Source organism: Xenopus tropicalis, unplaced genomic scaffold (assembly GCF_000004195.4).
Source record: "Xenopus tropicalis strain Nigerian unplaced genomic scaffold, UCB_Xtro_10.0 Sca12, whole genome shotgun sequence".
Lineage (NCBI taxonomy): Eukaryota > Metazoa > Chordata > Amphibia > Anura > Pipidae > Xenopus > Xenopus tropicalis.
In genome coordinates this window covers 1-50834 of record NW_022279358.1, presented here as the reverse complement: position 1 = coordinate 50834, position 50834 = coordinate 1, and the positions used below count along the sequence as shown (strand labels likewise).

At 42.3% G+C, this 50834-nt stretch overlaps 3 protein-coding genes across 4 annotated transcripts; 2 read left to right on the top strand and 1 right to left on the bottom strand.

Moving 5' to 3' along the window:
- The first annotated feature begins 5109 nt into the window (after positions 1 to 5109).
- On the top strand, positions 5110 to 28927 carry LOC100488475 (SLAM family member 9). Of its 2 annotated transcripts, none has more exons than XM_031894898.1 (4): positions 5110 to 5250; positions 24002 to 24313; positions 25589 to 25861; positions 28317 to 28927. In XM_031894898.1, the coding sequence occupies exons 2-4, from the start codon at positions 24055 to 24057 to the stop codon at positions 28433 to 28435; spliced, it is 651 nt and encodes a 216-aa protein (XP_031750758.1). In that variant the 5' UTR covers positions 5110 to 5250; positions 24002 to 24054; the 3' UTR covers positions 28436 to 28927. The 2 variants fall into 2 exon arrangements, with proteins under 2 accessions (XP_031750758.1, XP_004917390.1); XM_004917333.3 differs by having other exon boundaries at positions 25565 to 25861.
- A 4321-nt stretch (positions 28928 to 33248) lies between these two features.
- On the top strand, positions 33249 to 36667 carry LOC116408200. The gene is made up of 3 exons (XM_031894897.1): positions 33249 to 33570; positions 33744 to 34040; positions 34812 to 36667. The coding sequence occupies exons 1-3, from the start codon at positions 33312 to 33314 to the stop codon at positions 34970 to 34972; spliced, it is 717 nt and encodes a 238-aa protein (XP_031750757.1). The 5' UTR covers positions 33249 to 33311; the 3' UTR covers positions 34973 to 36667.
- A 4520-nt stretch (positions 36668 to 41187) lies between these two features.
- LOC116408201 (SLAM family member 5-like) lies at positions 41188 to 44015 on the bottom strand. The gene is made up of 4 exons (XM_031894899.1): positions 43949 to 44015; positions 43346 to 43663; positions 42237 to 42533; positions 41188 to 41276 (listed from the first exon to the last, which is right to left on the bottom strand). Exons 1-4 carry the CDS (start codon positions 44013 to 44015, stop codon positions 41188 to 41190), a joined length of 771 nt encoding a protein of 256 aa, XP_031750759.1.
- Positions 44016 to 50834: the final 6819 nt, after the last annotated feature.

Here is a 50834-nt window from a genome sequence, read left to right as displayed (position 1 = left end):
ATCGACGTCTTCCATAATACTGTTATGATGGCATAACGTCATTTCCCCAATCAGCAGCTCCCGCCCGCCGTGCCTTGCATTATCCCTTGAATCGCAATAAAAATCGCAATCCATTCATTGCTTTTGAGAAGGCGTTGGTGCGGGCCACAAAATACTGTACCGAGGGCCGCAAATGGCCCGCGGGCCGCGAGTTTGGGACCCCTGAACTAGCCCATCATGTCTCCACCAGTGTCCCTGGTGTTTGATCCTGATGATGAGGAGGAGGGTACTATTCAAAAGTTCTTGGGACTAAAGTATGTAAGAAAGCTGGACATGCCAGGAAAGAAGAATTGTACAGTGTAAATTAGAAGACTATTTGTTATTGTTATGGCAGATACAAACTATTCCTGGGTGAAATACCAGCAGAATTTCACATTTCAGTTCCCGTCTGTGCCATTTTGTAAACATTCTGTACTCTCTCATTTTAGGGGCATTTACTGGGGGGGGGGGGGGGGTAAGTTTAGGTAGGCAAACTACTGTATATATCGTTTTTTTTCGGGAGAACCTGAGCTTTCCATATCTTTTGGGGTTTTGGGGATTTTTCACTTCCAGAACAAGATTTTGAGCTCCAAATACAAAAAAAAAAAATAAGCAAAATTGATATCTTTCATGATATAGGGATTTATACCAAAAACATATTTTATATTTTGGACAAAAATACAACTGATTTGGAAAGCCTCATGTCTCCCGAACGTGCCAATACCTGATATGTATAGTTTTATTGAGATTTCTGTCTTCTATAGATCAAAAACTCCCAGCAGTAAATTACCAAATAATTTCAAAGCATTACAGCAGAATACGGCATACTTAAGATTCCACATTGATATTCTGAGACAACTGCAGTTGGTCTTAATTTTTAATTGTTTTGTTGTTTTTCAGTTATTTTGTTTTTTGTTAAACAGCTCTCCAGTTTGGAATTCTAGCAGCTATCTGGTTACTAGGGTCTTGATTACCTTAGCAACCAGGCAGTAGTGTGAATGAATAAAGAGGGGCTAAATAGGAAGATAAGGAATTAAAAGTTTCAATAACAATAACGTTTTAGCCTCACAGAGGAATAGTTTTTTGGCTGTCGGGGTCAGTGACCCCCATGTGAAAGCTGGAAATATGCAAAATTGGCAAGAATAATACATTGTATAACATACTAAAAGTGATCTTAAAAGTGAACCACCCCTTTAAAGGACATGTAAACCCCCCACAAAAAAATAATGTGATGGTGCTGGCAAACGGTGGGGATGTATACAATATAAATGATGCAGTTTGGGTGGGGGAGTTATCTTACATATACATGGTAGGAAAATGTAGTGTTTACATGTTCTTTAAGTGAATGAGGTAATCTTTGGATTCTTTAAAGAAGTGGCAGTTTCAACAGCATTTGCCTGTCACTGCACATCATGGTTGGACTGGCCCACAGGAAAAAACATGGTGGGCCACAACCCTGTTGGGCCCTGACACCTGTTCGCACCCTGCTTCACCCCAAAAGTAAACTATAAATGATAAGGATATTAGCAGTCACTGAGGGGTTCTGTGCCCATATACAGGCACAAGGCTGCAGGCTGAGTTATACAGGGAACTCTGAGTATCACTCATGTATTATAAGGGATAATGTACCCCCTACTGTAAATGATAAGGATATTAGCAGTCACTGAGGGGTTCTGTGCCCATATAAAGGCACAAGGCTGCAGGCTGAGTTATACAGGGAACTCTGAGTATCACTCATGTATTATAAGGGATAATGTACCCCCTACTGTAAATGATAAGGATATTAGCAGTCACTGAGGGGTTCTGTGCCCATATAAAGGCACAAGGCTGCAGGCTGAGTTATACAGGGAACTCTGAGTATCACTCATGTATTATAAGGGATAATGTACCCCCTACTGTAAATGATAAGGATATTAGCAGTCACTGAGGGGTTCTGTGCCCATATAAAGGCACAAGGCTGCAGGCTGAGTTATACAGGGAACTCTGAGTATCACTCATGTATTATAAGGGATAATGTACCCCCTACTGTAAATGATAAGGATATTAGCAGTCACTGAGGGGTTCTGTGCCCATATAAAGGCACAAGGCTGCAGGCTGAGTGCTTTGATATATATAACTAGCAAATGTAGTTTCATGACAGAAAGTGGTGTAAAAGTAGCAAAAGAAGGGGGCGGAAAACTTGCTGGAGGAGAGTGAGCCACTGAATTGAGTCAAGAGGGAGACTCTGTGTGATGGTTTGTTCTTATCGGCGCAAGCGTACCTAATACAGATTAGCCATTAATTATTTCAAGTGCAGTGATAGTTGGCTGGGTACTGCGCTGCTCTTCATGTATTTAGGGTTGATATTATTTTCTCTAATGTAGCGTTGCTCGCCCTTATAAGAACAAACACGCTGATAAGTCTATGGGGGTAGAAAACGTATTCCGATACAGAATCCTGCGTTCAGTAACTGTGAGTCAGCCCATATATATATATATAGATAACCTCATATTTTACAACTGGGTGTTCATGATTTTATAATACAGAAGCTTTAATATGACACAAATTACATCATTAAGCACCGATTATAACTAATGACATCATTAAGCACCATTTACAAGGATATTTATAGGGTATTCATGGTCCTTGTGTATTTATTCTAATACTCACCATCTGTCAAATGAGAGCAGATTTGCTTAACATGGAAAGATCTGCTGTTTTGATTGGCTGGGTTAGACACAGTGCAGATAAACTCCTCATCCAAAGGCCCCAGTGATTGGCTGGGCAGTGAGACGTGGATTGTGCATCCGTTTCTATAAAGCTGGTACCCCGTCTCATTATTCCCTTTCTGCCAATGGTACCGTTCCACTGAGGAGTTTGTAGGGACAGAACAATAGAGAGTGAAATTGCACCAACAGGCAGAATTCCTGTGCGTTATTGCCTCTATGTGCGGGGCAGGAACAGGCTCTGCAGTCAGAAAACATAAAATTGTTACACAGAATTAAATAATATTTTTTCTTTCTACATTTTCATTTAACCTAGGTGCTGGATATATGCATTGATACAGTTTTATTTTATTCTACAAACATTGCATATTGTAGAGTAACACCAGTAGCCAGTAGCATTTATGCTGGGAGAGGTCTGGGCTGGGGGAAGAATCTCAGGGCATTAAGAAATGGCAGAAAGTGTATGTGTTAGCTCTGTGTTAGCTCTGTGTTAGCTCTGTGTTAGCTCTGTGTAGCTCACTAGCATGGTTACCTGCTAAGCAAAGGAGCTTACAGAATCCTTCTGCTGACATTCAAAGCCCTTCCCTCCTCTGCTCCTCACTGCATTTCTTCACTGGTCTCCCTACATGTTCCTGGTCGTCTCCTCCGCTCCTCTCAGAGCCTCCGTCTCTTTACACCATCCACACCCACTGCGCTCTCTCGTCTTAACCCTTTCTATCTCGCTGCCCCTTCCCTCTGGAACTCTATTCCTGAATCCCTCCGTAGGGAACACTCACCCACTCTCTTTAAGAAAAAACTCAGCTGTTACCTTCTGGAGCACTAAAACATTATTTTGCCCAGTCCTTCGCTTAAGGGCAAATGCCCATACCTGATGCACTCTTACCTTCCAGTTTGTGCCTGTATGTTACCCAACCACTTAGATTGTAAGCTCTACGGGGCAGGGACCTCCTTCCTACTGTGTCTCATACCTCATGGCACAATTCAGCAGGAACAGCCCCCTAAGTTTGCTCATAGCCTGTACAGAGAAATAATATACATATACATAAACACAGTGTTACTCTGTACAAAGCACAATTCTGCAGGGAAAACAGTGTTCCTGTAATCACAGACTGCGCTAGCAAGATGCCTTTATCAGTGTACACATTTAACTTTTCAAAAGGCTAAAATGGACCTCTTGACAGTTATTATTATATTAACATAACAATCCAAATATTGTGATAAAACCAATAATTTTTCTTGATTATGCTCATAAAACCATACACTCCTATGGGTAAATCCCTTTGATACGTACCATATACAGTAAGATTATACAGCTGAATATGTTTTTTATCAGAACATGGAAACGTATAAGACAGGGTGTATATTCCACTATCATCCATCCTTAGGTTATTGAGTGTGATATGGAAGTCACTGTTGCACTTAATCCGGTTGTAGAAGTGAGGAAGGATCCCCATAGTCTGATTCATTTTGCATATTACAGCTTGCTGTTCATTTATATTTATATTGCTTTTCCAGAATATGGTGGAATCTTCTGGGGGGCAGTCAGATGACTTCAGTGTAAATGTAAAAGACTCATTTACAGCCCTGTCTCCTATAATGGCTGGTTTCTTAGATTGCACTGAAATATAACTATAGATAGATTAATAATTGCGACATACTTTCCAACAATTAATTTCTAAATACTTTTAAAAGAAAGCTGCAGTTCGTAATTAATATACTTTGACATGAAATGCATCTTTGCACTTATTGGCAGAATATGCCCCTTACTCAATCAGTGCATTACCAGAAAATCCTAGTCCAGGTAGTGTATGTAGTATTTATTGGTCAGCTGTTTGAAAGCAAAAATCTGATTGGTTGCTATGGGTTACTAGAACTGGGCAGACTTCTTGCCTTTTATTAGATTATCCAGTTCCAGATTTGCAGAGTGGCAAGCAGAGACAGAAAAACAAAGCAATTTCTGTTTCCCTCCGGTGGTGATCATGTCATTCCAACCTAAACCAATGTACAAACACCTACCATTCTCCAAATATTGACACATGGGGAGATTATTTGCCCCATGACAGAAATAGAAAGGTTATAGGGACTGGGAGAACAGACAAAGAGTGAGGAAAAAATTAAACTAAAAAGAACATAATAGGGAGGCAGGGAGGATACCAGAGTGAGGAAAGGTGGGAGATCCCAAGAGTAGAGGTAGACATGCACCATAGGGGAAAAAAGATGAAACGATTTTCAGAAGAGAATAGGGGATATGTATAGTGCCCCTTATGAAAAAAATCTAAAAATGTCATTATATCAGGCTGCAATAAAGGTTGGGTGTGTCTGGCATTCTTTCACTCAAGTGCCACGTATGAGGAACTGGTTCTTTAGTTGTTACAGAACAGCTGATTTTACTCTTGGTTGGAAACAGTTGCTGTTGTGTTACAGCTGGGAGGAACATACTGTCTTGCTATTATCCACCAACAATTAGGGTGCCCCGCCGGCTGCTCTGGACTCAATGAGGACTGGAAGTGAAGGAAACTGAGACTGGGTAGGATTACTTCCAACTTTTCCCTGTTAATAACACTGGTAAGGCCAGAAAATACTGACCAGGTGGCAACTCTAATAGTGCTGGAAATTATGTTTGGGGCTTTTAAAGAAGCTGGATAAAAGGGTATGCTAAAACTGTACTTTTTTAACAGGGTTGAACTGGGCTGGTGGGGCACTGGGAAAAAAACTCAGTGGGCCCCACCAGCCCAACCCGTTCCCTGGTGGCGCTGCCCTGGGCCTCTGTTCTCTGCTCTCCCTTTCCTGACACTCTGAAAGTAAGTTTATGTTACGCACACTCGGGGGGGGGGGGGTCAGGCTGGTGGCCCCTGTGTGGGCTGTGATGGGGGCCCTTGGGGGGTGCAGGAGTGGCTGTGCACCCCGCAGTTTGACCCTGCATATGTAATTATCTTAAACTTGAAAAAAATAAGGTGTATGTTGCTTTAAAGGAGAAGGAAAGGCTAATAAAGAGTTAATCTCAAGCTGCAGGCATACCTTCAGTTCTCTCAATAGTGCCCTTAAGTCTCCCCATATTTCTCCCGTTCAGACGATCAGAAGCCAAACAGGAAGAAATAACGCTGAGCAGGGTAAAGAAAGTTCCCATAATGCATTGCTCCTGCACCAACACCCAGACCAGTGTACATGCACAGTTAGTAAGACTATGAGTCAGCTTCCTGCTGATTGGCTCAGATCCACATTCCTAAGGGGGGGGAGGGAGTTCTTAGCATTCTTGAGGGAGGGGGGAGCAGGAGAGAGGAGAGAGTTGTGTGTCTCTGGCACAGGAAAACAGACACAACTAATCTTTTGACAGGGAACTCAGAGCAGCGTTTCTGTAAGTGCTTATGGCTGTATTTACATAGACCTTTCTGATAAAGCTTACTGAGTTTTTACCTTTCCTTCTCCTTTAAAGTCATTCAAACTAATGTCTAGTTGCTAGACTAACTGGGAGAATTTAGGTCCCCAAACTGGACTTCTGCAGGATAGGAAGATATTTTAAGACTGATAAATACAACATTCCTGTATAAGTAACAAATACAAATTGCCTTAAAAAAAAATCACTGTACACATGATAAAAAAAACACACATTTTGAGGTTTACTGCCCATAAAGTTGGCTTAGTTGGTGCAGTTTTGCAGCGCTGCTTTTTGGCAGTAAATACAGACAGACACACCTATATGGCATTTTTAGCTATATTCATTTTAAGGGTTTAGTTCTCCCAGGTAACCTATTTCCCAGATGTAGGGACCAAGTGTATAGACTTAGGGCTGGATAGAGGAATTGCATGGGTTCCACTTGGGAGGAGATTCCCAAAAGCCGGGGGTAACCCATTGTTCTTATGTTGCTACATATTGTGCCTGTGAGTATATACCTGATCTGTGCTACAAGCGAATCCTGCTTTATTGTTCTACATACCGTATATACTCGAGTATAAGCCGAGTTTTTCAGCCCTAAAAATGGGCTTAAAAAGTAAGCATCGGCTTATACTCGGGTATATACGGTACTTGCGCGCATACTACAGGTAATACGGCTGGCCGTAAGCAGCAAGTACACGCGCAACAATATGCGCATCGCGCCACTGCCCATGACCGGCGCAGCCATGAGTAGCACCCAGGAGCCCCCCCCTCCCTGGACCCCCCCTGGATGACCGTGGCACCGCGCATCGCGCTGCTGCACATAGGGAGCAGCGCGGCCATGAGGAGCACCCCGGAGCCCCCCCACCCTGAACGACAGGATTAAGCAGCATGTGGACATTATGGGACACAGTGAGTGGCGCGATATATTTATGGGCAGTGTCAAATAAGGTAATTCAGACAGTATTCTTTGACTTTTGTGATGTTTTCTATTGTTTGCATTACTATAAAAAGTAACACCAAGCAACCCAACTGGGGAAAAGAAGTGCTCTCTGAGGCTATAATTGTATTATTATTGTTACTTTTTATTTCCTATCTTTCTATTTAGGTTCTCCTCTATTTATATTCTTGTCTCACTTTCAAACCACTGCCTGGTTGCTAGGTTAAATTGGACCCTAGCAACCAGTTTGCTGCTGAAATTCCAAACTGAAGAGCTGCTGAACAAAACGCTAAATAACTCAAAACCTGCAAATAATAAAAAATGAAGACCAACTGCAAACTGTCTCAGAGTAGCTCTCTGTACATCCTACTAAAAGTTAATTTAAAGGTGAAAAACAAGTCATCAGTATCTTATTCCTCCCAATTATGAATGGTAATCTGTTGCTTTTCTGAGTAACTAGAGTACTGTACAACAGCGCTAACCCCTTGAGTAAAATGACCTAACAACATGCAAGTCTAATGATACAAACTAAGTAACTTACCTGGGGAAGCTGCCGGGAACAGGAATGAGAGAGAGAGATGAATAAAGAGACAGAACATGTTGCAGTGAGACAGTTACACTGTGGGGCTGAGATCTGTGCTCTTTACTCACCAACATGTGTCTCCTCCCTGTACAGGAGCAGCTTCAACACAAAGCTTTGCTTATACTCTACCGGCCTCTTCCTACCCCCCCCCCCACCTGGGTAAATATGACACAGTCTTTTAATTATGTTGGTTTGAAATCCACAGACTGTTCTTCGACTTTAGCTTCTGTAGGGACCCCAAAGAATTGGGCCCCTCCAGGATTAGTTCCCCTTTAGACAGGCACCATGAGGGTGGCCTTATGAGATTTGGACACCTAAAGGTGGTCCTGGGTGTTTATGTGTGAAAAGGGAGTTTCCCTGCAAGTTAACAGCCACCACTAGATGTCGCTGTGCTAAAAGTATAAAAGGGAATGACTCCCAGTTTCAGCAGGTCTTCGTCCTGGGACTGCTTCTTGTAAAGAAGCGTATAACAGGCTTGTGTTCTAGTACAGGAGGTACTGTAACAGGTCACTCTAGGAGTGACAGGCAGGCTAGAGAGAACGGGCAGTGATAGCCCCAACAGGAGAGAGAGGGGTTAAGACCCCCCAGCATTCATGGCTGGAGTTAAGGGCCTGTAGTGTGTAGTAAGAGGAGCCAAGTCAGCACCTGGGAGTGTTCCCAGTGAAGGGGCCCTTCGCGTGGACCGGGGTGAGTTTCTAGGTGGAAGCATCCGGCGGGAGTACCGGGGGTAGCCCAAAGAGAGAGTGTGTGACTTGAGCCGTCTGTGTGACATCCTCTGAAGTGTTCTGCCTGCATCAATAAACAAGTTCATCTGGTTCACCATTTTAACCAGTGTCTTGGTGGTTCATATACTGAGGATCCTCAACTGCCTGGTAAGCAGCTACCCCAAGGGAGGGGCAAGGTACCGGGAGTTGCTGGGAGTCCGGGTCCAAGGAGGACCTCATAGAGTTTTCCCAGGGAGGATACATATAGTTCTACCTATACCTACCCTGGGTGGAGGCACGCCATTCATTTATATTACACCTGTCCCCCATAATAAGCGGGGGCTCAGGGCTCCTGTAGCGCCACACGCAGGTGATTGCGTGTTAAAAGTACAACCGTAGCCAAAATAGGGTTACACTTCTTTTTCTGATTCTTCTTCTTATTATGTTGGGCTGAAACCCACAGACTGTTCTTCCCCTTCAGCTGATTCTTCCGCTTTTTCTTCTTCTTCTTAGCGCCCCCCATTTTCTAAATGCTACTCCTCCTACAGTTTTAGGGGTACAACACCCAAACTCCCCACACTTCTTCGCCCTATAGCGGAGCAGGTTGCTTGTGCTTTTCTAAGCGATCCCGCCCCCCGTCTTTTTGTGGCGCCGCTCCGAACCCCCCAATTTTCCCTTTGACTTTGACAGGGAAGATTTTCAAACTGCTGCCAATCTTACAGCTTTGAGGCTACACCCCCCAAACTTGAGTAACATAATCATGCGGTCACCCCAAATGAAACAGCGACATTTATTGGACAATCCAAAGTGGGAGGAGCCAACAACAGCCAATCAAATTTCACCCATTGACTTTTATGGGGAAATTGAAACTGCTGCCACACTTACAGCTTTGAAGATGCACTCCCCAAACTTGAATAACATAGTCATGGGGTCAGCCTGAATGAAACTATGATGATTGTTGGATGCCCAAAAGTGGGTGGAGCTATGAACAGCCAATCAGATTTTACCTATTGAATTTAAAAAGTGGCATTGAGGCATCCTCTATTTTTGCTAAAGATTTATTACTATCAATACATATCATTATATATATCAATAGCATTATGGAACAATGGTAAAAAAAATACTGATACATTTAGATGTGCATTCATGCTGTAATGTTCCCCTCATTGACTCCCATTGCATTGCTGCTGAGCTCTTTTGTCAAATGGAATTAAATTGTTCAAAGTGAGGGGTTCTGGACAAGCAGATTCCAGCAGCAGGAGAGGTGTAAAGTGGCTTGTGAACTGGGTAGGGTATGGCATAAGATTAGAGCGGTGACAGGATAATCTGTCGAGCCAATCACTTCAACCGAACAGTTTGTTGTCTTCCTGGTGCCAGGGTTCGGCATGTGGTTGATCGAGTTGACACATTATTGGGAGGGGCTGGGCATGACCCGGCTGTCTTGGTCCATATCGGTACTAATGACATAATGAATGGTAGGTGGAGGACCTTAAAGAGTGAGTTCAGGGATCTAGGCTCTAAGATTAAGGAATTAATTAAGGATTTCTGAAGTTTTGCCGGTGCCGCGTGCTAGTTTAGGGAGACAGCGGGAGCTTAGGAAGCTAAATGCGTGGCTAAAGTCTTGGTGTAGGAAGGAAGGGTTTGGGTTCCTAGAGCACTGGGCTGACTTTTCTTTGGGGTATAATCTATACAGCCCTGACGGATTGCACCTCAATGAAGGGGGGTCTGCTGTGCTAGGGGAGAGAATGGTTAAGAGGCTGGAGGAGTGTTTAAACTAGACAATGGAGGGGTGGGGGAGCTAGAGTTTTATGGGAAAGGTAGTGTAGATGGGGCAGTGGGACCAGTAAAGGGTTGTGGGGGAGGAGTGAGGGGGGCATATAGTTTATCAGATAAGGAGCTTCCATTGTTACAAGGAAAGCAGTCTCATAATTGCCTTAGCTCTAATTCTCCCTTAGCTAATGTAAACATCAGAGGGAGAAGTAATAATCTCCGCTGCATGCTGGCTAATGCGCGTAGCTTGTCGGGTAAATTAGGGGAGCTGCAAGCTATTGCATGTATTGAAAATTATGATTTAATTGGTATCACTGAGACCTGGTGGGATGATAAATGCGACTGGGCTGCGAATTTAATAGGTTATACACTTTTTAGGAAGGACAGAGAGATTAAAAATGGTGGAGGGGTTTGTCTTTACGTAAAGTCAGATTTAAAGCCATGTAATAAAGACATTACCAATGAGAATGTTGAATCCCTTTGGGTAGAAATGTCAGTAGGGCTGAAGGTTACAAAACAAATGATCATTGGTGTATGCTATAAACCCCCCCGTATAGATGAGGGGGATGAGGCCCAGCTATTGTTGCAAATGGAGGAGGCTTCACAACTGGGTCAAGTTGTTATTATGGGGGACTTTAATTATCCGGACATTGACTGGAGTAATGGGGTGGCTAAGTCAGAAAAGGCTAGTAGGTTTGTAAATATGCGAAATGGCAACTTTTTATTTCAGGCGGTTCAAGAACCCACTAGGAATGACGCTATTTTGGACCTGGTAATATCTAATAATAATGAACTCATCTCTAACATTTGTGTGGGTGAGCATTTGGGGAACAGTGATCACAACATGGTCTCCTTTGAGATAATGCTGCAGAGACAGCTCTATAAGGGAGTAACTAAAACACTCAATTTTAGACCTGCAGACTTTGCCAGTATAAAGGTGGCCATACACGTAAAGATCCGCTCGCCAGGCGAGGTAGCCAAGCGAGCGGATATTCCCCACCTACGGGTGGGCCATATCGGGGGAATTTAGGCTAATTCGGTTGTTTGGCCCTGTAATGGGCGCAGACAGTTCTGAGACTGCATCAACGCGCCGATGTGGTGCCCGATCCAACTGAATTTTTTAACCTGCCCGATCGATATCTTGCCGATTTCAGGCCAGATATCCGTCAGGCAGGCCAGTCGTTGTTGCCCCTACATGGGTCGATAAGCTGCCGAATCAGGCAAGCTAAAATAGAGATGGAAAGGGATATTGCAGCTTGGAGTAAAAAGCATCCAAAATTATTTTTTAATTATGTGAATAGTAAAAAAAATGAAGGGGTGGGAAACTTATTATCATGGGGGGGTACGTTGGTTAATGAACAGGAAAAAAGCAGAAATTTTGAACTTTTATTTTTCATCTGTCTATACATCTGAGGAGCCAGATAATGAAGGCTTCCCTTGTAATATACCCAGTTCTAGTAATTTAGCTACTGGCGCATGGGTCACTCGGGAGGAAATTCAAAAGAGACTTGAACATGTAAAGGTAAACAAAGGTCCAGGGCCGGATGGGATTCATCCCAGGGTATTAAATGAGCTGAGCGCTGTGATTGCCAAGCCTCTTCACATAGACTGGCGGATTGCTAATGTGGTGCCATTATTTAAAAAGGGATCTCGTTCTCAGCCTGAAAACTATAGGCCTGTTAGTCTGACATCAGTAGTAGGAAAGCTTCTGGAAGGGGTAATAAGGGATAGGGTACTTGAATACATTGCAGTTCACAATACTATTAGTTTGTGCCAGCATGGTTTTATGCGTAACAGATCTTGCCAGACTAATTTAATTGAGGAGGAGGTGAGCAGGAACCTCATCGCTGAAATGGCAGTTGATGTCATCTACTTGGCATTTGCTAAAGCGTTTGATTCAGTACCTCACAGAAGGTTAATGATAAAATTGAGGAACATAATAATATTTGTAATTGGATAGAGAACTGGCTGAAGGATAGATTACCGTATATACTCGAGTATAAGCCGAGTTTTTGAGCACAAAAAATGTGCTCAAAAAGTCAACCTCGGCTTATACTCGAGTACACCTCCTCCAACCTACCTCCTTCCACTTCTGCCGACTCTCGATCTGATCCGCGCTTGCACACATCCTACACCCCGACTTTCCTGCATAAAACTACAACTCCCGTGATGCAGTACTGCCTGCGAGTCATGTGACAGCGGGCGGGTTACACAGACCGCTCATTGACAGACCGCTGTGGATTGGCACAAACCTGGCGCAGATAGTGACAGGAAATCAGTGTGCGGAGAAGATGAACGCGGAACGGGACCTGTCCCCCCTCACCCCCAACATCGTGCGTGTCCTTAATGACGCAATGAGAAGCGCAAGGTGGCGGCCCTGGAGATAGAGAAGTGAGTAGGGAGGTAGCAGTGTGATACAGCAACAGGGTTTGCCCAGTTGGAGTTGGACTACAGCTCCCAGAAGCCCCCGATAGTGGGGATTGCAGTAAAACAACTGGAGGGCTGCAGAGTAGGCATTGCCTGACAATAACGTTTTATAGGGTTGGTAAGGCAGCAGTTGTGATGCTCAGGCCTGATCTATGGAACAAGGGAGAGAGAATGCCCTGGATTTAACTTCTTTGTGCTTCACTGAGTGTCTCTTTAGGGGGGCAGTGTTCAGCTGTGTTTGATATGGGGGCGCTCAAGAAGACTGCTATATGCTGCAGTTGGGGTAGCACCCCAAAATGGACCGCCGTCCAAGGGGGGGGGGGCGCGTGTTACATTTTCGGTGCTACTTAAAGCTTCTGACTTAGCTAAAAAGTTAAATGGGAGCAAAAAGCTATTGTAGTAGTGTGGTGGGACTTGTACACTGGGGTCCAAGTACTTGATAATTAGTATGGCAGCTTCCTTAGCGTTCCCAAACTTGCTTATGTCTGCCGCTGTAGCATTTTTCTTTCCCTAAAGTTATCTATTTATTTATCTGTTATTTATTTGATTATTGAAACTTAGCAGTAGCGTTTGCATTTCCCACCCTCGGCTTATACTCGCGTCAGTAAGTTTTTCCAGTTTTCTTAGGTAATATTAGGTACCTCGGCTTATACTCGGATCGGCTTATACTCGAGTATATACGGTACACAGAGTGGGGGTAAATGAGCTGGAGAGAGTGCAGAGACTGCAACTAAACTGGTAAAGGGGATGGAAGGGTTAAACTATGAGGTTAGACTGTCAGGGTTGGGGTTGTTTTCTCTGGAAAAGAGGCGCTTGCGAGGGGACATGATTACTCGGTACAAGTACATTGGAGGGGATTATAGGCAGATGGGGGGGGTTCTTTTTCCCATAATAACAATGAGCGCACCAGAGGCCCCCCCTTTAGATTAGAGGAACGGAGCTTCCATTTGAAGCAGTGTAGGGGGTTCCTCACGGTGAGGGCAGTTAGGGGGTTAGGAATGCCCTGCCGGGGGATGTTGGGTAGGGGGTTCCTCATGGTGAGGGCAGTGAGGGGGTTGGGGAATGCCCTGCCGGGGGATGTTGGGTAGGGGGTTCCTCACGGTGAGGGCAGTGAGGTTGGGGAATGCCCTGCCGGGGGATGTTGGGTAGGGGGTTCCTCACGGTGAGGGCAGTGAGGGGGTTGGGGAAAGCCCTGCCGGGGGATGTTGGGTAGGGGGTTCCTTACGGTGAGGGCAGTGAGGTTGGGGAATGCCCTGCCGGGGGATGTTGGGTAGGGGGTTCCTCACGGTGAGGGCAGTGAGGGGGTTGGGGAATGCCCTTCATAGTGATGGGGTAATGGCAGATTCTGTTAATGCCTATAAGAGGGGCCTGGATGAGTTTTTGAACAAGCAGAATATCCAAGGCTATTGTGATACTAATATCTACAGTTAGTATTAGTGGGTGTATATATAGTTTATGTATGTGAGTGTATAGATTGGTAAGTATAGGTTGTGGGTGCTGGGTTTACTTGGAAGGGTTGAACTTGATGGTCTTTTTTCAACCCTATGTAACTATTGTAGCCCACCTGTGCAGATGCTGTGGTACTACTTGCTTACTTGGTCTATACTTGGCGCTACAGGAGCCCTGAGCCCCCGCTTACTTTGGGGGACAGGCGTTTCCCAGCAATGGCGTGCCTCCACCCAGGGATGGTGTTGTGGAACTATATCCTCCCCCTGGGAACTTAACAGGTTTCTATGCCCCTCTTTGGGACCCACGTACCCCTGGCAGATGTACCCCTCCCTGGGGTTGTTTCTTACCAAACGTGGTAGTGGTCCTCTGGGCTTGGCAGATGCTCAGGTACACAGACACAATAGTTGTAGTTGAACTAGATGCACGGTTTATTAGGCAGGGTCCTCTCCAGGAGTGGCAAACATATTATTGGTACACAGTGCAGGGCATATCTCCTCACTACTCATTGATACTCATTTTCTGTTGGACTACTTCACGGTACTCCCGCCACATGCTCCCATCTAGGAAACCTTCCCGGTACTCTCGGCAGAGGCACCCCCTCTTGGAGCCCTCCCCGGTACTCACGCTAGAAGCATTTCCACAAGGACCCACACCGGTACTCACATGAAGCATCCTCAAATCCGAGATCCTGGACTAGTGGTGCCTTGGTACACCTTCCCTAGCCACTTGTGGCCCTGCACTCCAGCAGATGTAACGCTGGGAGGTCATAACCTCACTACCACTCCTGGAGGGGTCATGTCTGCCCATTCTAACCTATGTTGTACTACATATTACTCCTAGAGCAATCTATTACCAGAACTTCTAACTAAGCTGTACCTGGGGTACTCCTGCCTGGAGCAGTGCCCAAGATGTCTGCCTTGAACTCCCAGCACATGGCTGCTATCCCTTATATGGGCCTATGCACCACCCTGTGGCCATAACCCGAACTACAGGTGTACACCCTATTAACTATTGACAACCCAGTCATCCCAGTGTCCCTGTTTCCCAGCACCACCCTGTGGCCTGTCCTAGGGGTTCCTGTCCTAAGGGCCCGTTTTTGGTAAACCCCTACATTCTCCCCCTACAAGAAAATTGTCACCTCCTGGCTGACACACATTCTACTAAATACAAAACATTTACCATGTTGTTTTCACATCACGCTTCACAGTTCCTCCAGGAGACTGCCAGGGTACAATGGGTTTCCTGCGAGTAAATAGTAAACACATAAACATTTTCAATCAATCATATCTCCACCTCTCTTTGAGGGAGTCCATATCCCAAGGTGATCAGCACCCTTGGATACCTTCCACCAACGGGTGGGTACTTTGATCAGTCCTCTTTAGACTGATGGACCCTCCTGGGTCAACTTTGGGCCTGGCATCCTCCATGGCCAACACAAAAAGCTCCCCTCCGGGAGTCAAACAGGAGCAGTCCTTGCTTCCCAACCAGCCGGTTGGCTGTGGTGTGGGTATCCTTCTCCCATCCCCCAACAGTCCCTTCTTGGGAGAACACAAGTCCCTCCTGAGTGGTACACCAAAACTGTAGGTGCTACTTCCCTTTAAACTCAGTTACAGCTGTGCAGTGTGGCGCAGTACAGTGCGCCCAAAATTTCCGGCCCACATGTAGCGGTACCCTGCGCCGTAAGCGATGCCATCCGCCGGTCTCTCATGCAGCGACAGTACACTGCCCTGCTCGGTTCCGGACTTGGCAGACATATTTGCTGTAATATCGCAGAGGAGCTCACTCACTTGACTCTTGCTGAATGCGAACTCGGAATTTCCCAAGATGGCCGCTGTGACGTTAACTGGCCACGTCACTTCCTCAGCCCTTGGCACACTTTCTGGTACCTCTTATTGGCCGGTCAACCTCACGGGGCGGTCAATATGCAAAATCAGGTACGCGTCACCCTCAGGCATGCCTCAATCTCACGTGTCTTCCCCGGCTCTCTTGGCGCCCACTATCCTGCAATCCAATTGGCCAGGAGCTGCCCTGCTCCTCTTTCGCGCCAAATCCCCCCCAGGGGGTGCGGATCAGGGTGGCCCAAATCTAGCCCAGTTGGGAGAAGGGTGCACAGACACTCTAGGCCACAGTTCCTTTAGGGCCCTGTCTGGTAAACACTTCTCAAAACGATCTCAGCAGTGCCTCCAAATGTAGCCCACTTATTAAATGGTTGTGTGGCACTACCTGCTGGAGCACTATACTTGGCGCTACAGGAGTCCTGAGCCCCCGCTTACTATGGGGGTTTACAAGGGATTCTCCCTTAATTGGCGTGCCTCCACCCAGGGATGGTGTTGTGGAACTATAATCCACCCCCTGGGAACTTAATAGCTTGTTATGCCCCTCTTGGGACCCACGTACTCCTGGCAGATGTACCCCACCCTGGGGTTATTCCTTACCAGCTGGTAGTGGTCCTCTGGGCTGGATAGATCTCACAACACGGTGGTATGAGTAAAGCAGATGAAATGGTTTATTAGGCAGAAACCTCTCCAGGAGCGGCATATCAATCATACACAGTGCAGAGCATATACTCCTTACTTCTCATTGAGAACCTTTTCCTGTTGGCATACCCTACGGTACTCCCGACATATGCTCCCCTCTGGGTGCTCTCCCAGGTACTCACGGCAGAGACACTCTCTCATAGAGTTCCCCCGGTACTCCGCTAGGACGTTACACCCCAGGGACCCACACCGGTACTCACATAAGGCACCCTCAGATCCGGCCTCCTGGACTAATGGGGACCTTGTCCACCTACCTAGCCACTTGTGTCCCTGCACTCCAGCAGATGTAATGCTGGGAGGTCTTAACCTCGCTACCACTCCTGGAGGGGCGATGTCTGCCCATTCTAACCTATGTTGTACTACATATTACTCCTAGAGCAATCTATTACCAGAACTTCTAACTAAGCTGTACCTGGGGTACTCCTGCCTGGAGCAGTGCCCAAGATGTCTGCCTTGAACTCCCAGCACATGGCTGCTATCCCTTATATGGGCCTATGCACCACCCTGTGGCCATAACCCGAACTACAGGTGTACACCCTATTAACTATTGACAACCCAGTCATCCCAGTGTCCCTGTTTCCCAGCACCACCCTGTGGCCTGTCCTAGGGGTTCCTGTCCTAAGGGCCCGTTTTTGGTAAACCCCTACACTATGTAATGTATATATGACAGTATTTAATAGATTGGGGGTCAGAACACTGGGCTAAGTAGCTTTGCCTTGGGGGGGAATACTACTCGGCCCAGCTCTGTAAGGGGCAGATAAAAATCAATACTGATGAATCAAAAGGTTATGCACCTAGAATTTAAGAATATGTAGCCACTTATACTTATGGGACTAGGTTAGGCAAATCCTCACTAGATAAAGACCTAGGGGATATCCATATCTACTTTAGACAAAATGTGGCTGAAACATATTCTTTGACTTAGCCCTAGTGAAATGTAATTCTGTTCAATGGATGGAGTAATTATTTCATAAAATATGTTTGATCCTGTGCCAGTAAGAGAACAAAGGTGACTCTGTACTTTATCCCACACATATATAGGCACACCTTCCAGTAAATACAAAGATTATGTATGGCAGGAAAATTATCTATAGTGTTTGCACTGACAATAAAATGCAGCCTTTCCATTTTTTATTGGATAATTGCCTACCATTCTTCAACAAGCAAAAAACAAAGATATAATAACTAATAGAATATAACTAAACAGAATATGGTTGGAATTTGTTTTTTTTTTATAAAATATGAGTAAGAAACACAGCCATAAGATTATGAGACCCATTATACCACACCTTAAATGTTTATAACTATATATACAGTGGTGTGAAAACTATTTGCCCCCTTCCTGATTTCTTATTCTTTTGCATGTTTGTCACACTTAAATGTTAACTATTAGTCAAAGATAACATAATTGAACACAAAATGCAGTTTTTAAATGAAGGTTTACGTTATTAAGGGAGAAAAAAAACTCCAAATCTACATGGCCCTGTGTGAAAAAGTGATTGCCCCCCTTGTTAAAAATAACTTAACTGTGGTTTATCAATTTCAGTTTTCAATTTCAATATCAATTTCTGTAGTCACCCCCAGGCCTGATTACTGCCACACCTGTTTCAATCAAGAAATCACTTAAATAGGAGCTACCTGACACAGAGAAGTAGCCCAAAAGCACCTCAAAAGCTAGACATCATGCCAAGATCCAAAGATATTCAGGAACAAATGAGAACAAAAGTAATTGAGATCTATCAGTCTGGTAAAGGTTATAAAGCCATTTCTAAAGCTTTGGGACTCCAGCGAACCACAGTGAGAGCCATTATCCACAAATGGCAAAAACATGGAACAGTGGTGAACCTTCCCAGGAGTGGCCGGTCGACCAAAATTACCCCAAGAGCGCAGAGACAACTCATCCGAGAGACCCCAAAAGACCCCAGGACAACATCTAAAGAACTGCAGGCCTCACTTGCCTCAATTAAGGTCAGTGTTCACGACTCCACCATAAGAAAGAGACTGGGCAAAAACGGCCTGCATGGCAGATTTCCAAGGCGCAAACCACTTTTAAGCAAAAAGAACATTAAGGCTCGTCTCAATTTTGCTAAAAAACATCTCAATGATTGCCAAGACTTTTGGGAAAATATCTTGTGGACCGACGAGACAAAAGTTGAACTTTTTGGAAGGTGCGTGTCCCGTTACATCTGGCGTAAAAGTAACACAGCATTTCAGAAAAAGAACATCATACCAACAGTAAAATATGGTGGCAGTAGTGTGATGGTCTGGGGTTGTTTTGCTGCTACAGGACCTGGAAGGCTTGCTGTGATAGCTGGAACCATGAATTCTACTGTCTACCAAAAAATCCTGAAGGAGAATGTCCGGCCATCTGTTCGTCAACTCAAGCTGAAGCGATCTTGGGTGCTGCAGCAGGACAATGACCCAAAACACACCAGCAAATCCACCTCTGAATGGCTGAAGAAAAACAAAATGAAGACTTTGGAGTGGCCTAGTCAAAGTCCTGACCTGAATCCTATTGAGATGTTGTGGCATGACCTTAAAAAGGCGATTCATGCTAGAAAACCCTTAAATAAATCTGAATTACAACAATTCTGCAAAGATGAGTGGGCCAAAATTCCTCCAGAGCGCTGTAAAAGACTCGTTGCAAGTTATCGCAAACGCTTGATTGCAGTTATTGCTGCTAAGGGTGGCCCAACCAGTTATTAGGTTCAGGGGGCAATTACTTTTTCACACAGGGCCATGTAGGTTTGGATTTTTTTTCTCCCTAAATAATAAAAACCCTCATTTAAAAACTGCATTTTGTGTTTACTTGTGTTATCTTTGACTAATAGTTAAATGTGTTTGATGATCAGAAACATTTTGTGTGACAAACATGCAAAAGAATAAGAAATCAGGAAGGGGGCAAATAGTTTTTCACACCACTTGTATATATAACTGTATATCTTGTAACAAGCTCTATAGCACCCCTGGCAGGTTGGACTAACACTGAAGGCAGCTCATATGACACAAAGAGGAGTCACTTACTAAGTCCCCAGACAGAAGTGAGAAGCATGTTGGGCAAGTACCACTCCTACCTGCGCCCAAGTACCTCTCCTACCTGCGCCCAAGTACCTCTCCTACCTGCGCCCAAGTACCTCTCCTACCTGCGCCCAAGTACTCCTCCTACCGGTGCACATTGGCAATAGCACAAATACTCACAGCCAGTGTGGTTTTGTTTTCTTTTATCATACCACACAATGGAAAGAACAGCTTTACCTGCGCCCGAGTACCTCTCCTACCTGCGCCCGAGTACCTCTCCTACCTGCGCCCGAGTACCTCTCCTACCTGCGCCACTTACTGCACACCCTGTTACTATTAACTCTTTTAGTGGATAACATTGATGGTGGCTTTCTGTAATTCAATCTGTAAGGCTCTTTTTTTTTTATTTCACCTTGTTTCAATCCATTTTTATTATATTTATTCATGTTTCATACTGGGCATTTTTCTGCCAAAACTGAACCTAGTTTTCATCAAATCATATCTTTTTAAACTGCTGTGGAGTGTTTATCTTTGTCTTACTAAATTTCCTTAGTTTAGCCATATGCCTAATATAAGATTGGGTGATTCTGAGGGATTAATTCTGCATGATCTGTAAAACCCCAGTCGGACCCTGTTCAATATCAAGCACTTATATGTTTTATTATTAGCACTTTTTTCATTTATATAAACTGTACCCATGTCTGTGTTTATTCCATGTAAAACTTTAACCCTGGGGCTGCTATTATATGTAAATAAATAATTTTTTTTTGTCTCTGGCAGCAGCAGGGAATATCAAGTTATAAGGGCTCTGTCACCCACAACAAATCTCCTGTGTCTCGGGCGACTAATCTCCCCGTGTGCCAGAGCCCTAACCCTGTGAAGCAAATTATCCCTGAGGTAAAACTGCCTGCCTGGCTCTATAGAACTCTTTTATCTTATCACTTCCTTGTCTTTCAATGCCAGTTTGACATCTGGCCCCATTCATAATCAAATTACTGCCGAAAAAGGATAAAATGATCTCTTTAACAGTACTGGGCACCAGGTCATAATAAAGCTATTTACTTTCATTTATTAAAGGGTAACAAAGGGGAATGTGTGCTGTCACCCTATCTTCCTGGGATCAGTTCAGGCCTTTGCTGCAAACTGTAGTTATGGCCACGACATTGTACGTTAAGCCAAATATGACTTCATTGAAGATTTCTCACAACTAGAGATGTAGCGAACATCGCCGAAAATGTTTGCGAACCCGTTCGCGGACTTTCGCCAAAACTCGCGAATATTCGCGAACTTTGCAAACCCCATAGACTTCAATGGGAAGGCGAACTTTAAAACCTAGAAAAGCCATTTCTGGCCAGAAAACCGATTTTAAAGTTGTTTAAAGGGTGCCACGACCTGGACAGGGGCATGCAGGAGGGGGATCAAGGGCAAAAACTTCTCTGAAAAATACTTTGTAAAAAAAACGCCAAAAAAAAACGCCAAAAAATAACACCAAAAAAAAAACGCAAGCTATTCCTATGTATATGCATAGGCGATAAAACGAAGCGAAAAAACACGGCGGAAAAACCAAGGCGAAAAAACGCGGCGCCAAAAAAAAGCGGCGAACCCAAAGTGGCGAACATCGACAAAAGTCCGCGAATTTGCGCGAACGCAAACACCCGATGTTCGCGCGAATTAGTTCGCCGGCGAACAGTTCGCTACATCATTACTCACAACACAGAGTCAGACTGACTGGAGTAAACCTACCAGGCCGCTACTCTAATCCTACACACTCACGCTTCCTGTCTGAAATACAATCGCCCTGGGGCTCTACCCCAAATACTGACTCTTTGTGGGGACTCAGGCCGACCTTACTAGCTGTCCTGTCTCCCTCTCACTCCTAGGGCAAGCTACTTATCACCCTCTGTCTAGCCAAAAGAAGAAGTGTCAGGCTGAAGTATTACCTCTTATAGGCTCCTGCAAGGGACCTTCCCCCTACAGGCCAACCTTAGTATGGCTACTAGATGGCCCAACCAATAAGTCTAGCCTATTTACATTAAAATAAATTCTTAATTCACCTTCTTACAGATGACAAATTATTACACAAAAATAGCAAAATCAGCTGCATTTTCTTCAGTGCCTAATCTTCTCCATAGCTTTTATATACTTTACTTTCAATAAATTAGTGGTCCCCAGTGGGGCTTGGATCAGTTGCAGGGGTGCTCAGACTGATGGATACTTAGAAGAACGGACAGTTGCTCTCCAGGATATATTTGAATGCCCTGCTTTAAGGTCAGTTAGGGTGAGTTTTGTGCTGAATACTGCTGCTCTAGATATTCTAGGACCTATGACTGAATGACTAATACACACATATTTTCCTATATCTGTACTTATTTCATGACCTAAGGGTTCCCCTGACCAAAGGTTTGATCTTCGGGGGGGCCCTGACTAAAAGGTGGACATTCAACTGGTACTTGAAGTGAAAAACATTAGTCGCTCACTGATTCCTTATTATTATTCCCTAGGGGACTTAGTGCAGGTATGGGACCCATTATCCAGAATGCTCGGGACCTGGGGTTTTCCGGATATTCGGATCTCCTACCTTAAGTCTACAAAAAAAGTATTTCAACCGTAATTAAACCCAATAGGATTGTTTTTCCTCCAATAAGGATTTATGATATCTTTTTTGGGATCAAGTACAGGTACTGTTTTATTATTACAGAGAAAAGGGAATCATTTAAACATTAAATAAACCCAATAGGGCTGTTCTGCCTCCAATAAGGGGTAATTATATCTTAGTTGGGATCAAGTACAGGTACTGTTTTATTATTACAGAGAAAAGGGAATCATTTAACCATTAAATAAACCCAATAGGGCTGTTCTGCCCCCAATAAGGGGTAATTATATCTTAGTTGGGATCAAGTACAGGTACTGTTTTATTATTACAGAGAAAAGGGAATCATTTAACCATGAAATAAACCCAATAGGGCTGTTCTGCCCCCAATAAGGGGTAATTATATCTTAGTTGGGATCAATTACAGGTACTGTTTTATTATTACAGAGACAAGGGAATCATTTAACCATGAAATAAACCCAATAGGGCTGTTCTGCCCCCAATAAGGGGTAATTATATCTTAGTTGGGATCAAGTACAGGTACTGTTTTATTATTACAGAGAAAAGGGATCATTTAGCCATGAAATAAACCCAATAGGGCTGTTCTGCCCCCAATAAGGGGTAATTATATCTTAGTTGGGATCAAGTACAGGTACTGTTTTATTATTACAGAGAAAAGGGAATCATTTAACCATTAAATAAACCCAATAGGGCTGTTCTGCCCCCAATAAGTGGTAATTATATCTTAGTTGGGATCAAGTACAGGTACTGTTTTATTATTACAGAGAAAAGGGAATCATTTAACCATTAAATAAACCCAATAGGGCTGTTCTGCCCCAATAAGGGGTAATTATATATTAGTTGGGATCAAGTACAGGTACTGTTTTATTATTACAGAGAAAAGAGAATCATTTAACCATTAAATAAACCCAATAGGACTGTTCTGCCCCCAATAAGGGGTAATTATATCTTAGTTGGGATCAAGTACAGGTACTGTTTTATTATTACACAGAAAAAGGAAATCATTTTTAAAAATTAGAATTATTTGCTTATAATGGGGTCTATGGGCGATGGCCTTTCCATAATTTGGAGATTTCTGGATAACGGGTTTCTGGATTTGCCCCTAGCTTTGCTGCTTTCACTTGGGTCTCTGTCACCATTACGTCACCACCCACAATGCATCCCTCCCCCCGTCTGTAGCTCAGCTATACGTGCTCGTTGGCACACACATGTTGGGGTTGTGAGCATATTATGTGTAATATTATAATCACATATTTAGAAAGCGTCAACATATTCCACATATGGTAATTCTTATAAGGAACCAATTTAAATGATAAAAATAAAACCAAAATAATTTTAAAATAAAATGGGTTTCTTGCATTTTGTAACTATAGGCTTCAAGTTAATAGCCCAGTTTTTTTTTTTTCTGCCATAGTTTCAAATAGGATTTACTTCTCCTTTAAGGCAGTAGCTTTTCCAGTTTTGGGGGCACAAATCCATAACTAGCGCAATTTATAAATATTAGACCCAAATGGCTTTAGTTATGCGCCCCCTCACTTATTTTTATGTTTATTTTTTTTTTATGTTTTATTCCCCCCTGAGGGAGCTCATCCCCACTGACTGAGAATCACGGCTTTATGGAATGTGTTATCTACATTATAGCACTTGTGTGAATAATTTGTTTTATGACGATGGTGTGACTCACTTTAGATAAGCACCACACCTTTTAGTTGAGTCATAAGTATGCTGAGGACACTGATATACACCACCGGAACACAAATATATACAGATTCCAGCTTAGAATTTGCCTATAATTCATTTAATATTCTATCACCATAAACATGTCATTGTGCCAAGCAGTCTTAAACATAACTATCTCCTCTCCAGGGCTCCTCATCCGACCCCTAAGCAAGCTTGTAAATGACTCCGTTACATTCACTATGGAGCCGGCTGGATGTGCCCCGGAAGACACCACCATCAGGTGGAAAAGTCAAGAAAAATATCAGGAAATTGGATTTTGCAGAAAGAAGATTTTCAATGGGATCAGCCCTCAGTTTCACAACCGCGTCGACTGCAATGGTGAAACCCAGGTTACTATCAGGAACCTGTCACAGACAGATAGCGGCCTGTACATTCTCTTCTATACGTTACAATGCAAAGTGAAAAAAGATGTGAAATACCATGAACTTACTGTATATGGTAAGTATGAGATTCCCAATGTTGCCCGATGTGTTGTACTGCGACTGTTTGAATCTAAAGCAGCAATAGGCTTAAAGATAGACAGATCCAGTTGTTTGGCAAGGCCACCAAATGGGGATTTCTGGGCCTCTACCTGTCCGAAGAGGACAGCAGTAATGTCCCAATAGGACCTGCCCAGTTGATATGTGGCTGATTTTCAGTCAGATATTGGTTGGGCAGGCCTGGTTTCCCCAGCAACTGTCTGATTCCAGGTAGACAGTAGGGCTAATGTGTGACAGCAGAGTCATACTCAAGCATCCAACCCATTAACTGCCTAAAGCCGGCCATACCCACACCGATAATATCGTACGACACCAAGTACGTGTATGGCTGCTCGAAGATGCCACCGATATTGCAAAAGGCTGAGGATATTGGTCAACTCATCAATTGGCTGGGTTATAAGATTTTTATTGGGCGCCATTGAAGGCACCCAAGAAAAATCTACGTTTATGGCTGAATCAGCAGAAGGAGGTAGAATTTCTATTGCTTCTACCTCCATATCTGATGATTCAGCCCTGAACGTCTGTGGAGGGTGGGAATGATCTTTCCAATGGTTGCACGAAAGATCAAAATTGCTATGTGTATGGCCACCTTAAGGAAGATGGGATTCCCTTTTAGAGTAATTTATATGTTGTAATTAGTGCTTTCTCTAGTTGTTTCTATTGTAATTGTTGTTTTACTGTGTGCTGAGCTGGCTATGGCTGGCAGCAGGTTGGTTTAGTGCTAACATTCTAGTTGGTACAGATGAGTCCTAGGCCAACCCTATAACAGTTGCTTAATGGAGAAGGAAAGCTACAAAGCTACAAAGGCAATTTATTGCCAATAGATTAGCCACATTAGTGCAAGCTAGAACACTAGAGAGAGAGTTCATTGAGCCACACTACTTCTTTAACCAGGAACATTTAAATAATCCGTTCTTTTGTTTTATTTAATGACTCGTTCTATGTGGTTTTGAAATACATGTATTAGCTGATGCATATAAGGATAATTAATGAACAATGGTGAAATGGTGATACATTGCAGTTGCTGGTAGCCAGCCAGTCAGGCCTTTCCTTTCCATTTTTATACCTTTTTGTAGATTGTTTAAACCTAGTTGCTGAGTGGTTGCTACTGGCAACCTCACTTGTCGAATTTAGCACCTATGTTTGTAGGTTAGCCCCAAAATGTATTTATTTATTTATATGTAATTATAAAATATACCTTTGCTTACAGAGCCTGTTTCTGCCCCGCATATAGAGAAGAACGTGGTGAGGAATTCAGCTTGTTGGTGCAATTTCACCCTTCGTTGTTGTGTCCCAGGGAAAGCCTCAGTGGAACGGTACCTTTGGCAAAAAGGGAGGAATGAAACTGGGTACCAGCTCTATAGACATGGACCCTTCATCCAGGTGTCACTGCAGAGCCAATCATTTGGGTCATTGGATGAGGAGTATATCTGCACTGTGTATAACCCAGACGATCAAAAAAACACCTCCATTAACATAAAGGACATCTGTACTCTAATGGCAGACAGTGAGTATCCAATATACTGTAGAGTTGTTATGTTGGGTTCTATATTCACAGTACTAAGACTGGCACATTCCTTGTAGACTGATAGGCCTTGGAGCCTTCCTTAGAGGCTATTTGGCTTTGGAGCCTTCCTTTGAGACTGCTTGGCCTTGGTGCCATGCCTTAGAGGCCATTTGGCCTTGGAGCCTTCCTTAGAGGTTGTTTGGCCTTGGAGCCTTCCTTAGAGACTGCTTGGCCTTGGTGCCTTCCTTAGAGACTGCTTGGCCTTGGTGCCATGCCTTAGAGGCCATTTGGCCTTGGTGCCTTCCTTAGAGGTTGTTTGGCCTTGGAGCCTTCCTTAGAGACTGCTTGGCCTTGGTGCCATGCCTTAGAGGCCATTTGGCCTTGGTGCCTTCCTTAGAGGCTATTTGGCTTTGGAGCCTTCCTTTGAGACTGCTTGGCCTTGGTGCCATGCCTTAGAGGCCATTTGGCCTTGGTGCCTTCCTTAGAGGTTGTTTGGCCTTGGAGCCTTCCTTAGAGACTGCTTCGCCTTGGTGCTTTCCTTAGAGACTGCTTGACCTTGGTGCCATGCCTCAGAGGCCATTTGGCATTGGAGTGGGGTATATACAATACCAGTCGTCCTCAGCGCTCTAGATGTGATATAATCTCCAATCTTGTGTAAATCATGTATCAAAACAGTGTGTGTAACGTATCTTTTCTGCAGCTCCGCTTCCGGTCAACCCCTTTGGCTGGGTCCAAAACGAATCCAATGATGTATATAGCCGGAGCGCATATATAAATAAATGAAAAATATATACAGTAGTGCAACAACGTATGTGCAATAAAAAAAAACCCTTATCACCAATCAAAACTATATGTGCTCATTTAATTAACACTCATACCAAAGTGCAATACTGTTAACTGCTTACCAGATGGCAGTGTTGTTGAGGCAAACAGATATAATGTATTCAATTGTAGCATGTAGCTAGATGAACAAATGTTGCATACTTGATGTAACTTGCAACTGTATCCACGCGCAGAATGAATCTCATGAATCTTATTGCAGAATGTGGCTGCATCCTCAGTGAGGCACAAAAAAGGAAGAACAGCAACTGGTGCAATATTATTTATTATAAGACCAATAATAAAAGAATAAAACTTACAATTTGCAATATAACTCAGGATCTTAAAAAGCCCAACGCGTTTCGTGTACTTGGCAGTACACTTCCTCAGGAGCAAGGATCAAATGGTTGTAACCCTCACATGAAAAGCCTTATATAGCAGTGTTGAAACGATATCCATGCCTCGTGTACAGCCTCTGTCTGACGTTTATGACGTCATCAGGCATAAGACTCACGGTCTCATCTCTACTAAAGAATAGTAATTGATTCAATTGGTAAGCCAGTGAGGGTAGCGCTCCACATAAAGAAATACCTAAGGGGAGCTAAATTTGGAATTAGATAGACACTAAAAGGATGGATTCTACCCTTTGTATTAATATAGTGCCACATTAGACAACGGGGCATGGCTACAAAGGAGCCAGAGTATTTTGACTTGGGCAAATTAGTTTTACAGACAAAGTCAAGCGAACAACAACTATGCATAACTGAAAATGCAATAAAATGACTAAAATGCACCAAAATCACAGAAAATGTAATAAAAACACCAAAATAATACACAAAAGGTATTGCGCAGTGCGGTTAGTGAATACGATATCCGCAATGGCAATAAAATATTTTTTTCAGGCAAGAAAAAAAACAATGTGATTAAAAAAAAAACACAAAATTGCATAATTGTGTAAATGTGTGTGTACACTTTGCAAAATGTGTTTTTTGTGCATGTGTGTGTGCAAGTAAGCGTGAGTGCTGTAAGTGCTGTGAATGCATGTGTGAGTATAAGTGTGTATTAGTGTATTATGTGTGTGTGTGATTTTTAACACCTACCTGGGACGAGCAGTCACACAGATCCTCTGGAGGTGGGAGGAAGGACCCAGGAACCCAATCTGATCCATGAGTGTGCGGAGGGAGCAGGAAATGTCAGGCACGTACAAACAGCGTGCCTGACTTTTCCTACGATTGCCCCAGGGGCCACTCGTTCCCCGCCTCTGCTCATTGTCTAGGGGCTGGGGAACGACCGGGGAGAGAAGGAGCAGCTTGAAAAGCTGTTCCTCCGCTCCCAAACCCGGAAGTGCAGCAGGAAGTAGAATCTACGTTCTGTGGCACTTAGGTACTTTTATACACAGGACAGAGATTCTACGTCCTGTGGCACTAAAAGGGTTAAATCATCCAGACCATACTATACCTAACTGTTTTGGTATGTATGAGGAGCAGTTTCAAAGAAAATTTCAAAGTTCATCTGTTGAAGATGAAGAAGGTGAATGAGACTGGCTTGGCCACAAGGGCTGCTGAGGTCTGTTCCTCCTCAGTTTTATATGTTCATAGCATTCAGTAATATTTTGCCTGTGTTTCTTTTATTACAGGTTCCATTCACTGCAACCTGAAGAGACCTGAATCTGCAAAACTCCAAGGAACCATATGCATTATTTTCAGCTATGTGGTGTTGGCACTCACACTGATTTTAGTCCTGAAGTGCCTATAAGGGTGGTGTCTGGCGTACAAATGCAACATATAGATGGAACTTTAAAAACACCATGAAATGTTTGCAAATACTTAATATATGGTTTTATAAGCAGCTTACAGTATATGAAGCATGAACAATACACAGTATAGAGGAGACCACCTCTTGGCAGGGAGTGTGGCACATACTGTAGGTTCAATGATCTACAGAACAAAGAGAAAACTGAGTGTTGTGTTCCGCCTTTAGCTTTTGTGGATTACTGTATATCCAGGCGAAGGAAGCAGGGGAAGGAACGCCAGATGGACTGAGAAAGGAAGAAGTTGGTTTTAAGGAAGGAGAGAAGTATAGAACCAACACAACAAGCAGAGGAGAAAAGAAGAGAGCAGCAGAAATTGAGAAAAAAGCAAACAGTAAAACACATCAAAAGTGGAAAAATCAGGAAGCTCCTGACTTTTTATATGGATTTAAAGCCAAATATACACTATAAATTGAACCTTTTTACATCTATCATAACACTGTCTTTGCAGGCTCTTTATTATTTTGCCATAAAAGTATTTGCCTGATGCCTTTACATTCCCTATCTGATCCCCCATGTTCCCCTATGAGGGGGCGGCCATATTGGTGCAGCAGGGGGCCGTTAGCATTAGAAGCTGTAACTGACAGGCTGAGAAGGGACAGTCAGGTTGGCAAAACAGTCAGGTTTAGGGATTTCAAGTTACAATTACTTACAAAAGCAGCCCTATCAGTGAGAAATGATTAACATATAGGGAACTTTGTATGTACATTAATATTTTTAAAAGAAGTTTTTTAGTGTCAGTATCACTTTAAGAACCACAAATAGTTGGTATTTCGCCAGATAAACTTGGCAAGTAACTGGGGAGGTTCAATAGAAGCCCTATGTAAATCTGCCACTGTGCCTAGCACAGGCCTATACATGGCAAATCAGAACAGTTCCACATAATGCCATTGTCCAGCCCTTGGACCTTCAGTTATTGTTCTAGTATAATTCCCTCAGTAGGTGCTGGGAGTTGTACTTAAATAAAAGCAGGGGGTAACCTTGGGGGCACCCTAAGAGGGACCGTAGGTACCAGTGTTCCAGCATTTTTGCATGGGGGTCTCATTATTCCAAATTCACCCAGTCGCCACTCTTCACTACATCTTGGGTGGGTGGGGGAGGCTTGCCATGGGTGCAGTAGGAATATGGCCACCAGTGTCTTGCTCTGCTCTGCCCATATTGTCCTCCTGATGCCATCTTGCCCTACTGTTACCAATATCTGCCATTGCTGCCACTAGAAATCCTGCATGGTGGCTCTGTTCTGTTGCCTCTTGAAAAGTATTACTTTCTGCCCAAAACGGGAGAAATGTTACGGAAACAATCAGCACTATCTCACTGCTGCAATAAACGTCACAGAACCTCTGTATTTTCAAAACAGAATTCATGCATTGGGGAAAATATGCCAGTCCTGCTGCTTGTAATGCTCTACAAAAGGCCACTCTATGCAGCCTCTCATATGTGGGATAGAGATAATAGAGATAGATAGATAGATAGATAGATAATATGATAGTTAAATAGATAGATGATAGCTTAGATAAATAGACAGGCAGATGATAGATTAGATAGATGATAGATAGATAGAGATAGATAGATAGATAGATAGATAGATAGATAGATAGATAGATAGATAGATCAGATAAATAGACAGATAGATAGATAGATAGATAGATAGATAGATAGATAGATAGATAGATGATATGATAGTTAAATAGATAGATGATAGCTTAGATAGATAGACAGGCAGATGATAGATTAGATAGATGATAGATAGATAGATAGATAGATGATATGATATGATAGTTAAATAGATAGATGATAGATAGATAGATAGATAGATAGATAGATAGATAGATGATATGATATGATAGTTAAATAGATAGATGATAGATAGATAGATAAATAGACAGGCAGATGATAGATAGATAGATAGATAGATAGATAGATAGATAGATGATATGATAGTTAAATAGATAGATAGATAAATTAGATAAATCGATAGATAGATAGGTAGATAGATAGATAGATAGATAGATGATATGATAGAGATATTTCTAAAACATACTTCAGATAATTGGCCGGGCAGAACTGGTTACACCCAGCACAAAGGTTTATAACCCATAGCGCCTCCTGGATAAGTTCTTCCCTTGGGACAGGGATCCTATGAGCCGGCGCTGCCTGTCCCTCGTACTCGCTGTGCCGCTCCTGTGCCTCCTCCTTGTGTCTGAGCCCCCCATTGCCCCAGGTGGGTATCGCTGCTCGGCTGTGCCATTGAGGGAGGAGGGTGCAGGGCTGGGAGCCTTGGGCTACACACTGGCAACGAGCTAACGTTTATGGAAGTCAGTAGGAAGTTTTGCATTAGGGGAATATTGTGTTATAAATTTATTAACTCGCGGTCCTTGCGAACAGAATATTTTTGCCATTTTAGATGAAGCGCTGCCTATATACTATCCATGAATTTACATACATACAAACACATTGTACATCTGTGACTGATTTGACTAGAGAGCAGTGATTTACATGGCAACTCTGTGCCAGTGCCAATGGGTATCACTGCAGCCTGCAGTGGATGGGATTACATCTGGATTTTTAGGGAAAGTATAATTGGATCATTGACCACAAGTAAAATAAAACTATATACACCTGCTAATAAGAATTATTGGGAAAAGGTATATGATTATGACACAGTGTGTGCTTCAACTGCCAGGTATCCAGGCCCAGATTTGTGGCGAGGCCACAAAGGGCTGGGCCTAGGGCGGCAGAAATTTAGGGGCTGCATGCTGCCCCGCCGCAACAAAATTGTGACATTTTGCTCCCATACGGAGCAAAATGTCACAATTGCGATTGCGTCGGCGCGGCACGGGGGAGGTGTTTGTTTGCGCATGCGCGGGGGGGGGGCCCCGGTTTGAAATCCGGCGCTGCAGGTACACAATAAATGGACTATCTAAATGGACTATCTACTTCCAAAACACCAGTGAAAAGATTTTAAAGGGGAAGTAAAAGTCATATTTAAGCAAGTGAGCCCCTGAACAGCACACCCTTATCCTCCCTGACTGCTCCACTGAGATAGTGTGTGTATATATGTTGTGTATATATACTGTATATACTAACATATACAGTGGAGGAAATAATTATTTGACCCCTCACTGATTTTGTAAGTTTGTCCAATGACAAAGAAATGAAAAGTCTCAGAACAGTATCATTTCAATGGTAGGTTTATTTTAACAGTGGCAGATAGCACATCAAAAGGAAAATCGAAAAAATAACTTTAAATAAAAGATAGCAACTGATTTGCATTTCATTGAGTGAAATGAGTTTTTGAACCCCTACCAACCATTAAGAGTTCTGGCTCCCACAGAGTGGTTAGACACTTCTACTCAATTAGTCAACCTCATTAAGGACACCTGTCTTAACTAGTCACCTGTATAAAAGACACCTGTCCACAGAATCAATCAATCAAGCAGACTCCAAACTCTCCAACATGGGAAAGACCAAAGAGCTGTCCAAGGATGTCAGAGACAAAATTGTAGACCTGCACAAGGCTGGAATGGGCTACAAAACCATTAGCAAGAAGCTGGGAGAGAAGGTGACAACTGTTAGTGCGATTGTTCGAAAATGGAAGGAGCACAAAATGACCATCAATCGACCTCGCTCTGGGGCTCCACGCAAGATCTCACCTCGTGGGGTGTCAACGATTCTGAGAAAGGTGAAAAAGCATCCTAGAACTACACGGGAGGAGTTAGTTAATGACCTCAAATTAGCAGGGACCACAGTCACCAAGAAAACCATTGGAAACACATTACACCGCAATGGATTAAAATCCTGCAGGGCTCGCAAGGTCCCCCTGCTCAAGAAGGCACATGTGCAGGCCCGTCTGAAGTTTGCCAATGAACACCTGAATGATTCTGTGAGTGACTGGGAGAAGGTGCTGTGGTCTGATGAGACCAAAATAGAGCTCTTTGGCATTAACTCAACTCGCTGTGTTTGGAGGAAGAAAAATGCTGCCTATGACCCCCAAAACACCGTCCCCACCGTCAAGCATGGGGGTGGAAACATTTTGCTTTGGGGGTGTTTTTCTGCTAAGGGCACAGGACAACTTATTCGCATTAACGGGAAAATGGACGGAGCCATGTATCGTGAAATCCTGAACGACAACCTCCTTCCCTCTGCCAGGAAACTGAAAATGGGTCGTGGATGGGTGCTCCAGCACGACAATGACCCAAAACATACAGCAAAGGCAACAAAGGAGTGGCTCAAGAAGAAGCACATTAAGGTCATGGAGTGGCCTAGTCAGTCTCCGGACCTTAATCCAATAGAAAACCTATGGAGGGAGCTCAAGCTCAGAGTTGCACAGAGACAGCCTCGAAACCTTAGGGATTTAGAGATGATCTGCAAAGAGGAGTGGGACCAACATTCCTCCTAAAATGTGCGCAAACTTGGTCATCAATTACAAGAAACGTTTGACCTCTGTGCTTGCAAACAAGGGATTTTCCACTAAGTATTAAGTCTTTTTTTGTTAGAGGGTTCAAAAACTTATTTCACTCAATGAAATGCAAATCAGTTGCTATCTTTTATTTAAAGTTATTTTTTCGATTTTCCTTTTGATGTGCTATCTGCCACTGTTAAAATAAACCTACCATTGAAATGATACTGTTCTGAGACTTTTCATTTCTTTGTCATTGGACAAACTTACAAAATCAGTGAGGGGTCAAATAATTATTTCCTCCACTGTAGGCACATACCACTTATTATACCACTTATTATATCACATATTTTCTCATCCCTTCAGCAGAGATTGGCGTCCGACCTGTCAAGAAACTTCTAAATGACTCGGTTACATTCACCATGGAGCCGGTTGAATTCGCCCCAGAAGACACCACTATCAGGTGGAAAAGTCAAGAAAAATATCAGGAAATTGGATTTTGCAGAAGGAAGCTTTTCAGTGGGATCAGCCCTCAGTTTAACAACCGCGTTGACTGCAACGGTGACACCCGGGTCACTATCAGGAACCTGTCACGGGCTGATAGCGGCCTGTACATTCTCTCCTATACGTTACCATGCAAAGTGAAAAAAGATGTGAAATATCATGATCTTACTGTATATGGTAAGTATGAGATGTTCCACTGAACAATATGCTTCTCCTTGCCCTGGTTGGTACTTCTGTAACTGGCAGTAACTAGGTTAAGGCTATAGTTAAATCCATCCTGGGTGCCCCGACAGCTTCTACAGCCTCTGTATATATATATATGTCATTATAAAATGTACCTTTGCCTACAGAGCCTGTTCCTGCCCCGCACGTAGAGAAGGAAGTGGAGGGGAATTCTGCTACTTGGTGCAATTTCACTCTCTATTGTTCTGTCCCAGCAAACTCCCCAGTGGAATGGTACCATTGGCAGAAAGGGAATAATGAGACGGGGTACCGGCACTATATGAATGGACCCTCCATCCAGGTGTCACTGCACAGCCAATCATTGGGGACTTTGGATGAGGAGTTTATCTGCACTGTGTATAACCCAGCCAATCAGAAAAGCACCTCCATTCACATAAAGGACATCTGCACTCTAATGGCAGACAGTGAGTAGCCATTCCTTAGTGTGTGTGTTATGGACTAGAATTGATGGCTTTATATTGGCTGGGCAGTTTAGGCAATCTTGACCATACCAGCTGACTGTATTGGCACGTGTGGCACTTTAGAAGGCAATTTCAACCAAGTTTCATCTGCTGATGGTTCCATTCTGGGGGTGGGAGGATCATTAGCAGATGCAGAAGCTAGAGGAGACCAGGGGAGCTCAGACTCACATATAGGTACCCCTGTTCCTTTTCCACTTTGTGGTGTCTTTGAGGCCCATAAACTAAAAGTCATGGGTTTTTTTTCACAATTTGTATTTTTTTGTGCAAAAATATGATTTTTTTTTTAATTTAAAAATGTATTATACGCCAAAACTAAGGTAAAAATATGCCAAAAAAAAGCTGTTGAGATCATGTAGAAGTCAATGGCAGCTGTCCTTTTTCAATTGGCTAATCTCAATTTAGACTAATCTTGCTTTGTTTTTTTTAGGGGTTTTTCACATTTTCATTTGTGCAACAAAATTACACGGGAACAACTTTTTTTTCACTCCAAATGCATTAAAGTCAATGGGCGTTTTCCCATCGAATTTTGTTGCAGCAAGTTTTTGATGCAGTTTAACAAAAAAAATGCAGAATTTCCCCTCAAATCCAAGGCCGGCAAAAAAAATCACTACTGATATTATCATATTTAGAAACATATTGTATCTATCTGTTATTGTGCCACTGAGTAATAATAGTCTCAATTAACTCGATTGACTTGAGTTCTTTTTCTTACAGGTTCCATTCACTTGAACAAACCTCAGAGACCTTCCCAACTGGATGAATCCATCTTTATCACATGCTCTACCATAGCCTTTGTGATTTTGGCTGTAATAACTATTATTGTAGTAAATGGTATTGGGAAGCACTTATCTAATGGGTTGAGTAGTCTGAAATAGTAAGTAACAAGGAGTTTATAAAACCAAATGAAAATATATTTCATGTTTCATAATATGGCTCAGTTATGAGCATAGTGCAGTTTCCCATAGTATCCAATCAGCAGTTACTTTTGACCAACCTTTTATCAAAACAATTTGCCAATGGCAAAATGCAGAAATTCTCCATGCCTGGTGAAAAAATTCACTCATCACTAATAGCCTTCTCAAAAAATATCCAATTGCAAACTCACATCCATTTTCTTGTACTGCAGCCAAGCGGGAGTGCTGACTACATGATGTGACCTGAATGCTTTGGCTCTGTTGTTGATCTTGCTAGTATTACTATGTATATAGCACATTTACATTATAATTAAAGAATAAACATGATCACGAAATTTCTATCCCGTTGCAAAGCCCCCTATTCCTACCTGTTGATTTGCTTGCCTTACTAGATTGTGCTTGTTTCTAATTGACTGCCTCCTTATTTTCCTATTTAGTACCCCCCATTTATTTTGCACCCAGTTTATCTTTCTGGATAATTCGAAGCTTGTTCCCACACTGCTCTAGCTGCCGAGCCCCCCAGTTCTCTACAGATTCCTAGTAGATGCCATCAACACCTGTGCTTTGAAAAATGGACACATCTCAGTAAGGGAAGAGTCAATCCAAATTTCTGCAGACCCTTATATTGGGGGAACAGGGAGTTTGGCTGGCAGGTATATTTATATTCACAGGAGGTTGCATGTAACAGAATAGGTGAGTAGGCTCTGATGTAACTACAGAATATCAGGAGTGTGTGCAGCATAAACCAAGCCAAGAAAGCATTTTGTGGCTGAAAGGATATAAGAAGTCCTATTTTAATGTACACAAAAGTAAGTTCAGTGTTTTTAATTTGCCTCTGAAAAAGTCAAATTAAAGGAGGACTAAACCCAAACCCAGTCCACAGCCGAGATCCATCCCCCACCACTGTCTCCCTCCAAGCTCCCTCCTGCAACAGCTGTTCTCTTTCAGGCTGATGGCCCACGGAGCTAGTTAGCCACCCTCCATAGATCTCTGCTACCAGGGTCGGACTCCCCCTGGGGCCCTGCAAGTGCCCCCACTGGCCATGTCCCCCGCACCCCTTAACCCTCACAGGGGCCCCCACTAAGCCTCCCTATTCCCCTGCAGGGTTCCACACCCAACGTCCTCCTCTGAGCGTGCATATGTTTAACGTGTCAGGGGAGGAATGGTTGGCCGGGGGAGCGCTGACAAGGGTCGGGGCCAGTCTGACCCTGTCTGCTACTGTGGGTGACTAACTGCTCTGAGATGCCTTTCCACTGGCAACATTAGGAGTTGCCGGTGTAAAGGCCTACGCATGGCTTTGGCTTTCCGAAGTTGCACGAAATTGCCTGCAGAAGGAAACTTCATGTGACTTCAGAAAGCCGAAGAGATGTGTAGGCCTTTCCACTGATGACGACTCATTCTTGCCAGTGGAAAATCAACTTGGAGTGGTTAGTTGCCTGCAGCAGCAGAGATCTATTGTGGGCAACTAACTCGCTCCATGGGCCATCAGCCTCAAAGTGTCCCTGTGTCCTGACCTGCCATAAATCTGCAGCTGAGTTCAAAGGTGCCATTTTCTTCTGTCTCTCAAACCTCTTCTGTTAGCGCAGACAACATTATCAGCCTCCTGAATCAGCTTTGACCGCACATACTCCAGCAAGATCCATATTGGAGAAATGACCTCCCTTTAATCTCAACTGTGCAGCTCTGCAGATCTATGTCAGGTCAGGACATAGGGACACGTACAAACAGAATAGCTGTTGCAGGAGAGAGTTTGTAGTGGGGAGCGTGGTGGGATTTGAAGCAGGGCTGTGGATAGGTTAGGGTCTAGTTCTCCTTTAAGAACATTGGAAGCAGAATTTCTGTTGCCAGTCTTATCAGTAGGATAATATACATCATCTTTGTGAGACATATTTATGACCATGTAAGAACACATAAGTAAACATGTAGCTTGCGGGATACATGGGATAAAAGGGTAGAATGAAATGTGACACTGAACTACTTCAGTGAGAGCTATAGGTGATCACATTTTATATTATATATCTATATATATATATATATATATATATATATATATATATATATACAGGTATATCTATATATAGATAGATATATAGAGATAGATAGATAGATATATAGATAGATAGATGATAGACCGATAGATAGATATAGATCGATAGATATAGATCGATAGATAGATATAGATCAATAGATAGATAAAGATAGATTAGATAGATATAGATATATAGAGGATAGATAGATATATAGATATCGATAGATATAGATAGATAGATGATAGATAGATAAATAGCTATAGATAGATTAGATAGATATAGATAGATATTGATAGATATAGATAGATTAGATAGATATATAGATAGAGAATATAAATAGATAGATATAGATTAGATAGATAGATATACCCTGTAGATAGATAGATAGATATCGATAGATGGATAGATAGATAGATATACCCTGTAGATAGATAGATAGATATCGATAGATGGATAGATAGATTAGATAGATATATAGATAGATATCGATATAGATTAGATAGATATAGATACTGTAGATAGATAGATAGATAGATAGATAGATAGATAGATAGATAGATATCGATATAGATAGAGATATATAGATATAGAGAATATAAATAGATAGATATAGATTAGATAGATAGATATACCCTGTAGATAGATAGATAGATATCGATAGATGGATAGATAGATTAGATAGATAAATAGATAGATAGATATCGATAAATAGATATAGATAGATAGATAGATATATATAGATATAGAGAATATAAATAGATAGATATAGATTAGATAGATATAGATACTGTAGATAGATAGATAGATAGATAGATAGATAGAATAAAGTCATAAATAAAGCATTTTGTGACTTTCCTTTATGGTTTTTTTTTTGCAAAAATTGTTCATCTGCCCTGAGGTAGATTATTTATAATGAAATAACTGCAAGTTTGCCCAGAATTCTGTCACCTCATAGGTATCTATGGGAAGTTGTGTCATATTATTTCAACACTTTCTTTTTTACAACAGGAAAAATGTAGGGTTGAGGTAGCATACTAAATAAAATTAATATAAAAAAGTATACATAAAATAACAATTGAATATTTAAAAAAAAACAAAACATGAAAATATGCATTTTTTTTTTAAATTCAGTAATGTATAGCTGGGAGCACAGCCAATAGCCTGTGGTTTTTTATCAGATAAACAACTCTCAGAAAATGAGGTCAAGTTCTTGCAGAGCTGGTTTAGTCGGCTGCTGCTGTTGGTAAAAAGCTGCGGAAACGGCCGGTGCTTCATAAATAACCGTGGTGATACTTCTGTGGGTTTATATAGAATCAAGTAGGTCATCCGCAAATACGAGTGGTAATAATAATCATCTTGTTTCCCCTGACTTTCCTTACCATAAACGAACAAACATATTCTGAAAGCCTTTAGGCAACATTTGACAACTTATATTGACTCTTCAAGATGGCACCCCTTTAACATTAGATGAAGGGGTAGTGATTTCATGGCCCACCAACATGTGGAGATGGTAGCCAGCATGGCACAGTGATGCCAGCAGCACCTCTGGATAGCGAATATATAGATTGTAAGCTCTACGGGGCAGGGACCTTAATGTTTTATTGATTTTTTATTAGACTTAAGGTATGGAGATCCAAATTACGGAAAGACCCCTTATCCGGAATACCCTTGGTCCCGAGCATTCTGGATAACGGGTCCTATACCTGTATTCAAATTAACACGTCCATTACATATAGTATCAAAACAGATGTTCACTTTTGTGCCATAATTGTTTTCCTGTTTTTTTTCCATTTCATCTATCTTCAGATCTTCCAATGTGGAGGCCACCTCCCAACCTAAGAAGATAGGATAGTTTAAAAACCTAATTATTCATTCTCCACGACTAGGAAGCTGGAATAGCCTGTCATGAATGGAAGAAGCAATCTATAAAGGGTTTCTATTAGTTACAAATATACAGTATATATTGTGCTGAAACAGGCAACCCTCCCAATCTTGGTTTGTCTCTATGTAACATCACTTGTTTTGTGGAATATTTTGGCGATGTGTAATAAATATAGGGAAAATACATTTTGATCACTATCAGAGTATGACCATGTCTACAATGTTCCTATATCAGGCCAAGAGTATAGTATATCAGTATAGACTTGATGGGGTAACTCTGAAAGCCATGGAATATCCATATTATTGAGGATGTTTCTAAATGATTCTATAGAAGGTAATAGAACCAGAATGAGTCTATTAAGTGACAAATATAATTTCACAACTAGTGATGAGTGAATCTGTTCCGTTTTGCTTAGCTGAAAAATTTTCGAATCTTTCAAAAGATTCGCGAAACGGCGAAAATGTCGCACGTCAAAAAAAAATGTCGCCCGCGGCTATTCTTTTGTCGCCCGCGGCTATTATTTCGTCATCCGCGGCTATTATTTAGTCACCCTCGGATATTATTTAGTCACCCTCGGATATTATTTTGTCGCCTGCGGCTATTATTTCATTGCGCAGCTATTATTTCGGTGTGTGGCTATTATTTTGTCGCACGGCTATTATTTTGTCGCACGGCTATTATTTTGTCGCACGGCTATTATTTTGTCGCCCGCGACACGGGCAACAATTTTTGGATGTGCAGCGAATCCATGCCTGGCGAAGCATTTCGCCCATCACTATTCACAACTGCTTTTAGTATCTGGTGTGTGGTTTCCTCTAGACCAGCAGTTGACCCCTTTGGGGGCCGAACGACCCTTTCACAGGGGTCGCCCAAGACCATTGGAAAATTCACTACAGATTTGATACCCGGGTTTTATAAAGGAAAAAATAATTCAAAAACATACTTTTTATCTTAAAGATGTTTTGTAATGTGCTGTCTTTGGGAGATCTTATCCGTTCATTTGGCTTTAAATCCCATCTGTATGCTGATGATACCCAAATTTACTTTTCGACCCCTTCATTAACAGTTCAAACTAAGACTCAAATCTCTAACTGCCTCCTGGCTATCTCTAATTGGATGAACCAACGCCACCTCAAACTGAACTAATGATATTTGCGCCTAAGCCTGGTCCTACCTCCCCCCTTTAACTATCTCTATTGATGGCACCCTCATCAACCCTGTCAATTCGGCACGTTGTTTGGGGGGGATCTTTGACTCCTGTCTCTCCTTCTCTGACCATATTAACACCACTGTCAAAACCTGTCACTTTTTCTTACGCAATATTGCCAAAATCCGTCCCTTTCTCTCTACTGCAACAGCTAGGCTGCTCATGCATGCTCTCATCCTGTCACGACTGGACTACTGTAACCTGCTACTAACCAGCCTCCCTAACTCCCATCTCTCTGACCAACAGTCTATATTAAATACTGCTGCCAGAATTCTCCTCGTCTCACCCAGGAGAGTTCAGGCCCTTCCCCTGCTAAAGTCCTTATCGTGGCTTCCTATTAAACAGAATATCTTACAAACTCCTTTTCCTAACCTTCAAAGCCCTCCATTCCTCTGCTCCTCACTACATCTCTTCCCTTGTGTCTCCATATGTTCCTGGCCGACTCCTTCGTTCCTCGCTGAGCAATCGCTTGGTTGCGCCCCCCACTACTACTGCTGTTTCCCGCCTTAACCCTTTCTGCCCTGCTGCCCCTTACATTGGGAATGCCCTCCCTGATTTCCTCCGGAGAGAATCCTCCCCCAGTCTTTTTAAAACTAAACTTAAAGACTCCCTTTTGGAGCACTCACCCAGCACCTGATCTGGGAACTGGCACTTATACTGTAATGTCACCTACTGTGACCTACAGCACTTATATTTGCCTATTTGTGTCTGAAAGTTAGCCTCCCATATAGATTGTAAGCTCTACGGGGCAGGGACCTCCATCCTCTTGTGTCTTTGACTCTTACCCTCCCATATAGATTGTAAGCTCTACGGGGCAGGGACCTCCATCCTCTTGTGTCTTTGACTCTTACCCTCCCATATAGATTGTAAGCTCTACGGGGCAGGGACCTCCATCCTCTTTTGTTCTTGACTCTTATTGCAACTGTACCTTGTATTTATTTGTATTTATTGTTGTACTTATCCATTATCTTTAACCCCCTGTTTGTATTAATGTATTCTACTGTATTCTACAGTGCTGCGTACATAAGTAGCGCTTTATAAATAAAGATATACATACCTATATATATATTTTAATCAGCACCAAAATCAGAATCAGTAATACGAGAATAGGGAGAATCACATACTGTTTAATCCACCTTGTATTATCTGTAATAAAAATGACAAAAAAAAATAGTTGATTGACATTGTTCCATCCTGCAGTGAGGGCAAAGGATGAGAGTTGTTATCAATGTTTGTATGGCAATAATAGCAGTACTACATTGGGTTAATAGAGCTTCTGTAGCAGAATCCTGCATTGTAATCTGTTTTTCACAAACAGATTTTTAATTTTAAAATTTCACATGGGGCTAGCTATATTCTTCATTGCCCAGGGTGCCCCAGCCATGTGACCTGTGCTCTGATAAACTTCAGTCACACTTTACTGCTGTGCTGCAAGTTGGAGTGATATCCCCCCCTCCCCCCCAGCAGCCGATCAGCAGAACAATGGGAAGGGAGCAAGATAGCAGCTCCCAGTAGGTATCAGAATAGCACTCAATAGTAAGAAATCCAAGTCCGGCTTGGGACTCCTCCAGTTACATGGGAGTAGGAGAAACAATAGGTTAGCTGAAAGCAGTTCTAATGTGTAGCGCTGGCTGAAAGCTCAGACTCAGGCACAATGCACTGAGATGGCGCCTACACACCAATATTACAGCTACAAATACATTTGTTGGTTCAAGAATAAACTGTTAAATGGCAGAGTGAATTATTTCCTATGTAAACAGTGAAAACCAGAAAACTTATGACAGTTTCCCTTTAAAAGTAAACATCCTATTGGCTACTATTGAATACTACTCCTGTGCCAACCTAGTGCCTTTTACATATGGGGGTTAATGTTAAAAGTGCTGTCCACCCAAAAACCTTTAAGTGTAGTAAAAGAATTAATACAACCCAACATCTATATATAAATATTTTCACTTCCAGGTGGAGTAGAGGTAGAGGTTTCTCTTGATATTTAATTATAGATTAGCAGCCAATATAAAGGCATGTATGGCTACAGAACCTGGGTGTTTGGTATCATTACAGAACTAAAAACAAATCCCCACAAATGATTATCCATTCTCTACTCACCAGTGACTATCAACATGGGATAATGGCAGATATCATGTACATAAACGCTCTGATTCTTTTTATCTCCCGGGTTTTGTACCAAACATAGCAATTCCATATTGTCTGCCCTATTGTGCAGGGATATCTCCACTGTGCTTCTCCCAGTATAGTGCTGGTACCCAGCGCCTTTATATCTGTACAGCCAACTGAGGGACCCCGAGGATACGTTGCTTGGAACGGAACAATGAAGAGTAAAATTACACCAAGTCTTGCTGTTGATAACTCCTTCTGTTTTTATGTCTGGTAACGGAACAGGTTCTGTTATAAAGGAAAAATATTAATACAAATTAGCTACATACAGTATCATTGTAAAGGTCAAGCAGTGTCACTAATATATATATATATATATATATATATATATATATATATATAGTCCAATAATAAACCTGCTATATATATATATATATATATATGTTGTAGATGAGTGTACATATATAGGCCTGCTATCCGATTGTCCCTCAGGCCAAAATATACAGATATTGTGCAAATTCAATTGTTCTATTAATTGGGGCTGAATCACATGAAGGTGAAGTGAAGCGGAGCTGCTAATAAACCATTGCCATTCAATGTTTTGGAGGGTCCGTGCAGCCAAAGGGCTGGCACCACTCTACAGCAGATGTAGAATGAAGAGAGTATAGTGCCCACACAAACTGCAAGAATTCTGGGAAATCTGTACAAATAGAGCTTTCTTGTCTACACCTTAACTGCAACACAGCATTACATGGCACGGTTTTAATAAGGATGTCTTGCAAATATAATATGCTCCTTTGGGTCATAGAATGGACCTGGCAATGACTGGTCCCCCCCATAGTTGTATCAGCTTTACCCAAATATATTGTGTGTCAAGGACTGTCTAGATGCCAGCAATCATATATTAACTCATAGAGCTGGGTTTGTAATGAATAACCTATGTGGGACGCTATAAGGAAATCTAATTGGGTTATGTGCCACATCCCTATACATGTACGATTAAATGGTGCCACCAATCAGTCAGAGTAGCTAATAAAGATATGAGAAAAAAAGATGTTCAAATGTATGTTATATTCCTGATTTACTGTTAGAATACATACCATAGACGGTGAGATTGAAATACACTGTTTTTATATCCGCGTTTCTAAGAGTAATTAACAATTTATAGACGTCACTGTCCTCCATTCTCAGGTCTCTGATTCTCAATGTTGTTCCTCCGTCAGATGCTTCCAGGCGGTTAGCGAATCGACTGTTCTGGATAATTAAATTGAAATCCTTGTATTCTGCCAGTTTGAAGGTATCGCCATGGTGTTCCAGTTCCCAGACTACTCTTTTTAGTGGGACCCGCTGCACATGGTGTTGGAAGGAGACAGACTGGTTTAGGAGCCCATTCACCTGGAGAGGAGCCTCTTGCCTTCCTGTAGGGAACAGTGGCAATTAAACATACTAATAACTCTTTCTTTGACAACATTATAAGTTTCAATGGATACAAATACAGTTAACAGAGGAGTTAGGTCATTGTAAGTACCCTTCTCTATACTAGTGCTCACAAAGAGCCTAACCTACATTCCAAGTTCACCCATTTGTCAGAAAAAGGTATCTGAATTGAAACTGTAAGCATCTTCTGATTGTTCTGATTTGCTGCCAAGATCCTCCTTTTTAAACATTGTGTAAAAAGGTTTTTCATATAACATTGTCCTTACCCGAGACCAGCAGGAGAGAAGGCAACATGAGTAGAATTGTGAGCTCTTCAGACATCTTCCTGTGCATGTTCTGTGGGTCTGGGCGCAGGGGTTATACAGTGTGGGGGAGGCAGAATGTGAGATAAAAGGAAATGCAATGACCGTACTTTATTATACACCTTCTCTGTAACCACTGGGTTCCTTCCTAGGAGGCTGGGCAGTCACTTCATAGGGGAGTAAAGTATAAAACTATCTCAGTTTCACAAATAATATAATATAAACCCAGCAGATTAATTTATTGTACAAAGAAATAGCAACACAAGGATACACGGGTCAAACAAGTATAATTTTTAGTCAATGTGTGTAAAAAACTGGAGGGATAAAACAGAACTTCTTAGGGCTGTGGCACACGGGGAGACTAATCTCCCCAAAATACCATCCCACCGGCGAGTATGTAAATCGTCAAGGTACCTGCTACACAGTAAACACCAATAATAAATGGAGAAGGGACTGTTTAAGTTTCCATAGGACAAATTATATATATATATATATATATATATATATATATATGACAGGCAATTGGGTTAAAATGAAACAAATGGGTTGCAGAGCTATTTAATTCCGTTTGTTGGAGCCATTGACCTGAACGTTACAGTAGACAGTATGGGTCATTTCAGAAGGAAATGCAAAATAAGGCACAATTCATTATTTATTCACCTACAATGCAACATTTTCTCCCTAAATTATGGGGTAATTGTGCCCATCACCGGCTAATGAAAATGTATCTGCCTGCAGGGTCAGACTGGGCCGGCGGCCCTGACCCGATCCCTGTTGCCGCCAATGTCTTCCCCTGATACGTTTAACTCACACGTGCTTAGGTTGAGGATGCCGGGTGGGTGGCCGGGGCCCCTGCAGGGGGTTAGGGAGGGCACGGTGGGGGCCTCTGTGGGGGTGCGGTTGATGCGGCCGGAGGGGGTACCTTGGGGGGTGCGGGGCCCCTGGGGTGGCAGCCCCGGTGGACCCTGCACCCCCCAGTCTGACCCTGTCTACCTGAAGGGGGAGGTGCACACTATAAGGTTAGATATAATAATAATATGATTCACCCCTCTTACTAGGGTTACGGTTCTTTTGACGAAGATAATGGCAAAAGCATGATGGGCAATTTCTTACAAGTTGGTCCTGGGTAGTGAATTCTACGTATTTCCCTCCCCAGCAAGCTGCCATGAGTGGTTTCTAATCCAGTCCACTGATTATTAGATGCCTTCACTTATACTCTAATGAGCAAGCACATCTTATTATCAATGAAGAATAATGAAGAAAGGGTACAGCGCTAGATGGGGTTGGGTTTGGACAATCTACAGGCAGCTAATAAAATCTGGTTCTAAACAGTGCAAATTTGACTGTACTGCAGGAACCCTCGGCCAGACTAGAGCAGTGGCAATAAAGCTTTATTTGTGGCTAGTGATGGGCGAAAAGTTTCACCAGGCATGGATTCGTGGCAAATTTCCGCGTTTCGCCATTGGCAGATTGTTTTGCAAAACGGATGAAAAACTTCGCTGCGAAAAAATTTGCCGCACGTCCAAAAATTGTCGCCAGCGTCAAAAAAGAATAGTCGCGGGCGACAAAACAATAGCCACGCGACAAAAAAATAGCCGTGGGCGACGAAATAATAGCCGCGCACGACTAAACAATAGCCGCGGGCGACTAAACAATAGACATGCGACAAAACAATAGCCGTGTGCGCCGAAACAATAGCCGCATGCGAGGAAACAATAGCCGTGCGACGAAACAATAGCCGCGTGTGATGAAACAATAGCTGTCCGACAAAACAATAGCCGCGGGCGACGAAACAATAGCCGCGCGACAAAATAATAGCCACGGGCGACGAAACAATAGCCGCGTGACAAAATAATAGCCGCAGGCGACAAAATAATAGCCGCGGGCGACAATTTTTTTTGTCGCACGACATTTTCGCTGTTTCGCGGATCTTTTGAAAGATTCGCAAATTTTTTGGCGAAGCGAAACGGAACAGATTCGCTCATCACTATTTGTGGCCATTGGCTGTGTTTGGCTATGAGGCCATAACTTGAAGAGGTTCTTCATCAGGAGAAACTCACCATTTGCTAATAGTTTATCAAAAATAATTGTTTAATAATTGCTTTCTAGTTTCTAATACGCAGAGCACAGCAGACAGAAAGGCTCTCTGAATGAGCCCTAAGGGCCACTTTTTGGGCCCCTCCGTGCTTTTACACTTCTTTCTGGGGCCCGGTAGTGTAAATGCCCTCTAGTAGGTTACAAGTAAGTAACAAATCTGTTGGCTGATAATTCTGCAGAGAAAAAAAGCCATAAACATAATCGTTTAACAAGTTAATGAGACGAATCTACCCCTGGGGGATACAAGTAAATGCTATAGAACCTTGGTTTACCACACACACACTTACTAATCTGTTGGCTCCCAGTCAGTGCTGTGGTTTCTATGGGAGGGGATTTTTTAATTCCAGAGTAATGTAAATGGAATTCTGCCATTGTGGGGTTAAAATAAAGTTCATGTTTATAATAAGTCAAATGCCAACTGGCTGGATTTAATAGAAGAAAAAAAAACAGAGGGCTCATATTCCAAAGCAGCAGTCATTGCAAGGTGTGCAATTTGGGTGCAAATCATCAGTTCTTTGACCCACATTGAAGCATTTGTCCCAGAATTGTAGCATTATCGTGGGCGCCGTGTAATTAGCACATCGCAACACGTGTGTGATTTATAAATGTTGATGTATTTTTGGCACAACCCAATAAGGCAGCTGTGAATGCCAGACTTTGGGCCAGTTTGGCTCTGTACTTTGCAGCACTGGCGCAGGCAAAACATTATGTATTTGGAGTTTGTATATTCTCCTCCATCTATGTGTGGGTTCCCTCTGTGTGTTCTGGTAACCCATAATAAACACATGGGTTAAATGGCTTCTAATGAAACTGACCTGTGTGTGTGTGTATGGTAATACAAATCCACTATATTAACAACAAATCATCCTCTGTACAGCTCTGTGTTACATGATGGCGCCTATCAGGGTGAGAAAAGTCTTTTTTTTATAATTCGTCCCATTACGTTGTATACTTAACCACAATCAACACATGAGCTCTTTGTGCATCATACCATTATAATCGCCCCCAGTTCATGATTGCAAACCACGTGCAATGACCATTTCCTTTGTCACATTAACAGGCACTTATTATCCGCTTACGCCCCTTTATTTATTCCACTTTCTCTTGTGCAGCTTTGTACCGACATACAGAGACCATGTGGGACTATTTATCTATATATCAACCGGTTTGGCTGCCTTTGCTGCTTTCCCTCCAACTTCTTTCAGGTCAGTACTAAGTCATGTCTAATTTCTACTTGTTATAATCATTATTATACTGATATATTCATATAAAGTCACCATATGGCTATAATATAATACTGTACGTGAACATGTTAATTCTTTTAAATGAGCTGCTTTTTAGCTTAGACTATCTTGATATAATTATTAAGAACAGTGCAAAGCAGGCACTCACATAATTTTGGAGCAAAGAATGCCTGGCCTTGATATAATTATTGGTATTATAATAAAAAAAACCTAAAAACAAGTTACCTTAGAATGTCCCTGTACTATCTGTAGGCATCGCTGTACCAAGCTGTCAGCCTAATAGGAGACCTTTCTGAGATATACCTGGACTTGCCTTCATGATGCCCATCTATGCACCGACCACTTGTAATTACACCTCCTCCCCAGAGCTGAATGGAAAATAGGAATCTAATATCATGGTGTTTTGGTGCTAATAACCATAATAATAATACAGGTATAGGACCCATTATCCAGAATGCTCGGGACCAAGGGTATTCCGGATAAGGGGTCTTTCCGTAATTTGGATCTCAATACCTTAAGTCTACTAAAAAATCAATAAAACATTAATTAAACCCAATAGGATTGTTTTGCATCCAATAAGGATTATTTATATCTTAGTTGGGATCAATTACAGGTACTGTTTTATTTCTACAGAGATAAAGGAAATCAGTTTTAAAATTCTGAATTATTTGATTAAAATGGAGTCTATGGGAGACGGGCATTCCGTAATTCGGAGCTTTCTGGATAATGGGTTTCCGGATAAGGGATCCCATACCTGTATTTCAATTAGTCATCATTTTTTCTATTTTTAAATAGTTTTTGAATTATTTGCCTTCTTCTTTTGATTTTTCCAGCTCCACTGACCCCGGCAGCCAAAAACGATTGCTCTGTGAGGCTACAGTTTTATTGCTATTGTTACTTTATATTCCTTATCGTTCTATTCAGTCCCTCTCCTATTCATATTCCAGTCCCTCATTCCCACCACTGCCTGGCTGCTAGGGTCATTTGGAGCTGCTGAAATTCCAAATTGGAGAGTTGCTACATAAAAAGCAAAATAACGTAAAAACCACAAATAATAAAGAATTAAGACCAACTGCCATTTGTCTTAGAACACCACTCTTTACATCATACTAAAAGTAAATATTCATGTGCCGATTCAATACAATGAAAATGGGACCATCTAGAAAACAAAGCAGAAATTCTGCCGTACAGGGCTGCGTACATAAGTAGTGCTATACAAATAAAATATACATATTACAGTGTTTGAGGGGTTAACCAGCTTCTTTGTAATACTAATGACATTAATACAATAATAAGTTCATTCAATTAATAATTTAATGCCTGCTAACAATTACTTATAGGTAATAAGTGATTAAAAAACAAACCCTAGTACTTAGTACTAATAACCACCAGGTGGCAGCAGAGAGCAGTTTGGAGACCAATAATAATGCAGTGCTCTCTGATAATAGTTTTTGAGTCAGCATTGTGTTACTGTTCAGGGAAAAGGGCTAGAGAGAGGTTGAGCAGACGATGGGATTTTAACCTTCATATGCACTTTTTTCATCCACCAACCCTAATCACGTCAAAGACACCCAGCCACATAAGTAACGTTAAACAATGGCACAACTACCCCCAACAAATACATGTTTTTTTCCTAATCACTGCCCTATGCTTAAAGAAATGGAACAGAGCTATCTTAAATGAGAAAAAGAAATATTCTCCTTTGTTGCATCCATGGACATGTTGGAGGACCTCACAGTATTCTTCAAGATTGTTGTTGTTGAAGATATTGCTATCGAGCCATTAATTGTTCTGTTTCTTATTTTAAATAAGACCAAGCAGTGTAGTAAGGACAGTAGCAAGTAATAGTTTAGGGCTAAGAGTTTCAGGAGGCTGCCCCAGGTGCTGCCCAAGGGCCATCAATTGACTGGATAGATAGGCCATTAGGAGGGCCCCCATACACAGGCAGATGTGCATATAGTGTGCATAGGAACTACATATTAAAGTTGGGGTGATTTTCATTGACCATACCAGCACCGGAACCTTAGGTTCTAGAGTAGCCTTTTTTGTTTACTATCCATTCTAGTTGACCATCTCAGAGCCTGCATCTTTAGGTTGAAGAGTAGGCCAATCTTATTTTCTGTTGAATAAACTGCGCCTTGGTACAAGTTTAGGTGAAGCCCATCTTTCAAGTTTAAGGAATAGACCTACACCTGTACAAAGGTTCATCACTTGGCTGAGCAAGGACTAAGCATTCAGGGTTAGTGTTTAAAGTTTCAGTGACATGTCTTGTATTCAGAGAGTAGAAGAACAAATGGTAGAGTCTAACCAAAATCATAAGCCTGCTAACCTACTCTAAGCCTGGCCATTGACAGTATATTTATTGTTTCCTTCACCTTAAGGAAGACAAGATGCCTTCTACCAAGTGAGCGGGATTTTAAACCAATCTGTTTGCCTGTCACACCAGCTGGACTTTCCTGTAGAAAGAGTAGTCTGGGAGCTGGACCACAATGGAAGTGCCTTCAAACTAGCAGAATATGAGAATCAGGCAATAATTACACTAAACAGTCGATTCTCCAATCGCCTGGAAGCATCTAACAGCGGAACAACCTTACGAATCACAGAGCTGAAGATGGAGGATAGCGAGATCTATAAAGTGATAATTACTCTCAGAAATGCAGATATCAGAACTGTGTATTTTAATCTCACTGTTTATGGTAGGTATTGTAGAATAGCTAGGTTTGAGTACTCAATGCCAGACAGTGGCTGCTAAGGCCAAAAGGAATATTAACATGTATATTTAAGAGAGGCAAGCACAATTCTACCCACTGTTGGGGTAACAGCAACTATTAGGTAGGTGCTAAAAGCAACCGATATTTAAAATATACTGTATATACTCGAGTATAAGCCTAGTTTTTCAGCACCCAAAATGTGCTGAAAAAGTCACCCTCGGTTTATACTTGAGTCGGGTGCCATGGGTCCCTCCAGACTAGCACCCTCTGTCCGTTGTGTGCAAATTAGGCCACCCGCAACCAGACCCTCCTGTGCCCTGGCCCGCTCCCAAATTCATCTTCATCTACCATCCTCACCTGTCCCATTCTTCACCAGACATTGCACTTTATATTCTATATAAACTATATATAGTTTTGAAGGATTTTAACTCTTTGTGTTGCTTGGTTGCAGATTGAGCTAAGGGGATAGTACTCTTAAGGTATCATTGTTGATACCATATTGTTTTTGGTGAGCTAGTTTACTGTTTTTCTTTGAAATAAATATTTAAAAACATATAAGAAAACAAATAATAAAGCCTCTACTCTAAATAGTATTTATAACAAAGTAAATGTAAACGAATGACAAATTGAAGCCCCAAACAAATCAAAACCCGTACCAAATAAATGTAAAGGTCTGGGTGTGAACACCCCAGACCTAGCGCAGTTGTGAAAAAACTCTAGGGGGCCCCAATGGAAATTTGTAATTAATGCAGAATCAGAAAAAGCTCACCAGAGTCCACAGTTGGTCCGGGTGCTCAG

Excerpts from the sequence above, each read along its gene's own strand:
- LOC116408200 (XM_031894897.1), top strand. The coding sequence starts at position 33,312 with ATGGAGCCGGTTGAATTCGCCCCAGAAGACACCACTATCAGGTGGAAA. Across the intron at positions 33,571-33,743 it reads TCATGATCTTACTGTATATG|AGCCTGTTCCTGCCCCGCAC; the intron begins GTAAGTATGAGA and ends CTTTGCCTACAG. Across the intron at positions 34,041-34,811 it reads CTGCACTCTAATGGCAGACA|GTTCCATTCACTTGAACAAA; the intron begins GTGAGTAGCCAT and ends TTTTTCTTACAG.
- LOC100488475 (XM_004917333.3), top strand. The coding sequence starts at position 24,055 with ATGGAGCCGGCTGGATGTGCCCCGGAAGACACCACCATCAGGTGGAAA. Across the intron at positions 24,314-25,564 it reads CCATGAACTTACTGTATATG|AGCCTGTTTCTGCCCCGCAT; the intron begins GTAAGTATGAGA and ends CTTTGCTTACAG. Across the intron at positions 25,862-28,316 it reads CTGTACTCTAATGGCAGACA|GTTCCATTCACTGCAACCTG; the intron begins GTGAGTATCCAA and ends CTTTTATTACAG.
- LOC116408201 (XM_031894899.1), bottom strand. The coding sequence starts at position 44,015 with ATGCACAGGAAGATGTCTGAAGAGCTCACAATTCTACTCATGTTGCCT. Across the intron at positions 43,664-43,948 it reads TTCTCTCCTGCTGGTCTCGG|GAAGGCAAGAGGCTCCTCTC; the intron begins GTAAGGACAATG and ends TGTTCCCTACAG. Across the intron at positions 41,277-42,236 it reads TCCCATGTTGATAGTCACTG|ATAATACAAGGTGGATTAAA; the intron begins GTGAGTAGAGAA and ends TTTTTATTACAG.